Here is a 72,089-nt window from a genome sequence, read left to right as displayed (position 1 = left end):
TGATGTAACTCTTCGACGCATACTTGTGTAAGCAAACACCTACCTGTATGTGTGATTAATTTCATGTACAGTTCGAATGCATGACATCTCTCCTTTAAAACAGAGCATGTTAACTCTGTCAACTCTGTTGAATCTGCAACGACTTATTTAGTCGAACAAAATCAGTATTATAGGTATACATGCACCTTGAATCTGTACAAAATCAGTATTATATAGGTATACATGTACCTTGAATCTGTACAAGATCAGTATCATAGGTATACCTTTAATCTGTACAAAATCGGTATTATAGGTATACCTTGAATCTGTACAAAATCAGTAATATAGGTATACCTTGAATCTGTGCAAAATCAGTAAATTAGGTATACCTTGAATCTGTGCAAAATCAGTATTATATAGGTATACCTTGAATCTGTACAAAATCAGTATTATAGGTATACCTTGAATCTGTACAAAATCAGTAATATAGGTATACCTTGAATCTGTGCAAAATCAGTATTATATAGGTATACATGTACCTTGAATCTGTGCAAAATCAGTATTATATAGGTATACCTTGAATCTGCACAAAATCAGTATTATAGGTATACCTTGAATCTGTACAAAATCAGTAATATAGGTATACCTTGAATCTGTGCAAAATCAGTAAATTAGGTATACCTTGAATCTGTGCAAAATCAGTATTATATAGGTATACCTTGAATCTGTGCAAAATCAGTATTATATAGGTATACCTTAAATCTGTGCAAAATCAGTATTATATAGTTATACCTTGAATCTGTGCAAAATCAGTATTATAGGTATACATGCACCTTGAATCTGTACAAAATCAGTATTATATAGGTATACATGCACCTTGAATCTGTACAAAATCAGTATTATATAGGTATACATGTACCTTGAATCTGTACAAGATCAGTATCATAGGTATACCTTTAATCTGTACAAAATCGGTATTATAGGTATACCTTGAATCTGTACAAAATCAGTAATATAGGTATACCTTGAATCTGTGCAAAATCAGTAAATTAGGTATACCTTGAATCTGTGCAAAATCAGTATTATATAGGTATACCTTGAATCTGTGCAAAATCAGTATTATAGGTATACCTTGAATCTGTACAAAATCAGTAATATAGGTATACCTTGAATCTGTGCAAAATCAGTATTATATAGGTATACATGTACCTTGAATCTGTGCAAAATCAGTATTATATAGGTATACCTTGGATCTGCACAAAATCAGTATTATAGGTATACCTTGAATCTGTGCAAAATCAGTAAATTAGGTATACCTTGAATCTGTGCAAAATCAGTATTATATAGGTATACCTTGAATCTGTGCAAAATCAGTATTATATAGGTATACCTTGAATCTGTGCAAAATCAGTATTATATAGTTATACCTTATTAATAGGTATACATGTACCTGTGCAAAATCAGTATTATAGGTATACATGTACCTTGAATCTGTGCAAAATCAGTATTATATAGGTATACCTTGAATCTGTGCAAAATCAGTATTATATAGGTATACCTTGAATCTGTGCAAAATCAGTATTATATAGGTATACCTTGAATCTGCACAAAATCATTATAGGTATACCTTGAATCTGTGCAAAATCAGTATTATAGGTATACATGTACCTTGAATCTGTGCAAAATCAGTATTATATAGGTATACCTTGAATCTGTGCAAAATCAGTATTATATAGGTATACCTTGAATCTGCACAAAATCATTATAGGTATACCTTGAATCTGTGCAAAATCAGTATTATAGGTATACCTTGAATCTGTACAAAATCAGTATTATAGGTATACCTTGAATCTGTACAAAATCAGTATTATAGGTATACCTTGAATCTGTACAAAATCAGTAATATAGGTATACCTTAAATCTGTACAAAATCAGTAATATAGGTATACCTTTAATCTGTACAAAATCAGTAATATAGGATACCTTTACCTTTAATCTGTACAAAATCAGTATTATATAGGTATACCTTGAATCTGTGCAAAATCAGTATTATATAGGTATACCTTGAATCTGTACAAAATCAGTATTATAGGTATACATGTACTTTGAATCTGTACAAAATCAATATTATATAAGTATACCTTGAATCTGTACAAAATCAATATTATATAGGTATACATGTACCTTGAATCTGTGCAAAATCAGTATTATATAGGTATACCTTGAATCTGCACAAAATCAGTATTATAGGTATACCTTGAATCTGTACAAAATCAGTAATATAGGTATACCTTGAATCTGTGCAAAATCAGTAAATTAGGTATACCTTGAATCTGTGCAAAATCAGTATTATATAGGTATACCTTGAATCTATGCAAAATCAGTATTATATAGGTATACCTTGAATCTGTGCAAAATCAGTATTATATAGGTATACCTAGAATCTGTGCAAAATCAGTATTATAGGTATACATGTACCTTGAATCTGTACAAAATCAGTATTATATAGGTATACCTTGAATCTGTGCAAAATCAGTATTATAGGTATACATGTACCTTGAATCTGTGCAAAATCAGTATTATATAGGTATACCTTGAATCTGTGCAAAATCAGTATTATATAGGTATACCTTGAATCTGCACAAAATCATTATAGGTATACCTTGAATCTGTGCAAAATCAGTATTATAGGTATACCTTGAATTTGTACAAAATTAGTATTATAGGTATACCTTGAATCTGTACAAAATCAATATTATATAGGTATACCTTGAATCTGTGCAAAATCAGTATTATATAGGTATACCTTGAATCTGCACAAAATCATTATAGGTATACCTTGAATCTGTGCAAAATCAGTATTATAGGTATACCTTGAATCTGTACAAAATTAGTATTATAGGTATACCTTGAATCTGTACAAAATCAATATTATATAGGTATACCTTGAATCTGTACAAAATCAGTAATATAGGTATACCTTGAATCTGTACAAAATCAGTAATATAGGTATACCTTGAATCTGTACAAAATCAGTATTATATAGGTATACCTTGAATCTGTACAAAATCAGTAATATAGGTATACCTTGAATCTGTACAAAATCAGTATTATAGGTATACATGTACTTTGAATCTGTACAAAATCAATATTATATAGGTATACCTTGAATCTGTACAAAATAAATATTATATAGGTATACCTTGAATCTGTACAAAATCAATATTATATAGGTATACCTTGAATCTGTACAAAATCAATATTATAGGTATACCTTGAATCTGTACAAAATCAGTATTATATAGGTATACCTTGAATCTGTACAAAATCAATATTATAGGTATACCTTGAATCTGTGAAAAATCAGTAAAATAGGTATACCTTGAATTTTTACATTTTGACACATTTTTATTTTTTCATCACTAAACCAGCTTCCTACTCATATATGATATTTTACCGGAGTACATTTTTCATCCTTTTTTCTTCCTTTATCTTTCCAGACGATCGAAGAGGTCCCTGCAATTCAAATACGTTAGAGAATGTCAAAGAACTTTATGAAAGTTTGGCGGACACAAAAAATACAACAAACTGAAGGCACAAGCGGTGTAATTTGATTTGTTCCGGGCGAAGAAAACAGACCAATTACAGGCTAATAAGCTCCTTTTGAAGATATTAAGATAGCAACACCCAACTTCAAAGTCATTAAAATATGCCGTTATGCTACCTCTAGACTCGTCTGATGTACATGAAAAGAGCAGACTAGTCTTTTCATTTTGTCCACAATGTGGTTGCAGGTAGAACCTTCATTCTTGACATGACATGTTCCAAGGGTGAAGAGAGCGAAATTAATCTCAACTCGTGGAACATCTAGGCTTGTTTTAAACATATATTCAATACTAGATATCATTATCAGCGTTTTAGGCGTCGCGTCCGACTTGAGCTTCGATCGAAGGGAAGTAACTCTTCCTGCACTAACATTTATTGATTATTCCCTTACTTAGCTTCAGTTTTGCTAATAAGGACTACTACTATATATTTGTAAAGAATCTATATTTATTAATTATGTATCAATATATATCCTGCCATCTGGATGTGAAATAATGTATTCCCTCGTGTGATATAAAATTAGATGTGTACTATTCTTGTTAACATGCATAGTGACTCCATTATTTAAATACCTTATTCTCATTTGAGTATTTGACCTTACCTATAGACTGGAATGAATCATGGTTTACATGGCGGGTGTGATAACACCATGACACTAATCGATAGGTGAACTAACGGGCGCTTTCCTTTCTGGAGCATCCAGTCCGATATGTTCCTCAATGATCTCCAGGTAAATAGTTTTTTTGTTTTGTTTATATCATTCTTGGTATCATATTCCGTGTTTGGATCAATATTCTGATCATATTTTTCTGTCAAATATAAGTTGTTGGTTGTTTAACAGAGATTTAATGTCTCTTATGTAATAACTGGTAATCAAAATATAAATCAAAACTGATCATCAAAGTATCTGTAAATAGAAAAGTTGTGTTTCCCCGGAACAAATTTAAACATTTCCCGAGGCGTAACTAGATATACGGATTTTTTATTGATCGAAAGGCCATGCAAGTATTTACAAATACTTCAAAAAGAGCTTCCAATCAGAGGAAACAAAGAAGGACGCTTTTATAGATGTAAGGTTCGAGGCGCGGTGCCGGTATTTATGTAAAGCATGTGTAATTGCCCTGCAAACTTTAATAGTGTGGATTTGATAATAAGGAAATACTATGTCATCATAATGAAGTTTCTTATCTGACAAAGGTTCAACCAGCTGATATGTTCAATGGCAAGGTAATTAAAATTGCTTCTTAGAACTTACGTTTAAAAAATCTGTAAGTCTTTTTTCATTTCCTTTTGAATTTGAGAAACAGATGAAGTTCTTTAAATAAACTGAAACGTGTAATTCTAATCTTTAAGTATACATATATTTAACTTTTAAATAATCTATATCCGGTCCTGATCCGATTTTAATAGTATTACAGTCGTGCTCTAAATCACTAAAGCACAAGCGCCATAAAGAGATCCAGATTAAAAGTTAAAAATATTTCAGTGTCAAGCAAATAACATACATTTGCGTTATCATTAACTTACATCATAAAACATATCAAGCCAAACATTGCAAACTAGACAATTTATTACATTAAAATATGACATAAAAAATGCCTACGCTTCCAATGATTACGTGACATAATTCTTCTCCTCCACATACGACTACGTATGACTCCTGTACCATATATCGAAATTGTTCAAATTTGTCAATATCATTAAGATGTTCCCACAGATTATTTGCTGTATAAAAAAACTAGATTGGAGATCTTCTTATATGATACCTATTTTCTATATCAATATTCTATAATTTACATAATCTATTGCCAACAGGAATCACTAGTCGAGCATGCCTATCCTTTCCAGAGGCAAAGAACCACATCTAAAATTAGTTAAAGTGTTCATTTTGTGTGCACTGGCAAAGTAGGAATACTGATGCCCCGGCATCAAGAAGACATGTCGCGGAGAGGTCCTGAACAAACATGTTAATGTACATGCCTGCCTCGTTCATAAGTGAACTTTCTGTTCTTCTTTTCATCCTGTGCCTTTGTAAACGTCTTGCAGTAGTCATTATTTCTTTCCCTAGGCACGTCAGCGTGATATTTCTTGTACTTTGCACATTTCCTTTTTATTTGTCCCTTATCTTTGCAGTAATGACAGATAATCTCATCGGACGGAATGGTTCCCGCACCCTCTCTTCGTTCTTCTGTACATGTCTTTTTGATTGGGTGAAGGGTTAGAGTTAGGGATGGGGCACAGAGGAGGACATCACATACCACATATGATGTTACTATGTACTAATGTATGGGGTGATCAGTAATGATCATCTTTGGTACAGTCTCCTTGGATGCCCTGGGTATCCTATCTGTTGTATATATTGTTGTTTATGATGTTACATCGACTGCGTTATGCGGCATGTTTAATAACTATTAAATAATTTAATCGTGGGTGCATGTTTTGATATATGATCCTACAAACAGTGTTGAATAAGCAGTTCTGTAAACAAATTCCCTTTGTGCTACCTCACAGGGTTTCGCATACTATAAGCCAGAGTACAAGACCCGCATCCGAAACCAGTGCAGGAACGTTGTACCTGTGGGTTCCCTTTATACGTGATCATTACTGAACGCACTTTAAGTGTGGAGTTTGTAAACGTTATATGTGTGTTGTTTTATTTTAGTGTATAGTTTTAGAACAGTTAACTCTAATGTGAGGGTGTTTTAATATTTGTGTTTTTGTATGTACTCTGTTTTTGTTAGAAATTGTGGTCAATGTTCTGTGTATTTTTGTGTTCAACTGGGCTAGGTTCTAGTAATGTATGTGATTTGGAGATATGTTAAATTTTCCAAATCTTTGAAGCAATTTTGTTCTTGCGTTCATATATTTGTTCCACCAGAGAAAGATCTATTAAATCTAAATTGACATTTAAGAGATACATCCTTACGCATTCTGTTGATGTTTAATTGTCCCACTCGCAGACTTTTTGTGTCCGAAAGTGGCAATTGATATTATGTTCCCGGGATTGTTGCCATTGCTAATATTCTGCCAAAAAATTGTCCACGATCAATCAAATGATTTGTTGATCATCGAATAAACTTCCGCTTTTGAATGATCAGTTTTGCAGAGTATCACTTTATTTTCTAATACTCTTTTAGCTAATCTTTCTGCCGTAACGTCCCCTGGTATGTCTGTTGTATTCTATGTCTATTGGTATGTCTTTGTAGTAACTGTTGTGTGTTTGTGATGGAGTGTATTTCGGTAGTACTATCTGTAACTATGATGGATAATATGATACCTAGTACAAGGGCGTGAACACCTAATCTTACTCTATCTGTTTTTTTTTTTTTTTTTTTTTTTTTTTTTTTTTTTTAATTTTTTTTTTTTTTTTTTTTTTGTTTTTTTATTTGTGCATTTGAAGACAATCCTATATTTTTAGTTGTTACGGGATTCTTTTTTTGTATTAGGGTTAGAGGTTACTAATTTCCAATGCAGTGTTAAATTGGGGTGAATTTTCGCTATTTTAACATCTGCCATCCTATGTTCAGATAATATTGTGTGCTCTGCGTTATTGTTAGAGGTTTATTGTGTTTTTCTGTAAGTTGTTTTTTCAGCTTAGTGAATTTTAGGGAGAGGAGTGTTTAATGAAATCATCTTTGTGGTCCATAGAATGGGGAAGGAGGAAAGGAAGGAGATGAGGGAGAAGGAAAAAGAAGAAAGATATAGAGAGGACGTTTGATGAGTGAGTTAGGAGGATAAGGGAGAGGAAGAATAATGAAATCGAACGTTGTGGTCCATAGAATGGGGAAGGAGGAAAGGAAGGAGATGAGGGAGAAGGAGAAAGAGAAAGAAGATATAGAGAGGACGGTTGATGAGTGAGGGGAGGAGAAGGGAGAGGAGGAATAATGAAATCGAACGTTGTGGTGATAGAATGGGGAAGGAGGAAAGGAAGGAGATGAGGGAGAAGGAGAAAGAGAAAAGATATAGAGAGGACGTTTGATGAGTGAGGGGAGGAGAAGGGAGAGGAGGAATAATGAAATCGAACGTTGTGGTCCATAGAATGGGGAAGGAGGAAAGGAAGGAGATGAGGGAGAAGGAGAAAGAGAGAAGAAGATATAGAAAGGACGTTTGATGAGTGAGGGGAGGAGAAGGGAGAGGAGGAATAATGAAATCGAACGTTGTGGTCCATAGAATGGGGAAGGAGGAAAGGAAGGAGATGAGGGAGAAGGAGAAAGAGAAAAGATATAGAGAGGACGTTTGATGAGTGAGGGGAGGAGAAGGGAGAGGAAGAATAATGAAATCGAACGTTGTGGTGATAGAATGGGGAAGGAGGAAAGGAAGGAGATGAGGGAGAAGGAGAAAAAGAGAAGAAGATATAGAGAGGACGTTTGATGAGTGAGGGGAGGAGAAGGGAGAGGAGGAATAATGAAATCGAACGTTGTGGTCCATAGAATGGGGAAGGAGGAAAGGAAGGAGATGAGGGAGAAGGAGAAAGAGAGAAGAAGATATAGAGAGGACGTTTGATGAGTGAGGGGAGGAGAAGGGAGAGGAGGAATAATGAAATCGAACGTTGTGGTCCATAGAATGGGGAAGGAGGAAAGGAAGGAGATGAGGGAGAAGGAGAAAGAGAAAAGATATAGAGAGGACGTTTGATGAGTGAGGGGAGGAGAAGGGAGAGGAGGAATAATGAAATCGAACGTTGTGGTCCATAGAATGGGGAAGGAGGAAAGGAAGGAGATGAGGGAGAAGGAGAAAGAGAAAAGATATAGAGAGGACGTTTGATGAGTGAGGGGAGGAGAAGGGAGAGGAGGAATAATGAAATCGAACGTTGTGGTCCATAGAATGGGGAAGGAGGAAAGGAAGGAGATGAGGGGAGATGAGGGAGAAGGAGAAAGAGAAAAGATATAGAGAGGACGTTTGATGAGTGAGGGGAGGAGAAGGGAGAGGAGGAATAATGAAATCGAACGTTGTGGTGATAGAATGGGGAAGGAGGAAAGGAAGGAGATGAGGGAGAAGGAGAAAGAGAAAAGATATAGAGAGGACGTTTGATGAGTGAGGGGAGGAGAAGGGAGAGGAGGAATAATGAAATCGAACGTTGTGGTCCATAGAATGGGGAAGGAGGAAAGGAAGGAGATGAGGGAGAAGGAGAAAGAGAAAAGATATAGAGAGGACGTTTGATGAGTGAGGGGAGGAGAAGGGAGAGGAGGAATAATGAAATCGAACGTTGTGGTCCATAGAATGGGGAAGGAGGAAAGGAAGGAGATGAGGGAGAAGGAGAAAGAGAAAAGATATAGAGAGGACGTTTGATGAGTGAGGGGAGGAGAAGGGAGAGGAGGAATAGTGAAATCGAACGTTGTGGTCCATAGAATGGGGAATGAGGAAAGGAAGGAGATGAGGGAGAAGGAGAAAGAGAAAAGATATAGAGAGGACGTTTGATGAGTGAGGGGAGGAGAAGGGAGAGGAGGAATAATGAAATCGAACGTTGTGGTGATAGAATGGGGAAGGAGGAAAGGAAGGAGATGAGGGAGAAGGAGAAAGAGAAAAGATATAGAGAGGACGTTTGATGAGTGAGGGGAGGAGAAGGGAGAGGAGGAATAATGAAATCGAACGTTGTGGTCCATAGAATGGGGAAGGAGGAAAGGAAGGAGATGAGGGAGAAGGAGAAAGAGAAAAGATATAGAGAGGACGTTTGATGAGTGAGGGGAGGAGAAGGGAGAGGAGGAATAATGAAATCGAACGTTGTGGTCCATAGAATGGGGAAGGAGGAAAGGAAGGAGATGAGGGAGAAGGAGAAAGAGAGAAGAAGATATAGAGAGGACGTTTGATGAGTGAGGGGAGGAGAAGGGAGAGGAGGAATAATGAAATCGAACGTTGTGGTCCATAGAATGGGGAAGGAGGAAAGGAAGGAGATGAGGGAGAAGGAGAAAGAGAAAAGATATAGAGAGGACGTTTGATGAGTGAGGGGAGGAGAAGGGAGAGGAGGAATAATGAAATCGAACGTTGTGGTCCATAGAATGGGGAAGGAGGAAAGGAAGGAGATGAGGGAGAAGGAGAAAGAGAAAAGATATAGAGAGGACGTTTGATGAGTGAGGGGAGGAGAAGGGAGAGGAAGAATAATGAAATCGAACGTTGTGGTCCATAGAATGGGGAAGGAGGAAAGGAAGGAGATGAGGGAGAAGGAGAAAGAGAAAAGATATAGAGAGGACGTTTGATGAGTGAGGGGAGGAGAAGGGAGAGGAGGAATAATGAAATCGAACGTTGTGGTCCATAGAATGGGGAAGGAGGAAAGGAAGGAGATGAGGGAGAAGGAGAAAGAGAGAAGAAGATATAGAGAGGACGTTTGATGAGTGAGGGGAGGAGAAGGGAGAGGAGGAATAATGAAATCGAACGTTGTGGTCCATAGAATGGGGAAGGAGGAAAGGAAGGAGATGAGGGAGAAGGAGAAAGAGAAAAGATATAGAGAGGACGTTTGATGAGTGAGGGGAGGAGAAGGGAGAGGAAGAATAATGAAATCGAACGTTGTGGTCCATAGAATGGGGAAGGAGGAAAGGAAGGAGATGAGGGAGAAGGAGAAAGAGAAAAGATATAGAGAGGACGTTTGATGAGTGAGGGGAGGAGAAGGGAGAGGAGGAATAATGAAATCGAACGTTGTGGTCCATAGAATGGGGAAGGAGGAAAGGAAGGAGATGAGGGAGAAGGAGAAAGAGAGAAGAAGATATAGAGAGGACGTTTGATGAGTGAGGGGAGGAGAAGGGAGAGGAAGAATAATGAAATCGAACGTTGTGGTGATAGAATGGGGAAGGAGGAAAGGAAGGAGATGAGGGAGAAGGAGAAAGAGAAAAGATATAGAGAGGACGTTTGATGAGTGAGGGGAGGAGAAGGGAGAGGAGGAATAATGAAATCGAACGTTGTGGTCCATAGAATGGGGAAGGAGGAAAGGAAGGAGATGAGGGAGAAGGAGAAAGAGAAAAGATATAGAGAGGACGTTTGATGAGTGAGGGGAGGAGAAGGGAGAGGAGGAATAATGAAATCGAACGTTGTGGTCCATAGAATGGGGAAGGAGGAAAGGAAGGAGATGAGGGAGAAGGAGAAAGAGAAAAGATATAGAGAGGACGTTTGATGAGTGAGGGGAGGAGAAGGGAGAGGAGGAATAATGAAATCGAACGTTGTGGTCCATAGAATGGGGAAGGAGGAAAGGAAGGAGATGAGGGAGAAGGAGAAAGAGAGAAGAAGATATAGAGAGGACGTTTGATGAGTGAGGGGAGGAGAAGGGAGAGGAGGAATAATGAAATCGAACGTTGTGGTCCATAGAATGGGGAAGGAGGAAAGGAAGGAGATGAGGGAGAAGGAGAAAGAGAAAAGATATAGAGAGGACGTTTGATGAGTGAGGGGAGGAGAAGGGAGAGGAGGAATAATGAAATCGAACGTTGTGGTCCATAGAATGGGGAAGGAGGAAAGGAAGGAGATGAGGGAGAAGGAGAAAGAGAAAAGATATAGAGAGGACGTTTGATGAGTGAGGGGAGGAGAAGGGAGAGGAGGAATAATGAAATCGAACGTTGTGGTCCATAGAATGGGGAAGGAGGAAAGGAAGGAGATGAGGGAGAAGGAGAAAGAGAAAAGAAGATATAGAGAGGACGTTTGATGAGTGAGGGGAGGAGAAGGGAGAGGAGGAATAATGAAATCGAACGTTGTGGTCCATAGAATGGGGAAGGAGGAAAGGAAGGAGATGAGGGAGAAGGAGAAAGAGAAAAGATATAGAGAGGACGTTTGATGAGTGAGGGGAGGAGAAGGGAGAGGAGGAATAATGAAATCGAACGTTGTGGTCCATAGAATGGGGAAGGAGGAAAGGAAGGAGATGAGGGAGAAGGAGAAAGAGAGAAAAATAGATATAGAGAGGACGTTTGATGAGTGAGGGGAGGAGAAGGGAGAGGAGGAATAATGAAATCGAACGTTGTGGTCCATAGAATGGGGAAGGAGGAAAGGAAGGAGATGAGGGAGAAGGAGAAAGAGAAAAGATATAGAGAGGACGTTTGATGAGTGAGGGGAGGAGAAGGGAGAGGAAGAATAATGAAATCGAACGTTGTGGTCCATAGAATGGGGAAGGAGGAAAGGAAGGAGATGAGGGAGAAGGAGAAAGAGAAAAGATATAGAGAGGACGTTTGATGAGTGAGGGGAGGAGAAGGGAGAGGAGGAATAATGAAATCGAACGTTGTGGTCCATAGAATGGGGAAGGAGGAAAGGAAGGAGATGAGGGAGAAGGAGAAAGAGAGAAGAAGATATAGAGAGGACGTTTGATGAGTGAGGGGAGGAGAAGGGAGAGGAGGAATAATGAAATCGAACGTTGTGGTCCATAGAATGGGGAAGGAGAAAGGGAAAGGGAAGGAGGGAGAAAGAGAGAAGAAGATATAGAGAGGACGTTTGATGAGTGAGGGGAGGAGAAGGGAGAGGAAGAATAATGAAATCGAACGTTGTGGTGATAGAATGGGGAAGGAGGAAAGGAAGGAGATGAGGGAGAAGGAGAAAGAGAAAAGATATAGAGAGGACGTTTGATGAGTGAGGGGAGGAGAAGGGAGAGGAGGAATAATGAAATCGAACGTTGTGGTCCATAGAATGGGGAAGGAGGAAAGGAAGGAGATGAGGGAGAAGGAGAAAGAGAAAAGATATAGAGAGGACGTTTGATGAGTGAGGGGAGGAGAAGGGAGAGGAAGAATAATGAAATCGAACGTTGTGGTCCATAGAATGGGGAAGGAGGAAAGGAAGGAGATGAGGGAGAAGGAGAAAGAGAAAATATATAGAGAGGACGTTTGATGAGTGAGGGGAGGAGAAGGGAGAGGAAGAATAATGAAATCGAACGTTGTGGTCCATAGAATGGGGAAGGAGGAAAGGAAGGAGATGAGGGAGAAGGAGAAAGAGAAAAGATATAGAGAGGACGTTTGATGAGTGAGGGGAGGAGAAGGGAGAGGAGGAATAATGAAATCGAACGTTGTGGTCCATAGAATGGGGAAGGAGGAAAGGAAGGAGATGAGGGAGAAGGAGAAAGAGAGAAGAAGATATAGAGAGGACGTTTGATGAGTGAGGGGAGGAGAAGGGAGAGGAGGAATAATGAAATCGAACGTTGTGGTCCATAGAATGGGGAAGGAGGAAAGGAAGGAGATGAGGGAGAAGGAGAAAGAGAGAAGAAGATATAGAGAGGACGTTTGATGAGTGAGGGGAGGAGAAGGGAGAGGAGGAATAATGAAATCGAACGTTGTGGTCCATAGAATGGGGAAGGAGGAAAGGAAGGAGATGAGGAAGAAGGAGAAAGAGAGAAAAAGATATAGAGAGGACGTTTGATGAGTGAGGGGAGGAGAAGGGAGAGGAGGAATAATGAAATCGAACGTTGTGGTCCATAGAATGGGGAAGGAGGAAAGGAAGGAGATGAGGGAGAAGGAGAAAGAGAAAAGAAGATATAGAGAGGACGTTTGATGAGTGAGGGGAGGAGAAGGGAGAGGAAGAATAATGAAATCGAACGTTGTGGTGATAGAATGGGGAAGGAGGAAAGGAAGGAGATGAGGGAGAAGGAGAAAGAGAAAAGATATAGAGAGGACGTTTGATGAGTGAGGGGAGGAGAAGGGAGAGGAGGAATAATGAAATCGAACGTTGTGGTCCATAGAATGGGGAAGGAGGAAAGGAAGGAGATGAGGGAGAAGGAGAAAGAGAAAAGATATAGAGAGGACGTTTGATGAGTGAGGGGAGGAGAAGGGAGAGGAGGAATAATGAAATCGAACGTTGTGGTCCATAGAATGGGGAAGGAGGAAAGGAAGGAGATGAGGGAGAAGGAGAAAGAGAAAAGATATAGAGAGGACGTTTGATGAGTGAGGGGAGGAGAAGGGAGAGGAAGAATAATGAAATCGAACGTTGTGGTGATAGAATGGGGAAGGAGGAAAGGAAGGAGATGAGGGAGAAGGAGAAAGAGAAAAGATATAGAGAGGACGTTTGATGAGTGAGGGGAGGAGAAGGGAGAGGAGGAATAATGAAATCGAACGTTGTGGTCCATAGAATGGGGAAGGAGGAAAGGAAGGAGATGAGGGAGAAGGAGAAAGAGAAAAGATATAGAGAGGACGTTTGATGAGTGAGGGGAGGAGAAGGGAGAGGAGGAATAATGAAATCGAACGTTGTGGTGATAGAATGGGGAAGGAGGAAAGGAAGGAGATGAGGGAGAAGGAGAAAGAGAAAAGATATAGAGAGGACGTTTGATGAGTGAGGGGAGGAGAAGGGAGAGGAGGAATAATGAAATCGAACGTTGTGGTCCATAGAATGGGGAAGGAGGAAAGGAAGGAGATGAGGGAGAAGGAGAAAGAGAAAAGATATAGAGAGGACGTTTGATGAGTGAGGGGAGAAGGGAGAGGAGGAATAATGAAATCGAACGTTGTGGTCCATAGAATGGGGAAGGAGGAAAGGAAGGAGATGAGGGAGAAGGAGAAAGAGAGAAGAAGATATAGAGAGGACGTTTGATGAGTGAGGGGAGGAGAAGGGAGAGGAGGAATAATGAAATCGAACGTTGTGGTGATAGAATGGGGAAGGAGGAAAGGAAGGAGATGAGGGAGAAGGAGAAAGAGAAAAGATATAGAGAGGACGTTTGATGAGTGAGGGGAGGAGAAGGGAGAGGAGGAATAATGAAATCGAACGTTGTGGTCCATAGAATGGGGAAGGAGGAAAGGAAGGAGATGAGGGAGAAGGAGAAAGAGAAAGAAGATATAGAGAGGACGTTTGATGAGTGAGGGGAGGAGAAGGGAGAGGAGGAATAATGAAATCGAACGTTGTGGTCCATAGAATGGGGAAGGAGGAAAGGAAGGAGATGAGGGAGAAGGAGAAAGAGAAAAAGATATAGAGAGGACGTTTGATGAGTGAGGGGAGGAGAAGGGAGAGGAGGAATAATGAAATCGAACGTTGTGGTCCATAGAATGGGGAAGGAGGAAAGGAAGGAGATGAGGGAGAAGGAGAAAGAGAAAATATATAGAGAGGACGTTTGATGAGTGAGGGGAGGAGAAGGGAGAGGAGGAATAATGAAATCGAACGTTGTGGTGATAGAATGGGGAAGGAGGAAAGGAAGGAGATGAGGGAGAAGGAGAAAGAGAAAAGATATAGAGAGGACGTTTGATGAGTGAGGGGAGGAGAAGGGAGAGGAGGAATAATGAAATCGAACGTTGTGGTCCATAGAATGGGGAAGGAGGAAAGGAAGGAGATGAGGAGGGAGAAAGAGAGAAGAAGATATAGAGAGGACGTTTGATGAGTGAGGGGAGGAGAAGGGAGAGGAGGAATAATGAAATCGAACGTTGTGGTCCATAGAATGGGGAAGGAGGAAAGGAAGGAGATGAGGGAGAAGGAGAAAGAGAAAAGATATAGAGAGGACGTTTGATGAGTGAGGGGAGGAGAAGGGAGAGGAGGAATAATGAAATCGAACGTTGTGGTCCATAGAATGGGGAAGGAGGAAAGGAAGGAGATGAGGGAGAAGGAGAAAGAGAAGAAGATATAGAGAGGACGTTTGATGAGTGAGGGGAGGAGAAGGGAGAGGAGGAATAATGAAATCGAACGTTGTGGTGATAGAATGGGGAAGGAGGAAAGGAAGGAGATGAGGGAGAAGGAGAAAGAGAAAAGATATAGAGAGGACGTTTGATGAGTGAGGGGAGGAGAAGGGAGAGGAGGAATAATGAAATCGAACGTTGTGGTCCATAGAATGGGGAAGGAGGAAAGGAAGGAGATGAGGGAGAAGGAGAAAGAGAGAAGAAGATATAGAGAGGACGTTTGATGAGTGAGGGGAGGAGAAGGGAGAGGAAGAATAATGAAATCGAACGTTGTGGTGATAGAATGGGGAAGGAGGAAAGGAAGAGATGAGGGAGAAGGAGAAAGAGAAAAGATATAGAGAGGACGTTTGATGAGTGAGGGGAGGAGAAGGGAGAGGAGGAATAATGAAATCGAACGTTGTGGTCCATAGAATGGGGAAGGAGGAAAGGAAGGAGATGAGGGAGAAGGAGAAAGAGAGAAGAAGATATAGAGAGGACGTTTGATGAGTGAGGGGAGGAGAAGGGAGAGGAAGAATAATGAAATCGAACGTTGTGGTCCATAGAATGGGGAAGGAGGAAAGGAAGGAGATGAGGGAGAAGGAGAAAGAGAAAAGATATAGAGAGGACGTTTGATGAGTGAGGGGAGGAGAAGGGAGAGGAGGAATAATGAAATCGAACGTTGTGGTCCATAGAATGGGGAAGGAGGAAAGGAAGGAGATGAGGGAGAAGGAGAAAGAGAGAAGAAGATATAGAGAGGACGTTTGATGAGTGAGGGGAGGAGAAGGGAGAGGAGGAATAATGAAATCGAACGTTGTGGTGATAGAATGGGGAAGGAGGAAAGGAAGGAGATGAGGGAGAAGGAGAAAGAGAAAAGATATAGAGAGGACGTTTGATGAGTGAGGGGAGGAGAAGGGAGAGGAAGAATAATGAAATCGAACGTTGTGGTCCATAGAATGGGGAAGGAGAAAGGGAAAGGGAAGGAGGGAGAAAGAGAGAAGAAGATATAGAGAGGACGTTTGATGAGTGAGGGGAGGAGAAGGGAGAGGAGGAATAATGAAATCGAACGTTGTGGTCCATAGAATGGGGAAGGAGGAAAGGAAGGAGATGAGGGAGAAGGAGAAAGAAAAAAGATATAGAGAGGACGTTTGATGAGTGAGGGGAGGAGAAGGGAGAGGAGGAATAATGAAATCGAACGTTGTGGTCCATAGAATGGGGAAGGAGGAAAGGAAGGAGATGAGGGAGAAGGAGAAAGAGAAAAGATATAGAGAGGACGTTTGATGAGTGAGGGGAGGAGAAGGGAGAGGAGGAATAATGAAATCGAACGTTGTGGTCCATAGAATGGGGAAGGAGGAAAGGAAGGAGATGAGGGAGAAGGAGAAAGAGAAAAGATATAGAGAGGACGTTTGATGAGTGAGGGGAGGAGAAGGGAGAGGAGGAATAATGAAATCGAACGTTGTGGTCCATAGAATGGGGAAGGAGGAAAGGAAGGAGATGAGGGAGAGAAAGAGGAGAAAGAGAGAAGAGAGATATAGAGAGGACGTTTGATGAGTGAGGGGAGGAGAAGGGAGAGGAGGAATAATGAAATCGAACGTTGTGGTCCATAGAATGGGGAAGGAGGAAAGGAAGGAGATGAGGGAGAAGGAGAAAGAGAAAAGAAGATATAGAGAGGACGTTTGATGAGTGAGGGGAGGAGAAGGGAGAGGAGGAATAATGAAATCGAACGTTGTGGTGATAGAATGGGGAAGGAGGAAAGGAAGGAGATGAGGGAGAAGGAGAAAGAGAAAAGATATAGAGAGGACGTTTGATGAGTGAGGGGAGGAGAAGGGAGAGGAGGAATAATGAAATCGAACGTTGTGGTCCATAGAATGGGGAAGGAGGAAAGGAAGGAGATGAGGGAGAAGGAGAAAGAGAAAAGATATAGAGAGGACGTTTGATGAGTGAGGGGAGGAGAAGGGAGAGGAGGAATAATGAAATCGAACGTTGTGGTCCATAGAATGGGGAAGGAGGAAAGGAAGGAGATGAGGGAGAAGGAGAAAGAGAGAAGAAGATATAGAGAGGACGTTTGATGAGTGAGGGGAGGAGAAGGGAGAGGAAGAATAATGAAATCGAACGTTGTGGTCCATAGAATGGGGAAGGAGGAAAGGAAGGAGATGAGGGAGAAGGAGAAAGAGAGAAGAAGATATAGAGAGGACGTTTGATGAGTGAGGGGAGGAGAAGGGAGAGGAAGAATAATGAAATCGAACGTTGTGGTGATAGAATGGGGAAGGAGGAAAGGAAGGAGATGAGGGAGAAGGAGAAAGAGAAAAGATATAGAGAGGACGTTTGATGAGTGAGGGGAGGAGAAGGGAGAGGAGGAATAATGAAATCGAACGTTGTGGTCCATAGAATGGGGAAGGAGGAAAGGAAGGAGATGAGGGAGAAGGAGAAAGAGAAAAGATATAGAGAGGACGTTTGATGAGTGAGGGGAGGAGAAGGGAGAGGAAGAATAATGAAATCGAACGTTGTGGTCCATAGAATGGGGAAGGAGGAAAGGAAGGAGATGAGGGAGAAGGAGAAAGAGAAAAGATATAGAGAGGACGTTTGATGAGTGAGGGGAGGAGAAGGGAGAGGAGGAATAATGAAATCGAACGTTGTGGTCCATAGAATGGGGAAGGAGGAAAGGAAGGAGATGAGGGAGAAGGAGAAAGAGAAGAAGATATAGAGAGGGCGTTTGATGATTGAGGGGAGGAGAAGGGAGAGGAAGAATAATGAAATCGAACGTTGTGGTGATAGAATGGGGAAGGAGGAAAGGAAGGAGAAAAGATATAGAGAGGACGTTTGATGAGTGAGGGGAGGAGAAGGGAGAGGAAGAATAATGAAATCGAACGTTGTGGTCCATAGAATGGGGAAGGAGGAAAGGAAGGAGATGAGGGAGAAGGAGAAAGAGAGAAGAAGATATAGAGAGGACGTTTGATGAGTGAGGGGAGGAGAAAGGAGAGGAGGAATAATGAAATCGTACGTTGTGGTCCATAGAATGGGGAAGGAGGAAAGGAAGGAGATGAGGGAGAAGGAGAAAGAGAAAAGATATAGAGAGGACGTTTGATGAGTGAGGGGAAGAGAGAGAGAGATAGGACGTTTGATGAATGAAAGGGGAGGAGAAGGAGAGGACGTTTGATGAGTGCGAAATGTAATGTACGTGTAAAATGAAACCAGGATGACACAAGCCTGATATGCCAGTTTATCTATTGTCAAGGTGATTACGTTTGTTCACACGTATATTAAAGTAATATCAGGTAACGAAGTCTGGTTATCCTCCAAACTTGAATCCATACGGGAATCCTAACCCTGACCATTGTCGATGCCAAAAAACTAGGGTATGCTTTTGATACGTTTTTTATCTATCATTCTGATGAATAGACTATACCAAAACAATTGACATGATTACTTGTGCGGATATAAACTAACAAGTCGTCAACGTTTTTGATCCATCCTAAAATAATTATTAGTTTTCTTCGTGGGAGACGAGGCGTGTATACACTGTATGCTGCTACAATATATAAAACGACATAACCTTTTATTATAAATCTTAAAACGCGGTAGTTTAGTGACATGCGTCGATATAAAACAATTAACATGCTGTCAAGATAAGAATTATGATAGCACTTGATTGGTACTTAGGTACAGGTATGACTGCACTATAAACATGTGAGACTACTCACGAATAAAAACTAAAACCCAATGACGACAAGGTGATCATTACCTGTACTGAAGTTCGGGCACCGACTGTGACGTCGACAAATCAGGTACATTTATATATTTAAATAGAGGAACATGTATGGAGGGTCGGCTGGGCCGTACGAGAATTTGAGGCTACCGAAGAAAAAATGCAGTTGATTATTTCAAATGCATATACGGCCAGATAATGCAAATGACATGTTGATTCAGTTACATATTGTGGCACACAAGTAGTCATATATGTACGAGAGTGTCTAGTCCCTCGTCATCTCGATTCAGAACTATAACGTGTACGTGCACTTGGAGTATCGAGGATGAATAACACAGATACTCCAAATATACCCGTAGCAAGTTCTCAATTCCCTGTGGACAAAATAGGGTAGGCTGGAAAATCCTATACCTTGTAAATCTATTTTCTTACTATAAAGTGTTAAGCAAGTGCTAGCGACCATATATATTTTTCACGTCGGATTGGAATTACATCCTTCTCTGTCAAAGATGAGAATGCTAACGACTGCGCCACCCGACCACCCAGCCCACAATGACGACTCCGTTGAGGGGGGACATTCACTGACTTACTGAACATATTGCGTCCAGTCCACATTATTTTGAAGCTGTATTTGAAATTATTGGCAGTCGAAGATCGTTTATCCAACAAATAGAATCAATATGTTCCCAAGCGACTGCCGTAATATCGCCTCCCATTCCAATATCAAGTAATTGAATTACACACACGGTGAGTCACGTGATTAGCAACACAGCTCTTTGAACCCCGAGACACAAAAGAGTTCTACATAAGTATCTGACCTAAGCCAGCTTAACATATAAATACACAGGCATTTAAAAGGCCTGCTAGATAATCTATACACCAGCGCAAGGTGTATATATCGTGCTTTGAAATAATTTAATGCTTTAGAATTCCCAACTTAGCAACTAAGGCAGCCAAGCGGAACTGCGTTGACGATAGGTCTGTGAAATAGAGTAAGCAGGCGGAATATACGGTGTCAAAACAATTCCCTCTGTGGAAAATAAGTTGGGACAACTTCTGTATCTACAACTTACATCTACTGACACGATAGGAAATCTGGATAAGGACTATTCAATCCGACATACGGATTATACCGCCAAACATGCCAGAATCCAGATCCGAGCGCCCCAGGACAAGCCAGAAGGGGCGTCATAACAAAATATACCGCACCCCGGCCACCCCGCCCCCGGAGGATCTGTTAGAGAAGGAGAAAGGTTTTATTCTGGACTGTAACGCTACCAGCAGTATTTCAACAGATTATTCTAAGACAAATCCCAAACTGGGACCTGTCATTCCACCCTACAACTCTCAAAAGGACCCACACGTCGAACCTTACTTTCAGTTCCAGGGAGTTCAGAAGACGCTCGCTCTCACCAAACAGGTACATATATGTTCCTTTGGGTCCGTATGGTTTGCTTTTGGTCAGCGAAATAAATTTCTTTTAAATGAAAAAGATCTGGAAAAATCAAGTATCATTTCTCTACTTCTTAACTGGATTGTTTGATATCTAATATTTTTGCTTAACATATCTGTAATTAAATCTTCCGTTATGTCCTGTATTTATGTCTGGTCTTCGTAAGGCAAAATTGAAACTCATCCAGATGTCAAAACTTATCAAGTACTTTAGGCATGTTAAGATTTTCTTCTACAAGTGTGCTACTCATGTAAAGAAAAGAAAATTATGAAATGTCTCATGTTTACAAATCTCACTTCAAAAATAACATTTTGTTATTTTTTCCTTTCGGCAATTTGCAATTTTTCACACGTCTGCATAAATATTGGATTCTTAAAAAAGCAGAATACCTTGCCATGTAATATTTATCATTATACGTGAAAACATATCTTGAAAGAAAAAGAGATGGAATTATATTCAAATGTCAAATCTATATCGCATTTTATAGAATGCTCGTTAGGATGGAGACATAACTAGTGTCTAGAGATATCCATGTTATCGTTATATAGAGTTTCATGGTGCTACAAGGAGTGTTAATTGTGTGTATATCATTTATATACTGTATACGGTGTCATGGTTTAAAATGTAGACAATCAATACCTACCTAGAGCTTCGTGTTGCCGAGTAGGGGTGTTTCGCCATGATTTATTCACGAAGTTAGCTACACATCCGTTACACATCAAATATGACGCTATTGTCATGAAACCTAATAATGATCTGACTAGGTGTTTTGTAGAACATCAAATGATACACTAACAAGCCGTCCTAACGATCTCCATAATAGTGCGATTCAGGTGAATGACACTAAATATTCATTTTATTTTACGTGAGTGTTTATACCAGCATTGTTAGCTTTTAACATTTTGAACAATTTTTACCTGAGTTAAATTAATGTCATTCTAGATACAATACGGAAATCACTTTGACCAATCAATATGATATTAAAAAATATACAGCAATACTTGTCTTAAAGTTGAAATAACACTATAAAAAAAACCCCGCTAGATTAGAAAAAAAATCGGCTTGATAACGTGCACCCATTTCAATATCACAAATTTCACTGTTTGACAAGGAAATTAACATTAACACAACACCAGTTTTGGTTTGGCCTTGCATTCTTGATATTTATAGACTAATCATGAACTCTCCTTTAAACATTCGTTAAGATCTGGTCAGATCATGTGTACTCAACTGACACACAATACACGCTAGAAGTGAATTGTTATCAGGGAGTTTCGATTTCACGCATTTTGAATATAACCTGTCAGATTTCAATGCGAGTGCTAATGTCAATGTTTGTCGTTTCGTACTCTGACAGGTACGTTAGACTTGAGGACAATAGTTTTAGACCACACTTATCTCTAGGTCCCAGTTACTTGATAATAAAAAGAACGACTCCTTTAAATCAATATCTACCATTTCCCCATTACCTCGGTAACTTAAACAATTATTCAACAATTACTTAATACATAACACACGTGTATATACTTTAACACATGGCAAATACATATCTCGGTCTACATTTTGGGACGTATATTTCACTACCAGAAAAATAACACACTGTTTTTAGTCATGATAATGAAAACGACAAGATGAAAGATAGCTGTTCTGATGACTGTATAATATAGGAATGTTTGATGAATAGACATATAACAAGATGATAGCACATCTCTTGACTAAATATGATATGACGATATGGCCGGAGCGAACATATCCAATGTACATATACTTTTAGTAAAATTTTCTGCTTTAATTTTTGTTTTGCTATAACAAGTTATCAGAAAATATTTGATAAACACGTGATAAGCTTTCTTAAATGGATGTTTTTTCTTTATTGCTTCACAAGGATTCAAGCTTGTAGACTCTCGTTATTTCGGAAGCTAAATGTACTGGCAGTAATGATAAAGTCAACATGCGTATTAAGTATATAATACTTGAAGTAATGCTAATAGTCTATAAGAATGGGCTTGCCTGTGTAGTATAACAAATTATTATCATGCCACTGTTAAGGTTGTACAAAAAGCACTGGGACCTCATAATCAAGTGTAACTGATCATAGGGGTCTGATAATATAGTGTAACTGATCATAGGGGCCTGATAATATAGTGTAACTGATCACAGGGGCCTGATAATATAGTGTAACTGATCATAGGGGCCTGATAATATAGTGTAACTGATCACAGGGGCCTGATAATATAGTGTAACTGATCATAGGGGCCTGATAATATAGTGTTGCTGATCATAGGGGCCTGATAATATAGTGTTACTGATCATAGGGGCCTGATAATATAGTGTTAGCGATCACAGGGGCCTGATAATATAGTGTAACTGATCACAGGCCCCTGATAATATAGTGTTACTGATCATAGGGGCCTGATAATATAGTGTTAGCGATCACAGGGGCCTGATAATCAAGTGCTAATGATCTTAGGGGCCTGATGATCTGATGTTATTGATCACAAGGGCCTGATAATCAGATGTTATTAATCACAGGGACCTCAAAATCATGTGTTACTGATCACAGGGGCCTGATAATCAAGTGCTACTGATCACAGGGGCCTGATAATATAGTGAAACTGATCACAGGGGCCTGATAATATAGTGTTAGCGATCACAGGGGCCTGATAATATAGTGTTAGCGATCACAGGGGCCTGATAATCAAGGGCTACTGAACATAGGGGCCTGATAATATAGTGTTACTGATCACAGAGGCCTGATAATATAATGTAAGTGATCACAGGGACATGATAATATAGTGTAAATGTTCATAGGGGCCTGATAATATAGAGTTAGCGATCACAGGGGCTTGATAATCAAGGACTACTGAACATAGGGGCCTGATGATCTGAAGTTATTTATCACAGGGACCTCCTAATCATGTCTTACTGATCACAGGGGCCTGATCATATAATGTTACTGATCACAGGGGCCTGATAAATGATAATGTTACTGATCACAGGGACCTGATAATCTGATGTTATTGATGACAGGTGCCTGATGATATAGTGTCACTGATCACAGGGGTCTGATAACATAGTGTTCCTGATCATAGGGGCCTGATAATATAGTGATGCTGATCATAGGGGCCTGATAATATAGTGTTGCTGATCACAGGGGCCTGACCATATAATGTTACTGATCACATGGACCTAATGATCTAATGTTATTGGTTATAGGGGCCTGATAATATAGTGTTAGTGATCACAGGGGCCTGTTGATATAATGTTACTTATCACAGGGACCTGATAATCTGATGTTATTGATGACAGGGGCCTGATAATATAGTGTCACTGATCACAGGGGCCTGATAATATAGAGTCACTTATCACAGGGGCCTGATAATATAGTGTTGCTGATCATAGGGGCCTAATGATATAGTGTTGCTGATCACAGGGGCCTGATCATATAATGTTACTGATCACATGGACCTAATGATCTAATGTTATTGGTTATAGGGGCCTGATAATATAGTGTAAGTGATCACAGGGGCCTGTTGATATAATGTTACTTATCACAGGGACCTGATAATCTGATGTTATTGATGACAGGGGCCTGATAATATAGAGTCACTTATCACAGGGGCCTGATAATATAGAGTCACTTATCACAGGGGCCTGATAATATAGTGTTGCTGATCATAGGGGCCTAATGATATAGTGTTGCTGATCACAGGGGCCTGATCATATAATGTTACTGATCACATGGACCTAATGATCTAATGTTATTGGTTATAGGGGCCTGATAATATAGTGTAAGTGATCACAGGGGCCTGTTGATATAATGTTACTTATCACAGGGACCTGATAATCTGATGTTATTGATGACAGGGGCCTGATAATATAGAGTCACTTATCACAGGGGCCTGATAATATAGTGTTGTTGATCATAGGGGCCTAATGATATAGTGTTGCTGATCACAGGGGCCTGATCATATAATGTTACTGATCACAGGGGCCTGATCATATAGTTTTACTGATCATAGGGGCCTAATGATATAGTGTTACTGATCATAGAGGCCTGATAATCAAGTGTAACTGATCATAGAGGCGTGAATATCAACACGAGTTTGATATTGCTTTAGTGTCAAAAAGATTAAATAATATCAAGATTTCTGTTTCTATGGTTTATGAGGAACCTGAAATTTTATCAAAGTTTTCATTCCTTATAATTATTATTTTCCATGCAATATTTGTATGGTCTTTTTCTCTAAATGTCGATCTTTTATCTAACTGTCTTATTCTTTTAAAAATATTCGCTTCATACTGTAACAGTTTATAAGGCTCATGTGTATTTGCCGATTGTTGAAATCAAATAATCAAACCTTCATAACCTTTCCCGATATGTTTAGACAGAAGTGTTATAACAATGTTGAACAGAATTCTCAAATCCCTGTGCTTCCAATTATAGATTATAGAAAAACAGACGACACCAATAAAATCATTAACGAAATGTTATTAGTTGAAAATTTTATCTGATTTTCACCACAGCAGTTTATATCATGCAACATTTAAAAGAAATGTTTTTTTAAAAAACTTTTAAAAACACACTTATGTAAATTATCGCCTTATGGATTAATAAGCTAGCAGTGAATAGTTAGCTGGAGGGATGGGAAAAAAGAAGGGGATGAAAGCAGAAAATTAGAAAAAAAAAATGAAAATTGAACAAATAGTTGGAGCGAGAAACATGTTAAATCAAGAATTTCAACTTAGCAATGTATTAGATTTACTCGCCTTTATCTTTATTGTACGGTCTCGGGTTGAAATAGAATAAAGAGCTGAATTGTTTATGAGCGAGATTGATTAGAACTTTTGTGTTGTTTATTTAAACATAGCGGAGGATTATTTGTGAATCATTGATCTGGCGTTGAGTTGATTTTGTATCAAATAGAAAAGAATTAATTTTCTAACGTAAGATTCAATTTGGGAAAATTCCTTTGAGTTTTTAAAAATTCCGATAATTTGGCAAAAACCTAAACACATCTGTATCATTTTCTTATATTGCGTCAAATTAATGTAGGAAAAGTTTCAACTTCCTATTTTAGGAAGGTGACACATTTAGAAAGTCCTTCTTCGGGTAACACAACCAAATAATCTGAAGTTATACACTCAAGAGTCTAGATTTGTAATATATAATTTGCTTGAACGGTTAGCTATCGTGTTTGTGGAAATGATTGGTTTTGAAGTAAGATGGTTGAAAAACCCGTCAAATTGTTGGCCAGAACAATCTAGTTTTATCTAAAATATGTGTAAAATGAAGAAAAAGAAATGAATGACAATTGTGATATAAAATTAACTTGTAGCCTTGATTTTTCAATGATCAATGATCCGGAAAGAGTTCTTCAGGGGAGAAACAGGAAGTCAAGTATTGACTCTCGATAAAAGCATAGCCCTTGTTTATATGATTATATAACTTCATATTCCGATATGAAGGTGGATATTTGTGCCTTTTTTGTATATAGTTTTGTTATTTAACTGCAATCAGCGTTCAACAAACTTCGCTGCGACCTGCCGTATCATATGCATTTTTACTCTATTGATTATGAAATGTTGATTTTCGACTCGCTTAGTGATACCAGATAATTTCCATAAATATATAATAGTAGGTTGCATTGGTAGCAAGGGTAAAACGTTTGAGTTTAATTATTTGACTGGTAAATACTCCAGATTTTGATACTGGTAGCCAAAAAAGTTGTAACTAATCAACCAAATAATTATTTAACTGTTATAATGCCGCCATGCTATACACTTTATTCAATGGGACCAAGCTCGACGATTGCGACATGGTTTCGCTTAATCCATTTCCTTTATCCACACTTCGAATGATATCACGTCTTATTTTGCAGGGAAGTTAAACAAGTTAATAGGGTTTATATATGAATTTTTAAAGGATACTGCATTCTACTCCCTATGTACATACAAGCTTTGGTTACATATCATTACTAACATTCAACATCCATTCAAATACACAAATTAATGGTTATTTCAAATGAAATTGTGTCTGTTTTACTATCAAAGTATTTATTGAACATACTGCCTGATACAGTCTATTAATTCACTTTCCGGATTGTGTGTGTAATTTGCATTCATGTCAATTACCTCAGAATTATAATCGATTACAAAATTAATTTCAAACAAAAACGCGAAATACAATGTTGATTTCAGAAGTAATATTGACAATGACAAGTTACCTGTATACTTGTATTTGAAGATAATGAATTATATGTATTCAGGCCAAGTGAAGGTAATATTGTATTCCATGATCCAGAAAAAAACAGCGTTATAAGCACAGGTATTTCAGTTTTCCATTGCGAAAACAAGACATAACTGATCATTTGAAACACAGCATGACCAGGATAGTTACAAAAGCATGAACGTAAAATAAACACAGATGTTTTTCTTTATTGAAAGCCGTATACAAACAAACATTTCTCTATCTGTGAATCGTTGAATATGATATGTACACCAAACAATTGATTAGGTTAGAAGGTAAATGTGTTGATTGGTAACGAGCCTTCGTACAGCTGTGATCTACAGGTACAATTTGTGACCAGCGCTGGCAATAGAGGAAATCCATGGAGCTGAGGACACTAGGCCACCTTGAGCAATTTTCAGTTAAAACAAGAATTAGGTCCGTCATCTATGTAAAGATAATGAAAAAAAAACAATTTTTTTTATATCTGCGCCACCTCCCCCTCCACTCAAGGTTTATCCTACTAACCAATGTTCTATTAGAGGAATATCTATGTACACGTGTACAATAAAATTGATATGCATAAAAAGATGAGGGTCCATACAAATTCTTATTTTCCAAACGTTTATCAAAACGCGTTAAAACTATATGAGTCCATAGAATCAAAGCATGTCGTGGATTCTGTTAGTTTGACAGACATGGTTACATAGGAATTGAATCAATACAACGACCGATTATCACACAAACCGTTCCCTTTATTGGATTTGGGGCTTTCTACTGGTTTTGTTACACAACTGTAAACATACATTATTGACGTATTGTCGTATCTCAAGGTCTTTAAACAGAGAGATTCCCAGGAAGGCCGAGTATTGCCCTTAGATATATCACACACGCTGTCTATAAAAGCGTCAATCGATGACCCGATCCATTCTTCATTTTCTTTCCATCAATTATTTCAAAACACGAGTAAGACCACGCAACCGATATGAAATATATGTTAGGGAGTATTTCACGGAATCATTTGTCGGTGCTGCAGATTGTCTGTCCTCTATAATTGGAAGTCCCTGATTTGATGATACCGCCATTTTTGCTATATGCTGACCTCAATGTGTAATGTGGAGTATATTTGTTAAACAAGATAGTTGATATAGCCTACAATATCTCAACGCTTTAAATATTTACAGTTTAGGCTTCTTTGGAAGAAAAGACTTACCTCCCTTGTTTTCCTCTTGAATGACATCTTTAATTTTCTCGTTGTGAGTTACCTGGAATTGTTTTATTTTTCAGGACCCCCCTGGTTGTTCGATAGAAGGACCCGTAGCCGATGACTTCAATGACAAAGGAACAGGCTTTCAGTATTTATCGTTAAGAAATCAGTTTGGTGGAGGTAGGTCGATTCTGTCTTTTTCTGTACATCTTATTATCAACATCTATTGTCATACCCTAGAATGGTTATTGAAAAAATAATATCAGACTCAGGTATGATACGATTTACACTATTTGTATGACGTCACAAATAACACGTGAAGAAAGTCATTGACACGTTAGGAAGGTCAACCAACAGCATGTCATTCAGATTAGGTATGCCTTGCCGATTGACACATACGGGCTTCACTGCAGGAATAAAAACGTGTCTAACCACTGTGATATAAATTCAAACTGGTTAAAAGATATCTTGATCTTTGGTCCCTTATTGTTAATTTTACACCGTTATTTCGGACACAGAAGCTATGATCAAGATGTTTTCGATCAGATTTATATAAATTCGTTGCCGTTCTCCATAATCACATGACGCATTTTTAACACCATTCACGTATCTATCTCAAACTTGCGAGTCTTTTCCTTTTCTATGTTTTGTAGGTCATTCACGAGAACTGGTGGACGGACATTCGCAGTTCATGAAAGGAATTGAACCAGTAAATGGATACAATGGACCGTACGGATACCGTCGGAATACCCCTTGGCTCCGGGCCGAACCTTCACCATTCGGAACAGCAAGTCGGTCGGCTACTCATTGATACAACTACCTTAGACTTTTTTCGTCCAATGAAATTATATATTGATTTCCTGCTCAAACACTGGCCAATGGAATTTCACGTTACATTGATAGAACAGACTGTGATAACTAAGTTATTGTTTTCATTTGACAGACTCCGATGATTTGATATGATTATGTTAATTTGTCCGAGTGATAGATTTTTATTTGTATAAGTGTAGATGGAATGTTGACAGTTATAATTTTTGCGTCTTTCTTTAATATTACATGCCACGCCCCTTTTCTCCAAATACATAACTGGCTGCATGCCAATGGTGTATTAATATTCAATATGTTGTATTGAGCAATGTCCTTCTGTACATTGATGAAAGTTTTAATCACACGGATTTCTTTTAAGAGAAGATCATTTTAGCCAAGTACTTTCGGCTAAAAGTTTTAATCGTTAAGCGGAATAATATTTATTGTTTTCAAAATCTCATTTCACGTCAGATGAAGTAAAAAAGACATTTTTTGTTTTACCTTGGAGGTAAAACGAATCTATCGGATTAAAGTAATTGTTCAACTTTTTAAATCAATGAGATGTTGGACAATAGAAAATACCACTCTAGCGCATGAGGGCTGCATGATGCTCTTTGTGTTTGTCCAATCTAAGCTGTAAATAGATATTGAATACTACCGACAATAACCAAATGTCTCAAATATCATATATTCAGTATTTATATCTATTCTAAAAGAAAAGAATGTGGACGAAGTGCTTTATTTCATAATATATGAGCATGTATTAATGGTAATATAGTTACGTACGTTAACGTAAACTGAAATGTTTATGTAAAAAAATAACAAAAACAATAAAACAAAAAACAAAACAAAAAATCGTCAAATATCTTGTGTACGTTCATCTAACGTTTGAACCCCAGTATTATATTGTACTTACCAATGTAAGTCGTATGTAAATCTTTAGTCATTATTTCACTTAATATGTAGTCACGTTTCAACCACAGCTTTCCTCGGATGTAAAATTTCGTTCTGGTAAAGCCAAGTGCTTATTAAGATCTTACGCTGATATTCGGTTTAGTGAGACATAGACATGCCTCCTTTATGTTCGGTATAGTGAATTCACAAACTGGTTCCAATGGGTGTACTCGAGGTGTGTCAAATTAGATAAAAGGTATGTTTCATGCATGTATCTATTCCAATCAAGCATTATATACATTTTCATATTTATGTGATGTTGCATGTAACTTCTTCATATTTTCCCAGACATTAAAACGTCAAATGATAACTCAATTTGTAATTGTGTTTAGCTGACTCGGCCCGAATTTCATCTATTTCTAGGATGAAGTCCAACGAAGTTTAAGAAAAGAAATGAAGTTGACTTATGTTCTAGGTCACAGGGACCAAATCAGTTTAAAAATGTGAACGACTTCTCATAAACTAAAATGCCTAGATTCATGATATTTGGCTGGTATGTTCATATTATGAAGCCCAACGACGTTTGCGAAAAGAAATGACCTTGACACCTTATTCCAGGTCAGAGGGGTAGAATGTGCTAAAACATTAAAACAACTGCATCTGACTAACCAAAATACACAAGGGCATCGTGTTCGGATGATAGGTTTTTAAGATGAATGCAGAATAGATTTGCGAAAAGAAATGACCTTGACTTATATCTAAGGTCACAGGGATCGTATTTTGTTAAAACACTTAAATTGAATTAAAATGCCAAGAGGCATGGTATTTGGCTTGTCTATTCTTATGACGTTAGCGAATAGAAATGACCTGGATCTATGTTCAAGGTCGCATAGACAATTGACTTTTTGCATGAACTAAAAGGCTCAAGGTATGATATTTGGTTGGTATTCCTAGGATGAAGCCCAACAAAGTCTGGGAAAGGAAATGACCTTGTCCGATGTTTAAGGTCAAAGGGGTTAAATTTTTCAAAACATTAATACGACTTCGTCTGAAAAACCAATAAAATAGAAACATGGTGTTTGTATGGTCCGTTCCAAAAATGAAATCCGACACTATTTGCGATAAAAATGTCACAGAGGTGGATTTGGTTAAAACCGTCAAATGACTTTTTCTAACCAATGGATGCAAAAGCATGGTATTTGGCTGATAGGTTTCTGTGATGGAACTAGACAAAGTTCGTGGAAAGAAATAACATTGACCCTTGTTCAAGGTCACATTGGTCAAAATTGAAAAAAAAAACCCATTAAAACCATTTCTGATTGACTAAAAAGTGCTGAAGCATGGTATTTGGGTGATAGACTTCTAGGATGAAGTTCGAAAAGATTTGAGAAAAGAAATGTCATGACCTGACTCGATGCCAAGGGGCTCGAATTTGTTTAATTATTTAAATAACTTCCTTTGACGAACTAAACGGCCAATAGGCACGGTAATTGTTAATAGGATGATGCCTGAAATTTGCGAAATGACCCAGTCCCAATTCCAAGGTCACAGGGATTCTTTTTATATTTATTTACTTATTTTTTTGAAACATGTAATAGATTCTTCTGGGTAACCAAAATTCTGCATAGCATGGTGGAAAAGTGCTTCTATGTCAGGTCATAACCTCACTGTTTAGAGGTGAGTAGAATAAGCTTTATCTTATTGGAATTGGTTAAAATAGACCATCAAGAACAGTAAGCGTAAAACGTTTTACCCAGAGACAGATAACAGATGTACGGAAACTCGAACTGCGAACCTCAGATCTAATAATTGGAATTTAGATAAGATCAACGCTGTACGCCTCAGCTATTCAAGCCCATTCATACTTTCAATATCCGACACTCTTAAAAATTTATAAGTAATGGTTTGCGAATGTACGCAATAGTTCTGTAATGATGTACGCAATATTGCCATTATATATTTGACAGTGAAATTATTATGACAATACACAGTCCTAAAACTTAAAAAAATCAATTTGATCAATACAGTTTTAACAAAATACTTGCTTTCCGAAGGGAAACATTTAAGACATTCTTACATTATGTAAATGTCACCGGGGTGTGGTTGGGTATATATATATATAGATACAAATCACTCTGATTTCAAATTTGTTCGATGATTTATTTCTGAAGGGAAAAAGAACCTGAAAAGACAAGACAAACATTTAGACTCCAAGCCTCTTTCGAAACAAACACTCACCAATCACGAACGCGCCGGATACAATCAACTTCCACAGCATTGTCAACTTACCAGGCTTCACTGGCCCCGCACCATACGAAGTGATACGTATAGTATATGTGTATGATATATGATCTTGCTGGACCGCTCGCGCTGACGTCCAGCAGTAGAGTGCCAGGACAGAGAGAGACAGATAGAAAGAAAACCAAAGGAAGTGACGTAAACAGGTGTGGAGAACGCAATTAGCATGCAGTACAAATGCAGGTGTTAGAAGTGCTGAGTTGCGTTCACGTTGAAGTCCATGTCACTTCGGACTAGTTCGGCCACATACCACACATTCCACTGGACAATACATGAGACGTAAACAACATGTCACGTGTACATATACTTAGTAACGTCACGTGCACATTCACAAAACAGTAACAAGGACATTTACAATATGATACCTGAGTATGCATCTATGCTACATTGTTATTAAAATACCACATGTGGACACATGGGTTACATAAAAATCCATATATAATGATACCCAATGAGACTGAACAGATTCATTATATGTGTATCATTACTTGAGATATACATTCTGATCTCCTGTAGTTACCTCCCTTCGTATTATTCTATCAGGGTACAGGGTAGATGATAGTAGGTAGAGGGAAGGGGGTACCGGATACAGGGTAGAGGCTGGAGGGTAGAAGAAAGGGGGTATAGGGTACCGGATACAGGGCAGAGGATGGAGGGTAGAGGTAAGGGGGTACCGGATACAGGGTAGAGGATGGAGGGTAGAAGAAAGGGGGTATAGGGTAACGGATACAGGGCATAGGATGGAAAGTCGAGGGAAGAGGGTACAGGAAACAAGGATTAAGGTAGATGATGGAGGGTAGAGGGAAGGGGGTACAGGTTACCGGATACAGGGCAGAGGATGGAGCTTAGAGGGAAGGGGGTACCGGATACAGGGTAGAGGATGTAGGGTCGAGGGAAGGGGGTACAGGGTACCGGATACAAAGTAGTATATGGAAGGTAGAGGGAACGGGGTAGACGATAGCTGATACACGGTAGAGGATGGAGGGTAGAGAGAAGAGGATACAAGGAACAAGATACAGGGTAGAAGATGAAGGGTAGAAGGAATGGGGTAAAGGGTACAGGATACAGGGCAGGGTATGGAGGTTAGAGCGAAAGGGATACAGGGTACCGGATTCATTTTAGAGGATGGAGATTATAGAGAAGTGGGTACAGGTATAGGATATAGGGTAGAGGATGGCGGGTAGAATGAAGAGGGTACAGTTTACAAGATACAGGATAGTGGTTGGAGGTAGAGAGATGGGGGTACTGGGAACAAGATACATAGTCGAGGATGGAAGGTAGATGGAAGAGGATACCGGGTACTGGATACAGGGTAGAGGATGGAGGGTAGAGGGAAGGGGGTACAGGTCACCGGATACAGGGCAGAGGATGGAGGATAGAGGGAAGAGGATACAAGGAACAAGATACAGGGTAGAAGATGAGGGGTAGAAGGAAGGGGTAAAGGGTACAGGATACAGGGCAGGGTATGGGGGTTAGAGGGAAAGGGATACAGGATACCGGATGCAGATGAGAGGATGGAGATTATAGAGAAGTGGGTACAGGGTATAGGATACAGGGTAGAGGATGGAGGGTAGAGGGAAGGGGGTACAGGTCACCGGATACAGGGCAGAGGGTGGAGGATAGAGGGAAGAGGATACAAGGAACAAGATACAGGGTAGAAGATGAGGGGTAGAAGGAAGGGGTAAAGGGTACAGGATACAGGGCAGGGTATAGGGGTTAGAGCGAAAGGGATACAGGATACCGGATGCAGATGAGAGGATGGAGATTATAGAGAAGTGGGTACAGGGAACCGGATACAGGACAGATGTTGGAGGGTTGAGGAAGGGGGTACAGGATTCAGGTTAAAGGATGGAGTGTAGAGGAAAGGGGGTAAAGGGTACCGTATACAGGGTAGAGGATGGAGGGTAGAAAGAAAGGGGTTACTGGGTACAGGGTAGAGGATGGAGGGTAGAGGGAAGGTGGTAGATGGTACACGTTAGAGGATGGAGGGTAGAGGAAACGGGGTACAGGATACAAGAGGATGGAAGGTAGAGGTAAGGTGGTAGAGGGTACACGGTAGAGGATGAAGGGTAGAGGGCAGGGGTAGAGGATGAAGGATACAGCGTTGATGATGGAGGGTACATGGAAGGGGGTACAGTGTGCCTGATGCAGGGTAGAGGATGGAGGGTAGAGGTTGAATAGTAGAGTGAAGGGGGTACAGAGTACTGGATACAGGGTAGAGGATGGTGGATAGAGCGAAGGGGGTACAGGATACAGGATAGAAGGCAGAGGATGGAGGGTAGAGGGAAGGGGGCAAAGGAAACAGTTTAAATGATGGAGGGTAGAAAGAAGAGGGTACCGGATACAGGATACAGTGCAGATGATGGACGTTAGAAGGAGGGATGTACAGAGTACCGGATATAGGGTAGAGGATGAAGAGGAGAGGGAATGGGGTACTTAAAACAGGGAAGATGTAGGGAAGAGGAAAGAAGGTAAACGCTACCGGATACATGGTAGAGGATGGAGGGTAGAGGGAAAGGGATACAGGGTACCGAATACATGGTAGAGGATGAACATACGGCGTAGATGATGGATGGTAGAGGTTTGAGGTTAGACGGAGGGGGTTCAGGGTACCGGATACAGGACAGAAGTTGGAGGGTAGAGAGAAGGTAGAATAGTATACCTGAAACAGGGTGGAGAAAAGAGGATGGAGAGTACGTGGTACAGAGTAAAGGATACAGGGTAGAGGATGGTGAGTAGAGGAAGGGAGTACAGGATTCAGCGTAGAGGATGAAGTGTAGAGGAAAGGGGGTATAGGGTACCGGGTACAGGGTAGAGGATGGAGGATAGAAGGAAAGGGGTAACTGGGTACCTGATACATGGCAGAAGATGGAGGGTAGAGAGAAGAGATTATAGGATACAGATTAGAGGATGGAGGTTAAAGGGAAGGGTGTACAGAATACAGGGTTGAGAATGGAGGGTAGAGAGAAGGGGGTAGAGGGTACAGGATACAGGGTACAGGATACAGGGCAGAGGATTAATAGTAGAGCGAAGGGCGTACAGTATACTTGATACAGGGTAGATGAAGGAGGATGGAGAGTAGGTGATACAGAGTAAAGGATACAGGGTAGAGGATGGTGGGTAGAGGGAAGGGTGTACAAGGTACCGGATATAGGGTAGAGGATGGAGGGTAGAGGGAAGCGGGTACAGGATACAGGGTAGTGGATGGAGGGTAGAGGAAAGGGTGTTCAGGATACAGGGTAGAGGATGGAGGGTAGAGAGAAGGGAATAGAGGGTAGAGGATACAGGATACCGGATACAGGGCAGAGGATTGAGAGTAGAGCCAAGGGCATACATGATACAGGATACAGGGCAGAGGATGGAGGATGGAGAGTAGGTTGTACAGGTTACCGGATACAGGGCAGAGGATGGAAGGTAGAGGGAAGGGGTACCGGATACAGGGTAGAGGATGTAGGGTTGAGGGAAATGAGTACAGGGAACCGGATACAAGGTAGTATACGGAAGCTAGTGGAAACGGGGTAGACGATAGCCGATACACGGTAGAGGATGGAGGGTAGAGAGAAGAGGGTTCAAGGAACAAGATACAGGGTAGAAGATGAAGGGTAGAAGGAAGGTGGAACCGGATACAGGATAGACGATCGAGAGGGAACGGGATAGAGGATAGCGGATACACGGTTGAGGATGGAAGGTAGAGGTAATAAGACACAGGGTACAAGATATGGCGTAGATGATGGATCGTAGAGGGAAGGGGTGCAGGGTACCGAATACAGGACAGATGTTGGAGGGTAGAGGTAGAGGGTACAGGATTCAGGGTAGAAGATGAAGGGTACATGGAAGAGGGTACCGTGTACCGATACAGGGTAGAATATACAGGACAGAGGATAAAGGGTAGAGAGAAGGGGGACAGGATACAGGGTAGAGAATAAATGGTAGAGGGAAGGGGTATAGGGTACAGAATAAAGAGGAGAGGATGGAGGGTAGATGGAAGGGGGTACAGGATACAGGGTAGATGATTGAGGGAAGAGGGAAGGGTGTACAGGGCACCGGCTTTAGGGTAGAGGATGGAGGGTAGAGGGAAGGGGGTACAGGATACAGGGTAGAGGATTGAGGGAAGAAGAAAGGATGTACAAGGTACCGGATATAGGGTAGAGGATGGAGGGTAGAGGGAAGCGGGTACAGGATACAGGGTAGTGGATGGAGGGAAGAGGAATGGGTGTTCAGGATACAGGGTTGAGAATGGAGGGTAGAGAGAAGGGGTAGAGGGTACAGGATACAGGGTACAGGATACAGGGCAGAGGATTAATGGTAGAGCGAAGGGCGTACATTATACTTGATACAGGGTAGATGAAGGAGGATGGAAAGTAGGTGATACAGAGTAAAGGATACAGGGTAGAGAATGGTGGGTAGAGGGAAGGGGGTACAGGATACAGGGTAGAGGATTGAGGGAAGAGGGAAGGGTGTACAAAGTACCGGATATAGGGTAGAGGATGGAGGGTAGAGGGAAGCGGGTACAGGATAAGGGTAGTGGATGGAGGGTAGAGGAAAGGGTGTTCAGGATACAGGGTAGAAGATGGAGGGTAGAGAGAAGGAGAATAGAGGGTAGAGGATACAGGATACCGGATACAGGGCAGAGGATGGAGAGTAGAGCGAAGGGCATACATGATACAGGATATAGGGCAGAGGATGGAGGATGGAGAGTAGGGGGTGCAGAGTACAGGATACAGGGCAGAGGATGGAAGGTAGGGGGAAGGGGTTACCGGATACAGGGTAGAGGATGGAGGGTCGAGGGAAATGAGTACAGGGTACCGGATACAAGGTAGTATATGGAAGGTAGTGGAAACGGGGTAGACGATAGCCGATACACGGTAGAGGATGGAGGGTAAAGAGAAGAGGGTTCAAGGAACAAGATACAGGGTAGAAGATGAAGGGTAGAAGGAAGGTGGTACCGGATACAGGATAGACGATCGAGGAGAGAGGGAACGGGGTAGAGGATAGCGGATACACGGTTGAGGATGGAAGGTAGAGGTAATAGGACACAGGGTACAAGATATGGCGTAGATGATGGATCGTAGAGGGAAGGGGTGCAGGGTACCGAATACAGGACAGATGTTGGAGGGTAGAGGTAGAGGATACAGGATTCAGCGTATAAGATGTAGGGTACATGGAAGAGGGTACCGTGTACCGATACAGGGTAGAGGATACAGGGCAGAGGATAGAGGGTAGAGAGAAGGGAGGACAGGATACAGGGTAGAGAATAAATGGTAGAGGGAAGGGGTATAGGGTACAGAATAAAGAGGAGAGGATGGAGGGTAGATGGAAGGGGGTACAGGATACAGGGTAGATGATTGAGGGAAGAGGGAAGGGTGTACAGGGCACCGGCTTTAGGGTAGAGGATGGAGGGTAGATGGAAGGGGGTACAGGATACAGGGTAGATGATTGAGGGAAGAGGGAAGGGTGTACAGGGCACCGGCTTTAGGGTAGAGGATGGAGGGTAGAGGGAAGCGGGTACAGGATACAGGGTAGTGGATGGAGGGAAGAGGAATGGGTGTTCAGGATACAGGGTTGAGAATGGAGGGTAGAGAGAAGGGGTAGAGGGTACAGGATACAGGGTACAGGATACAGGGCAGAGGATTAATGGTAGAGCGAAGGGCGTACAGTATACTTGATACAGGGTAGATGAAGGAGGATGGAAAGTAGGTGATACAGAGTAAAGGATACAGGGTAGAGAATGGTGGGTAGAGGGAAGGGGGTACAGGATACAGGGTAGAGGATTGAGGGAAGAGGGAAGGGTGTACAAGGTACCGGATATAGGGTAGAGGATGGAGGGTAGAGGGAAGCGGGTACAGGATGAGGGTAGTGGATGGAGGGTAGAGGAAAGGGTGTTCAGGATACAGGGTAGAAGATGGAGGGTAGAGAGAAGGAGAATAGAGGGTAGAGGATACAGGATACCGGATACAGGGCAGAGGATGGAGAGTAGAGCGAAGGGCATACATGATACAGGATATAGGGCAGAGGATGGAGGATGGAGAGTAGGGGGTGCAGAGTACAGGATACAGGGCAGAGGATGGAAGGTAGGGGGAAGGGGTTACCGGATACAGGGTAGAGGATGGAGGGCCGAGGGAAATGAGTACAGGGTACCGGATACAAGGTAGTATATGGAAGGTAGTGGAAACGGGGTAGACGATAGCCGATACACGGTAGAGGATGGAGGGTAGAGAGAAGAGGGTTCAAGGAACAAGATACAGGGTAGAAGATGAAGGGTAGAAGGAAGGTGGTACCGGATACAGGATAGACGATCGAGGAGAGAGGGAACGGGGTAGAGGATAGCGGATACACGGTTGAGGATGGAAGGTAGAGGTAATAGGACACAGGGTACAAGATATGGCGTAGATGATGGATCGTAGAGGGAAGGGGTGCAGGGTACCGAATACAGGACAGATGTTGGAGGGTAGAGGTAGAGGGTACAGGATTCAGCGTAGAAGATGTAGGGTACATGGAAGAGGGTACCGTGTACCGATACAGGGTAGAGGATACAGGGCAGAGGATAGAGGGTAGAGAGAAGGGAGGACAGGATACAAAGTAGAGAATAAATGGTAGAGGGAAGGGGTATAGGGTACAGAATAAAGAGGAGAGGATGGAGGGTAGATGGAAGGGGGTACTGGATACAGGGTAGAGGATGGAGGGTAGAGGGAAGGGGGTACAGGTCACCGGATACAGGGCAGAGGATGGAGGATAGAGGGAAGAGGATACAAGGAACAAGATACAGGGTAGAAGATGAAGGGTAGAAGGAAGATGGTACCAGATACAGGGTAGAGGATGGAAGGTCGAGGGAAGGGGGCACAGTGTATCGGATACAGGATAGACGATAGAGGAGAGAGGGAACGGGATAGAGGATAGCGAATACACGGTTGAGAATTGAAGGTAGAGGTAATATGACACAGGTTACAAGATATGGCGTAGATGATGGATCGTAGAGGGAAGGGGTGCAGGGTACCGAATACAGGACAGATGTTGGAGGGTAGAGGTAGAGGGTACAGGATTCAGGGTAGAGGATTGTGGGTAGAAGGAAGGGGGTACAGGGTACCGGATGCAGATGAGAGCATGGAAATGATAGAGAAGTGGGTACAGGGTATAGGATACAGGACAGAGGTTGGAGGTAGAGAGAAGGGGGTAGTGGGAACAAGGAACAGGGTAGATGAAGGAGGATGGAGAGAAGGTGATACAGAGTAAAGGATACAGGGTAGAGGATGGAGGGTAGAGGGAAGCGGGTACAGGATAAGGGTAGTGGATGGAAGGTTGAGGAAAGGGTGTTCAGGATACAGGGTAGTGGATGGAGGGTAGAGAGAAGGGAATAGAGGGTAGAGGATACAGGATACCGGATACGGGGCAGATGATGGAGAGTAGAATGAAAGGGATACAGGGTACCGGATGCAGATGAGAGGATGGAAATGATAGAGAAGTGGGTACAGGGTATAGGATACAGGACAGAGGTTGGAGGTAGAGAGAAGGAGGTAGTGGGAACAAGATACAGGGTCGAGGATGAAGGGTAGATGGAAGAGGATACAGGTACCGGATACAGGGTAGTGGATGGGGGTTAGAAGGAAGGGGGTACATGATACAGGATACAGAGTTGAGGATAGAAGTTAGAGAAAAGGGAGTACAGGGTACAAGATACAGCGTAGATAATTGAGGTTAGAGGATGGAGGTTAGAGGGAAGGGGGTACAGGGAACCGGATAAATGAGAGCATTGGAGGGTAGAGGAAGGGGGTACAGGATTCAGGGTAAAGGATGGAGTGTAGAGGAAAGAGGGTAAAGGGTACCGGATACAGGGTAGGGGATGGAGGGTAGAAAGAAAGGGTTTACTGGGAACAGGGTACAGGGTAGAGGATGGAGGGTAGAGTGAAGGTGCTAGAGGGTACACGGTAGATGCTGAAGGGTAGAGGGAAGGGGGTACAGGATACAAGATACAGCGGAGATGATGGAGGGTACATGGAAAAGAGTACAGTGTACCGGATACAGGATAGAGGATGGAGGGTAGATGATGGAGGGAAGAGAGAGGGGGTACAGAGTACCGGATACAGGGTATAGGATGGAGGGTAAAACACGGGGTACAGGATGCCGGATACAGGATAGAGGATGGTGGTGAGACCGAAGGGGGTACAGATTGCAGGGAAGAGGATGGATGGTAGAGGGAATTGTGTACAGGGTATATGATAGAAGGCAGAGGATGGAGAGTAGAGGTAAGGGGGCAAAGGAAACAGGTAAAATGATGGAGGGTAGAAAGAAGAGGTTACCGGAAACAGGATACAGTGCAGACGATGGAGGTTAAAAGGAGGGGGTACAAAGTACCGGATATAGGGTAGAGGATGAAGGGGAGAGGGAATGGGGTACAGAATACAGGGTAGATGATGTAGGGATGAGGGAAGAGGATACAGGGTACCGGATACATGGTAGAGGATGAACATACAGCGTAGATGATGGAGTGTAGAGGTTTGAGGTTAGACGGAGGGGGTTCAGGGTACCGGATACAGGACAGAAGTTGGAGGGTAGAGTGAAGGGGGTATAGTATACCTGATACAGGGTAGAGGAAGAAGGATGAAGAGTAGGTGATACAGAGTAAAGGATACAAGGTTGAGGATGGTGAGTAGAGAAAGGAGGTACGGGATTCAGCGTAGAGGACAGGGGGTATAGGGTACCGGATACAGAGCAGAAAGTGGAGGGTAGAAGGAAAGGGGTAACAGGGTATCGGATAAAGGGTACAGGATTGAGGGTAGACGGAAGGGTGTACATGATACATGGTATAAGCTGGAGGTAAGAGAGAAGTGGTTATAGGATACAGGTTAGAGGATGGAGGTTATAGGGAAGAGTGTAAAGGATACAGGGCAGAGGATTGATGGTAGAGGGAAGGGGGTACAGTATACCTGATACAGGGTAGAGGATGGTGGGTAGAGGGAAGGGGGTACAGGGTACAGGATACAGGACATAGGGTACAGAATGGAGGGTAGAGGATGGAGGGTAGAGAGAAGGGGGTACAGGGTATATTGCAGAGGATGGAGGGTAGAGGGAATGGGGTGCAGGATACCGGACAGAGGGTAGAGCGTGGAAGGTACAGGAGTACAGCATACAGGGAAGAAGATGGAAAGTAGAGGAAATGGGGTACAGGGTACAGGATACAGGGTAGAGGATGGAGAGTACAGGGAAGGGGGTTACTGGGTACAGGCTACAGGGTATAGGACACTGGGCAGAGGATGGAGGGATGAGGGAAGGGGGTATAGCATACCGGCTACGGGGTAGAGGATGGAGGGTGGAGAGAAGGGGGTACAGAGTACAGGTTTCAGGGTACAGGATGGAGGGTAGAGGGAAAGGGGTACAGGATACCGGATACAGGGTAGAGAATGGAGGGTAGAGGATGGAGGGAAGAGTGAAGGGGATAGAAGGTACCGGATACAGGGCAGAGGATGGACGGTAGAGGGAAGGTTGTACAGAGTACCGGATACAGGGTAGAGGATGGAGGGTAGATCGAAGGGAGTAAAAGGTACCTGATACAGGTTAGAAGATGGAGGACAGAGAGAAGGGGATACAGGGTACAGGTTAAAGGATTGGCGGTAGAGGGAAGTCGTATAGGGTACCGGATACAGGGCAGACGTTGGAGGGTAGAGGGAAGGGGGTACAGGATACAGGGCAGAGGATAGAGGGTAGAGGGAAGGGGTCACAGGGTACCGGATACAGGGTTGGGGATGGAGGGTTGAGAGAAATGGGTACAGGGAACAAGATACAGGGCAGAGGATAGAGGGTAGAGGGAAGGGGTCACAGGGTACCGGATACAGGGTAGAGTATGGAAGGGAGAATGAAGGGTGTACAAGGTACAGGAAGGGGATACAGGGTAGATGATTGAGGTAAAAAGGAATGGGTTACATTGTAGAAAATGGAGGACAGAGAGAAGGGGATACAGGGTACAGGTTAAAGGATTGGCGCTAGAGGGAAGGGTGTGTAGGGTACCGGACACAGGGCAGATGTTGGAGGGAAGAGGGAAGGGGGTATAAGTTACAGGGCAGAGGATAGAGGGTAGAGGGAAGGGGGTACAGGGTACCGGATACAGGGTTGGGGATGAAGGGTAAAGGAAAGGATGTACAGGGTACCGGATACAGGGTAGAGAATGGAGGGTTGAGAGAAATGGGTACAGGGAACAAGATACAGGGTAGAGGATGAAGGGTAGAGGGAAGGGGGTACAGGGTACAAGATACAGGGCAGACGGAGGGTAGAGGGAAGGGGGTACAGGATACAGGGCAGAGGATAGAGGGTAGAGGGAAGGGGGCACAGGGTACCGGATACAGGGTTGGGGATGGAGGGTTGAGAGAAATGGGTACAGGGAACAAGATACAGGGTAGAGGATGAAGGGTAGAGGGAAGGGGGTACAGGGAACAGGATACAGGGTAGAGTATGGAAGAGAGAATGAAGGGTGTACAAGGTACAGGAAGGGGATACAGGGTAGATGATTGAGGTAAAAGGGAATGGGTTACATTGTAGAAAATGGAGGACAGAGAGAAGGGGATACAGGGTACAGGTTAAAGGAGTGGCGGTAGAGGGAAGGGTGTGTAGGGTACCGGACACAGGGCAGATGTTGGAGGGAAGAGGGAAGGGGGTACAGGATACAGGGCAGAGGATAGAGGGTAGAGGGAAGGGGGTACAGGGTACCGGATACAGGGTTGGGGATGAAGGGTAAAGGAAAGGATGTACAGGGTACCGGATACAGGGTAGAGGATGGAGGGTTGAGAGAAATGGGTACAGGGAACAAGATACAGGGTAGAGGATGAAGGGTAGAGGGAAGGGGGTACAGGGTACAGGATACAGGGTAGAGTATGGAAGGGAAAATGAAGGGTGTACAAGGTACAAGAAGGGGGTACAGGGTAGATGATGGAGGTTAAAGGGAATGGGTTACATGATACCCTAAACAGGGTAGAGGATGGCGGTTAGAGGGAAGGGGATACAAGGTACTGGATACAGGGTAGAGGATCGAGGGTAGAGGGAAGGGGGTACAGGATACATGGTAGAGGATGAGGGGTAGAGGGAAGTGTGTACATGGTAACGGATACAGGATAGAGGATTACGGTTAGAGCTAAAGGGGTACAGGGTACCATATACAGGGTAGATGATCGAGGGAAGATGGTACAGGGTACAGGCTAGAGGATGGAGAATAGAGGGAAGAGAGTAAAGGATACCGGATACAGAGTAGAGGATTTGGGTAGATGGATTATGTACTTCACTTTAGGAAAAAACATCAATGACGTCATCAAAACCAACCCGTCAGTCGAATTACATACTTTGCTATAGCTAAAACATCAATGACGTCATCAAAACCAACCTGTCCATCGAATTACATACGTTGCTATAGCTAAAAACATCAATGACGTCATCAAATCCAACCCGTCATTCGAATTACATACTTTGCTATAGCTAAAAACATCAATGACGTCATCAAAACCAACCGGTCTATCGAATGTCGTTCTTTACTATAGGGAAAAAAACATCAATGACGTCGTCAAAACCAAACCGTCAGTCGAATTACATACTTTACTATAGTTAAATACATTAATGACGTCATCAAAACCAACCCGTCTATCGAATGTCGTTCTTTACTATAGGGAAAAAACATTAATGACGTCGTCAAAACCAAACCGTCAGTCGAATTACATACTTTACTATAGCTAAAAACATCAATGACGTCATCAAAACCAACCCGTCTATCGAATGTCGTTCTTTACTATAGGGAAAAAAACATCAATGACGTCGTCAAAACCAAACCGTCAGTCGAATTACATACTTTACTATAGTTAAATACATTAATGACGTCATCAAAACCAACCCGTCAGTCGAATTACACGCTTTACTGTAGCTAAATACATCAATGACGTCGTCAAAACCAAGCCATTAGTTAAAAAACTCCACCATCACTTCCCCTTCCCTATCCATCCTATTATCATTACACAAATTCATATTCACCATTTCAATTCTTTAATTTTCTGACGACTGCCAGATAGATATCTGACGACTGCCACATAGTTATTTGACGACTGAATACTGCCACATAATTATCTGACGATTGCCACATAATTATATGACTACCGCCACATAAATATCTGAATACTGCCACATAGTTATCTGACTACTGCCACATAATTATCTGACGATTGCCACATAATTATATGACTACTGCTACATAAATATTTGACTACTGCCACATAATTATCTGACGACTGAATACTGCCACATAGTTATCTGACTACTGCCACGTAATTATCTGACGACTGAATACTGCCACATAGTTATCTGACTACTGCCACATAATTATCTGACGATTGCCACATAGTTATCTGATTATTATATGAGCCTTATATGCTTCCTTAAAATTTCCGTTTAATATATATTTGTACAATCTCACTCTGTCGTTCTACTGTCTTTCGCGAGAAATAGGATTCGAGGTCATGTGTGATTGATTTGACCAAAATTAGAGTTATTAAATTGAATATTAAATTTTATCTTTGGTATCGCAACCAATCTCTTACACATATCGGATGTCGCTTTGACCGGTACCACAGATCTGGTACAAGGAAACACTTGCTATTAAAGAGAACACAATTCAGGTTGACCTGATAGTTATCATTTCAATATGTGGTAATGTTCAATTTATTTTCATTCCTTGCATGTATAACTATAACAAAACAAAAAACAAAAAAACAAATCAGTACAAGTTCAAAATATATGTCATCTCCGTCGCATAATTTCGTCAAACGTACTTGTTTGATTTGATTTTGTTGAAAATTGTATTTACACAAAACGTTTCAGAAGTTTATTTTTGAGGCCGTGGGAAGCCGGTTGTGCGAGAGAGACGGCCATATTAGTGTTAATCTGAATGAGGTCAGTAATCAAGGTTAATGGGTTTTTAATAGTTTAGTAACTACAATGGAAATGGCTTTAACCCTCCATCAAACTTACAGTATTACAAGACGATTGGAAACCAAAAAACGCGGCCTGGTTGTTTGGTGTTAGGGTCGGTCACGCATCCGTTTTAGCATCAAGTGTCCGTAAATGCGAACAGCGCATATGCATGAATACATATGTAAAGTTCACGTGTCTGGATGTGTTCGATAAGCTACTTACAATTTGAGTAAATTGAAGTTAACATGTAACTACATCCTGGGCCTCCGGGACTTTTAGAAAGGTCTTAAGTGCACCGTGTCACAGTATTCAAGAATAAGGAAGTGGACATCACCTTCAGGCCAATAGTTCTACCTAATCAGCGGGTTCATAATATCACTGTACTAGTGAGTACGTGCAACAGACTTCCATTTTTCCGCTGCAGGTGAAAAGTACTTGTTAATCCGAGGTGATTCTACACGTAAAAATTCTAATAGCATATGTAAACACTCTGATGGGTAACTTAAAACACCCAATATATATATTCATACTTAGTGTTATATTGGAGTGTGTCTCTACACATTCCATTCCAAAGGATAACAAACTTCTCTTATTTTTGATGGATGGATTCCGATGGGATTATTTTGACCGACAGGAAATCGATCTTCCCGGTTTCCGACGCATGATGAGGGAAGGAGCCAGGGCGGAATATTTGATTCCAGATTTTCCATCATTGTCCTATCCAAACTACTACTCCATAATGACAGGTAATTGTACAGTTTTCTAATCAGATAATAAATGAATGTCGGTTTTATTGAGCAAACTTCAAAGTTTAGAATTAATGTACTTACAGAAGAAAGTTATTATGTATATTTTCATGTCGTAAAACCATGACGATCGCTGAATAAACTTGTATTATAAATTAAACAAGAGTAATTAATATAAACTTGTATCGCAATTGTTGTAAAATAGATAAAGTTTATATTATTATGAATTAGATTTATCTTTGTTACACATGTAAATATGACAGTAAGTAACATGATTAGTCGGAATACATACAAAGCAGAAACAGGGTATTTGAATAGAGCTCCTACAACATTTTCATCTTTCATACTGATGAACAGTTTTATCTTTAATACAAATATTAATGTAAATAAAAAGGTCTGGACTAGGACGATGTTATAATGTTTGACTTTTTAATATTTATATCCTTGTTATGTTAATAAGATCCCGCCCTATTACACTCTATGTTTCCTAGTAAGAATCCGATTTTAACCAGTTTAACATAAGTTCTGTGTTACCTTCAGGGTATATCTATACCGTGCTTTTATATTACGTGTACACGTGTACTTGATATGAAAATCAATGTAAAATTTAGCTGTGAGCATAGGTAAATTGTCGGATAGGTATGTACTAACTTCACAATGTACTGGTATGTCTGTATACAATGACTAAATGCAAAAGATTGAGCAATGTCTGCTATATATAAACAAATGTCATTACATTTATATTTTACATGTACTTACCTCATTCGGCAGGCGTTACCAATCGAGAAGTAAAAGAAAGCAGATATTTAAAACATATCTTAAGAATGTTATTTTTTCATCCGATTGAAAATGGTGTTTTCAAAGGCGTGTCGACAAAGAAATCGAGTCTGTATGAAGGCATTGCTACAAACATCCTCTAATACTCGTTATAAATTGCACTGAACTATTTATATTTTCTAGTTTTAAATAGTTTTTATGACCTCCAAATATTTTGTCATATTAATATCGAATAGATAATCGCTGCTACAGTTCTTTTTAGTAATTTTAAATAAATGATTAATTTGTTTCTCCCCCGTGAATATAATAAGATTATAAAACACTATTTACCATTGATAATAATTAATATCATAAGAGACAGATATGATAATCTTTTTATTTGAACAAACAGTTCTATATGTATTACAGGATTACACTGTGAGGATCACGGAATGGTCGGAAATTACATGTTTGACACGAAACACAACGAATCATTCCTTATAGGTGTTAACAAAGCACAGTACAACTCTTACTGGTGGGACGACGGGGAGCCGTTATGGGTTACAGCTGAAAAACAGGTTAGTATAACAAGTCATGCTTCATTAGTGTCGATCTCAGTCGAAAGATAACTCAGTATGGTTAATCTCGTTTCATTGAGTGTCAGTCTCAGTTGAGAGACAGTACAGTATGGTAAGTCACGTTTCACTAGTGTCAGTGTCAGTTGATAGACAGTACAGTATGGTAAGTCACGTTTCACTAGTGTCAGTGACAGTTGATAGACAGTACGGTATGGTAAGTCACGTTTCACTAGTGTCAGTGACAGTTGGGAGACAGTACAGTATGGTAAGTCATGTTTTACTAGTGTCAGTGACAGTTGAGAGACAGTACAGTATAGTAAGTCACGTTTCACTAGTGTCAGTGACAGTTGAGAGACAGTACAGTATGGTAAGTCACGTTTCACTAGTGTCAGTGACTGTTGAGAGGCAGTTCGATATGGTTTGTCACGTTTCTCTAGTGTCAGTGACTGTTGAGAGACAGTACAGTATGGTAAGTCACGTTTCACTAGTGTCAGTGACTGTTGAGAGACAGTTCGATATGGTTTGTCACGTTTCACTAGTATCAGTGACAGTTAAGAGACAGTACAGTATGGTAAGTCACGTTTCACTAGTGTCAGTGACAGTTGAAAGACAGTTCAATATGGTTTGTCACGTTTCACTAGTGACAGTGACAGTTGATAGATAGTACAGTATGGTAAGTCACGTTTCACTAGTGTCAGTGACTGTTGAGAGACAGTTCAATATGGTTTGTCACGTTTCACTAGTGTCAGTGACAGTTGAGAGACAGTACAGTATGGTAAGTCACGTTTCACTAGTGTCAGTGACTGTTGAGAGACAGTTCAATATGGTTTGTCACGTTTCACTAGTGTCAGTGACAGTTGAGAGACAGTACAGTATGGTAAGTCACGTTTCACTAGTGTCAGTGACTGTTGAGTGACAGTACAGTATGGTAAGTCACGTTTCACTAGTGTCAATGACTGTTGAGAGACAGTTCGATATGGTTTGTCACGTTTCACTAGTGTCAGTGACAGTTGAGAGACAGTTCGGTATGGTTTGTCACGTTTCACTAGTGTCAGTCACAGTTGTAGTATGGTTAATCACGTTTGATTTATTGGCAGTATCAGTTGTGACAGATACACTAGATCATTGACATGTGTATATATTGTTACTGACAAATACACTAGATCATTGACATGTGTATATATTGTTACTGACAAATACACTAGATCATTGACATGTGTATATATTGTTACTGACAAATACACTAGATCATTGACATGTGTATATATACTGACTGTCAGATACACTAGATCATTGACATGTGTATATATACTGACTGTCAGATACACTAGATCATTGATATGTGTATATATTGTTACTGACGGATATACTAGATCATTGACATGTGTATATATACTGACTGACAAATACACTAGATCATTGACATGTGTATATATACTGACTGACAGATACACTAGATCTTGGACATGATTATATATAGTGACTGACAGATACATTAGATCATTGACATGTGTATATATACTGACTGACAGATAAACTAGATCTTGGACATGACTATATATACTGACTGACAGATACACTAGATCATTGACATGTGTATATATTGTTACTGTCAGATACATTAGATCATTGACATGTGTATATAATGTTACTGACGGATACACTAGATCATTGACATGTGTATATAATGTTACTGACGGATACACTAGATCATTGACATGTGTATATAATGTTACTGACGGATACACTAAATCACTGACATGTGTATATTTACTGACTGTCAGATACACTAGATCATTGACATGTGTATATTAACTGACTGTCAGATGCACTAGATCATTGACATGTGTATATATACTGACTATCAGATACACTAGATCATTGACATGTGTATATATTGTTACTGTCAGATACACTAGATCATTGACATGTGTATATATTGTTACTGTCAGATACACTAGATCATTGACATGTGTATATATTCTGACCGACAGAAACACTAGATCATTGACATATGTATGTAGTTTAATATTCTATACGAAAAACATGCATGGTGCATGGATATATTTCGTCTTTTGAATTCGAATGCTTTTGATTTCTGTTATGACGTCAAGTCCTATAGACGTAGTGTCTATTAGATCTCTGATTTGATATATTTTTATACAAACTGAGTTATATATACTGACGAAAAAGATAGAATATAGCCAAGAACTGCATTGCAATGTGTAAGGTCATGGCGGAGCGATACCTCATCCAAATACTATAATGATGTTAGTTTTCATGGAGCCTGTGACGATGTTTGGCATTTAAGCTCAAGTTATTGAAAATGTTGATGTTGAAAGAAATGAACATATGAACAAACAAAATAAAAAACGCCTGAATTACAAATAATGGACCAGCTTATATTTGTTTTTTATTGAACGATAAAAATTATCTTCTTGTCAAAATGCTCAGTGTGCAATGTAAATTTCCCTTTGAGACCTAAATAGCTCTGTAGGTTCTTGAAGTGATCGCTAACAGTTGTTCTATAATATCTTCTACATGTGGTCGATCTCTTTTATCTGTCTTTCTTTCTCAAATCTTTGCCTGTTGTTAAACATATCTGGTATCTACGGACTAACTGTGACGCGTTATATGTACATCGCACATGTACGTACAAAGTTGCACTTAGGTTCGACTTCTGTTTGGAGAGATAGTGTCATACTTTAAAACAGAAATAGCGACATTTGTTTTGAATGAACAGTTGGACCGTAGTCAAATCGTGCAGTAGAATGCAGGCGATTGTTTTAATTGTACGTATTTAAAACCGGTTGCATATTAATTACTTAGGCGAGTAATAATATGTTGTACGATAACACTAGATTTGGAATAAATCGATGACTAGACGTAATATTTCATGACACGTTCTCCTTTTGTTTAAAGTGGCACCTGTTGTTTGAGAAAATGCACACAACCATTTCCTTTGATAACATTTCTCGAAACACACTTTTCAAAAATCATTACCATACATTTCAACAATTTATTTACTGAAACAAAAATATTCACAACCTTTCATGATTATTAATGTAACATCGCACTTGAGCATGGAATTATGTAAATGATATTGAATAGCATTACATTATACTTCTAATTTTAACTTGCGTATGATTTCTGACATCGTAGCTATATCCATATAGACAACCACAGTACTTAAGTAACTATACACTGTATCTAACCCTAACCCATCGAGGGTTTGTTTATCGGATTTATCGCTCTGCCAACAGCCATGATCACTTCGAGACGGGTCTCCATATAGTTGCTGGTCATTACCTAATCCTACCTAGCTGAACAACATACGGGGTGGCCGGCGCAAGTCACCCAGAGCAATTGCGGTTATTCATAGTCATCTTTTAAAGCGAAATTCGCACGAGTGGTGTCGAAGGTACAACGAATGATCCAGTTGACGAAGCACCTAGAAATAAATATGGCTGTGCCTCGTTCTTGCTGTGTTGTATGGCGTTAAATCCAGTGATCCAACCCTGCCCGCTCCAACTTCTCCCCACCCGATTCACGTTTTGTACTCAATGAATTATCTCTCATTTGGGTTTGATATCGCCTTAACTACTTAATTCTCTATCAAATATATTTTTGTCTTCCCGGTAAACAAGCTCATATCAATATTGATCGTAATGCTCGGGATAATTTAGATGAACCAGATGTGTTGGATCTTGATCAATATGGTCAACTGAATTCTACATCATTTCAAAACAGCGCGATAGATAAGACACACATCCAAACGATCTGCAATTTAAAGGACTTAAGAAACTTATGTATCTGTTAAGGGGAAACGATCCTATTTCTACTCCTGGCCAGGATGTGAGGTGACCATCAGGGGCGTTGATCCTACCTACTGTAAAAAGTACCCAACGTTTACCTACCCGAAACTGGAAGACATGCAGGAAGCCATAAAAGAGGGCCTCCAGTTGTTCTCTAACGATTCAGCGGACGTCGTCGGTATGCTATTTATCAATTTGTTATCCAGTTTGTTTAAGTTACTCTTGTATGTAATTTCCATATTGAAATTCAAGGGTTCCATAATATACCTATGATCTCTTCACTTGGCCTCGAAATGCTACGGAATGCTAACCAAAGTAACGGTAAGCAAACATATCAAGTTCTCATAAGGGAAGGACGGCTATTGACTGAGAGCAAGTAGGTGAGGTGATAGATTTAGCATGAGCTGTGATAAAGACTTCTATGTATATTGTAAATTGTTTCAAAAATTGTTCATTGTATCATAAAAAGGTATCTACGTGGAGCTGCCCGATAAATATGGTCACAAGTATGGACCTTCCTCCACACAGCTCAACCAGAAATTGATGGAAATTGACAATGAAATGGGCAAGCTATTAGACGAGCTCGAGTCACATGACCTCCGTGATAAAGTCAATATCATGATTTTTTCTGATCACGGAATGACGGAAGTGAACGAGACCAGAGTTATCAACATTACTGATTACGTAGAAGTAGAGGACATCCGAGTAGTATTAGACGCAGGGGCGAATGTCTACATATGGCCTAATGAAGGCAAACTAAATAAGGTAAATTCCTTGATTTTGTCACCAGGAAACGTACACGTAATTAATAAACAAAAGGGTCCATTTACATTTCATTTGATTATGTTGATTATTTGATACAGAAATTTGTAGAATTCAATACATATAATCTATTGTAAATACAACATCAAATATTACTCTATTTAAATCATAATTTTCCCTAAATTTTACAAGCTTAAAGCTCATGTAAAATCATCTCTTAAGTATTTATACACATGATGTGTCTTTGTCAATAACTAATTAGGATACGGTTTTGCAAAAAGCTTTAAACGTGTAACGTAATCCTCATGATACTTTAAAAAGAATTATTTCGATTCGATTTTAATGTTGAATCTTGAATAAAATATCGTTTAAACAAAATTATACAAATTACAAACAGTGATATATTATTGTGATTACTTGATAAGGTTCGCTTGATCTCTTATCAGCTACGGACGTAAATAAGGCTATTTTAACTGTATAACATATATATAACCGCTAGTGTTCTATAATGCACGACTACCTGTATGTTATGTTCGTTCTTAACAGAGTATTATTTACTGTATGCCGAGACAATGGGCTTCTTTTATGAAATCACTTGTATATTGTGCAGTATATTTTGCTTAAATATTTGATTTTGAAAACTATATAAATAAACTGAGAAATAAGTATAAGGATATTGTTTTTGTAATGAATGACAGGTTTATGCTGATTTGGTCGCTATGGACAACCCACACTTGACCGTTCTAAAGAAGGCGGACATCCCGGATCGATGGTTTTATCGTAATCATTACAGAACATCTCCCATCCTACTGGTAGCCAAGAATGGCTGGTATATTACCACAGTGCGTAGATTTTGCCAAATTGGGTTAATTCATAAGAACAATGCACATTTGTTTCATCCAATTTCAGTATCGATTCCTTTAAAAAAAAATCCAAGGTACATACTGTGATCTATTTTGACACGTTGGGTGGTATGATTTATATGAGTTATCCCCCTTTATACATGTAAACGAAGTTAGATTTCAAAATCTCACCAACCACATACAAAATGAGTTGAATCGTATAGCTAGGATATATGTGCAGTGATACTTTGATTCCCGGCTGATATTCTAACAAATGTATACCATAGATAATGCAATTATTTTTTTGTATATAACGAGATTGATAAACAGAATTTTTTTTCGGTATTGTGATAATCCTAATGTACTTTGATCTAGTACGCCATGTTAAAAAAACAACACTTTTAATTTGTATTCATATAACTTATCGATACTTATTGAGAAAAAAAATGTTTTTTTTTTCAGCCGTTGTTGCCAAGATTTCACACCTATTACGGTTCAGGGCCTATGCAGGGGACACACGGGTTTGATAATAATGAGATCGATATGAGAGGTATTTTCCTCGCTAGTGGACCAGGTAAATACACATACACTGCCTTATCATGAAACTGCCATGCATAAATATAAATAGCTGTTTAAATCAACTTTTTTATTTGTTGTAATAAACTATTTTATCCAATTGATAAAAAATTCTCTAATCGCTTTTATATCTATGGAAGTGTGGAACTCTATGTCCTTGGTAATTATTTTAACATACGTCATAAGGCACTATTCTGCGTAACACCAACGTCACATTTATACTCCTATCCAGCTGTTTAGAATACATTATCCGTGTCTTGACATTACAGCTGTTCGTTTTACTCGGAATGCCAAAGGCTCGCCACTTTATTTTTGTTCACCGTCACCGATATACAGCATATATTTTAAGACAATGGTCATGATATCGCTGTTATTTGTTAGTGGTAGTTAAGTATAACAGAGCTTTAGATAATTATCACGGTACATATTTACTCTCAGTTCAAGATAAAGCGATACAATGATTTTAATAATGTCTGATATTTAATAGAAGACAGATGAAAACACGTTTCGAAAAATGGAGGAAGTTTTCTAAATAAGTTTCTTGTGAAGTCCATTGACTAAATCTATTATAAGGAGACGAAATAATATGAGATATCAGTACTTGATTTTATCATGTATTTATTCTAACACTGCTATATACATAATAAAGTGCAAACTATATTTGATATAAGACATGTTATTACAGATATCTTTTATGCTTCTACGTTCTCTGATTGTCTGTTTCAGATATAAGCCGAAACGTGGTGGTTAAAGGATTCGCAAACATTCACATCTACCAAATGATGTGTGACGTTCTGGGGATCGAACCAAACGAAAACGATGGTCAGTGGAAAGATGTGGCCGGAGTTCTGACCCACACATACGACGATGTTTCATCGGCCATCTTAAATGTAACAAACCTCGCTCTCCTTATCCTTACAACACTGATAAGTCTAGTCCGGGAATCTCTTTGACGTTGCAATTTAGGAAGAAGTCTGAACAAATGACGGAAATGATATGTCGTTCGGGTGTTTCCCGACAAAGACAACAATTATTTGCATTGACATATAGCTAACATATTATTTTCATTGTAAGTGGCAAAAATGAAATTGATGATTTTGTAACATTTCACGGTCATTGAAAGAAGTTCGGGGATGTACAGAACGATTCAGTGGAACTCTTTATCTTCAGTACATACTATTATATCAAGTCGTCTGTGATATTCCTTAAGTGATATACGCAGCTCAGTTCGGATTGACCTAATTATACGATGATGCAAAAAGCAGAAAATACTTCTATATGTTGAAGTAGTAGGGAAAGTGCCCATTCTGGCGCAGTCCCACCGCCTATATAATCATATTATTTTCATTGTAAGTGGCAAAAATGAAATTGATGATTTTGTAACATTTCACGGTCATTGAAAGAAGTTCGGGGATGTACAAAACGATTCAGTGGAACTCTTCAACTTCAGTACATACTATTATATCAAGTCGTCTGTGATATTCCTTAAGTGATAAGCGCAGCTCAGTTCGGATTGACCTAATTATACGATGATGCAAAAAGCAGAAAATACCTCTATATGTTGAAGTTGTAGGGAAAGTGCCCATTCTGGCGCAGTCCGCCGCCTATATAATCATTAGCACACCCGACTCATACACCCACCGACTAGGGTGGAGGTGCAGATCGATGACGTCACATGTATTTCCCGACTGTATCTATTTATAGCTCGGTATTTCCTGACTGCTCTATTGATAGGGATTACTTCATTCTTCTGTTTATAATGGAAACAAAAGACACAGATAATTAACAAAGAAATAAAAACAAAAGGCACCTATTATGTACACATTTAGTATCCCCGTCGCGTTGGAATGGACGTAGGTCGGAGAGCCATCCCACGCCCATCCTTACAAACATCACCTATTATATAATGGACAATATATATTATTTACAACTACTCGATAGTCATCTACCTCCCATGACATATTACTAGAGCGATCTGTGTATATGTACATTCTCCCATGACACGAGGTCTTGAAATTATACGTTTTTAGGGTAGTTCACTCTCCTAAGCGCGATATTTACAAATCGGTTACATCAGATGCCGGTATCCAAGAATTAAATTTCTTTGGCCAATGAAGCCATTTGATGTAATACTCTTTATCACTTTCAGAATATTTTATTGTCATGGTGGTATTGACAGTAGGAATTGGGCAAGTCCTCTCCTTACAGTGCATAAACAAGTATACAGACACATCAATCAAAATTAGAGATAACAGATAATAATAATATTAGGAATAAGAATGTAGAAGATAGATTCAAATGGATGATTATATAACCGAAATGCAAAATAGGCATCACCATCGTTTGTATTATTGAGTACCAGAACAGTAACATAAACTAAAAAATACAAATTAGGTATCACAAGATATTACAAGACTGGGTCAAAATATGTCCATTTGTGGTGGGGCAGGCTGCAGGTTCAAACAGTCCATTTGCACATAATCCTGAGCTGAGTCCCTAAAATGGACAGGCGGACCCACACTTGAGACATCAAATACAAATGAGAGATAGAAAAGATAGAAGTATAGAATGGGATGTACATTTGCTAAAATAGGCGACCAGTGTCAGTTATGAATCTCTGAACTATATCAAGAATAAATTTATTCATGTTTGCATCAAGTATAGGAGAACCTTTGAGAAATGTATCAATTGAAGGAGGTATAGAATCACTAAGGTCAGAAAGGGAATTAAAGAGGAGTTGTCTCTGGTTAGTAAAGAAGGGACAGTGGAAAAAGAAGTGGGTACAATCTTCAACTGGGTGGCCACAGTTACAGGCAGGGTTATCTTTAAGGTGGGAATTGAATAAATCAAAATTCAGATTACTTGCAGAGTTTCTTAGTTGACATAAAATTATGTTAGCTTTTCTTTGTCCTTTATATTTGAAAGTATCATTACAGTGGAAAGGAGGAATGGTAGTTTGCTGTGATAAAAAAGATTTTTTTATCGCATAAATAGAAGTTAATGAGGGATACAGACAAGATGGGCCATTCCATTCATTCATAAGTTTTGGAAAGAAGCTAGTGCAATATTGACAAGTTCATATATGGGGCACATCAAACAATTTATTGTGTCGAAGTGGATAAGGAGCATTATTATTGTTTATAAAAGGTTGGATAGAGTCAAATACATGAGGAGGGCATCTGTTATTTAAAATCTTTAAAAAAATAGATATTTTGATGTAAGTGTCTTCTTTTAGCTAAGGGTATTAATCCAGACTCATTATATAGAATTGCATGACTGGTGCCCCGTCTTAGGCCAGTAATAATGTGAATTGCCTCTAGTTGAATTGATTCTAAGATGTTGCATTCCCTTTCTGTGCAATTAGCCCAAACAATATCAGCATATTCTAAAATAGGACGAATAAATGTAATATATATTAATTCAAGTAACTTTCTGTCAATTTTATACTTTAACATTCTAAGTACATTTATTCGTTTATAAGCTTTCTCATAGATAGAGTTTATGTGGTTTGACCAATTAGCATGACTATTAAAAGTTAGACCAAGGTGCTTATGGAAGGTAACATTTTTAATAACTGAATCATTAAAGTACAGATTTGGATGCAATACTCTTTATCATGCCCTTTTCCCCTGGTCTTCAAAATTTCTTCGACTTTCCACATGTCGTCATCTCTTACATCCACTTTCTGTAGTTCGGATTGGTGGAAAGTACCTTTGATCTCGGTCCCCATTGTAGTCTTTGATTCTGTACTACGGTAAACCTCCACGTAGTATCCTTTGAGAAATCGTAAATATCTCCCACGTCCATTTCTCGTCATATGAACGGATTCCTCAAATGTGACAACCTCATTTTATTTCCAAACTTGAACTTGAACGGTTTACGGACCTTCGTTTTTTTTGTAAGGCTGGCTCTTTCTTTGGCCAGTACATCCTCTACCAGATAGAAGTTTCTTTTGCGTTTGTGAGCAGGAGCCATGCCGATAGTCCTGTGATACGTCTGATTGTAACTATCGGCGAACGACTGTAGTTTATTTACGTATTCGTATTTTCTGTGTGTAATATCTGTATAACCTAGACTTGATGGTCTTGATGACATGCTCTGACACGACTGCCTTGGATTCGTTTTGTGCATATAGATGTTTAATTCCGTATCGATCAAAGAGCTTGTTGACTTCCTTAGATCTAAATTCCTACCCTTGTCACTACGAATCCTAGCAGGTTGTCTTCCTTCACTGAGAACGTCTTACAGAGTGTCTGCTTCATATACACCTTTCTTATCTTTAAGTGGCCTCATCCACATATACTTCTATGACTTTTTAACTTAACCATAACCATGAGGTCGGCAGACCACTAATCGTCTATTCCCGTATTTACTGTATTTACTGATGACATATCTTCCATACTTTCTGACGTATCTATACAGTTTATCTGGTCCGTAGTAACTTCCGGCATTGTTGGGATCGTAATAAACGTCTCTCAAATAGTCTTCACACGCAAACATGTTATCACTTCGAGTGTCTCTGTTACAGTGCCAGATGTATAGTAATTTCAATCCTTACATGTACAGATGTAAACAGTATGTATCGTTCAATCATCCTCCTCCTCCTCCTCTTACTCATTCTCGTCATCTTCGGTCTCTGATTCTTCATTATCCCAATTCTCTTCTAAGATGTGGCGGTTCTTTTTGATGGCCATTTTAAATCGCTTTGCGATTGTCGCAACCTTCGTCCGTAAACTCTGTTACGTCTTCCATAATTCTTTCGTGAATGGTTCCGTTTTTGAGCTGGAGAATGTACTGAATAATGGACCCGTAGTTTTCAATAAACTGATCCATATTTTTTCATTTTCATTTCTCCTCCGCTTTGTCCTCAGACATCACCTCGTTTACGTATTTCCCATATTTTTGCTTCCATTCTTCTTCGTTTGTACTATAAGCTTCATTCATCATGACGTCAAAGGCCTCGTACTCCTCACTTTCTTTTTCCTCGTCACATGATTTCATTCTCTCGAGTGATAACCATTTCTTGGCAGCAGGTTTGTCTCCATTATCCAATTTCCTCTTATGAGATTCGTTTTCAGGACAACAGCTTTTCACGTGCCTCTGTAAATCGTGGACGTCATGGAACATGATACCACAATCGTCACAGGCAGACATCTTTTGGAGTTTCTTCGGAATAGAGTAATTGTGGAGTTTCTTTTTGCTGGGAATACGTCCGTCCGCTACGAGTGGTGTTATCAAAATAAGCAAAAGTTCCTTATCCCTTTTTACAGACATGAACACGTCATGTCGCAGACGTAGCGATTCGGATGTGGTCGATTTCAAATCAACTAGCAAATAGCCATTGGGCTTTCCATGTGAAATTTCTCTTCAAATGTTGAGCATTTCCTGGAAAAAATCTGTCTGGTAAGAGTCATGATTGGTTGTTTATCTACAGGGTTGCTGAATATCATCAAATAGTATCAGTTTCTTCGCTGTGTGGGATCTTTGTTGTAATAGAGATTCTGGTTGATGGCTATTACAGACAGGTTTCTGTGATGACTGCCCTCTATAAACAACTCATTGATCCTAGGATCCTTAGATGCCGATGACATGAGGTCATCCAGAATAACGAGGTTTCTGATTCTAGGGTTAATGAAGTTATCCTGATCCAAATCGAGTGGTATCCCCTGAATAAATTGGACCTCTGGTAAAACCGTTGACATGATAACGTCGTAAAGGGGTTGCCATCTTTTGTAAAGCCATAAGATTCTTTGTTGAATCAGTGATATCTTCGTCGTACAGTTTTGAAGCAGAGTTTTGATAAAGTAAGTCTTTCCGCAGGATGTTGGTCCAGACACATTTGCGGTGAAAGGATGTTTAAAAACAAAAGGCTTTTTGATGTTGCTACGGCGGCGGATACGTATGACTGCCCTCTTGCAGCGGCGAAGGCGGACACGCGTGACTGCCCTCCCTCTGCGGCAGCGGCGGCGGATACACATGACCGCTCTCCTGCGGCGGCGGCGGTGGTGATAAATAACCATGTACGTTTCTTTGATGTCTTTTCATGACGCCTATTCTAGAAAACCAGCCTTTGCAGTCACGACACTTAACTTAATACATGTAAACACCTCGACGTTCCGTCTCATAATGACAAACGTTAAGATTTCTAGTCTATTCATACTCTCTCGGGCAATGCATTGTGGGTAAGTGAAACTCAAAACAAAATGAATAATGTAAGGAATTTTATTAGAGATAGATCATAGTTGATAACATTACATATATGTCCTACTCTATCATGGACATTATATATTTACAACTTCTGAGATTCGTCTACCACCCGATTGACAGTACTTGGGCGATCTGTCTGTGGTTGTACGCCCTTTCCCAGCTAACGGGTTCCTGAAATTAGACTTTTCTAGGTTAGTTCACTCTACTATTGTGATATCCACCAGTTTTCGTTTGCATTACTGTTGAAACCATCATCGAGCAAATATCTCTTGTCGAATGGTGACAGCCCAATTTTGTTCTTATAGATGTTATAAAGCTGGTGGTCGTAACTCCTTAATTGCGTCATCTCTGACATATGTAGCCTCCGTCCAAAGAGGCACTACTAATATTCTTGGTAACTTGTTTTGTTTTTTATGACACTCTTCTTGATACCTTTTGCCTTTTTCGTCTCGATGTTGACGGTGGTTTTCACGAGTTCTCCTCCAGCTGTTTTCTCTAATGTTTTGCTGTAGACATAGGCATACATTTTGGACTTTAAACCGACGAAGGCAGGTATCGCGTTGTCGTGTGTTTTTTCTTTCATCTTCCCCAACGCTTTTGTGTTTGTCAAACTATAGAGAGGATGTGTCTGGTCGTATTCTGAAGTATCAAAGAGGTGTTGATCTTCAAGCATATCTTCGTAAAGATCATCCGTTTGTAGTTTATATGCCAGTGAGTTCGTATCTGTGAAGAGTGGTGTAGCGTTTGATTCATACTTGGACTTGACGTAGTTGAAGTGAAGTCGAAGTCATTCATGAGGGTCTTGGAGAGGTCCAGAATGCTGAACCCTATACAGGTAGGTCGGTTTTTTTTACATCCACTCGTTTCTTGAGATTCTCCATGGTCTTCCAAAACACACTATTGTTCATCTATTTGTAAAAATCTTTTTGCAAAATCATTCCTAGCGTACTTTTTGCATTTTGTATTATAGTTGATGTAGGTCTTCAGCCAAGGAGATTGTTGAAAGAAGAGTGCTCGGTGGAATTTTGTCAATTTCATACCTAGAGAGAGGTATTGTTTCAGATTTTGATAGTGTAAAACGTATTTCTTTTTGTGGTTCAAATTGAGAACGTGTTTTTCTGTCGATGTCCTTTTCATATCTATTTCGTTTAGTAACTTAGAGGCATATGTTGATAACATACCCTTCGTTCAGGTGCTAAGGGGTAGTCGTTGTGGAGATCATAGAGCTCACTGGGGTAATCGAGATCTACTTCCAGGATGCATCCCTCTGGTGAATCATCCAAAATACCCATGACGTCGGTGGTATCTTTTTCTTCTTCGCTTAACCAACAAAAGTCATGAGTTGGTAGGAATTGTGATATGGCCCACCCGTAGAGATTGTTTGCGTCTAAATACGCAATACATTCTCTTCCTTTGCCTGGGTCGTATTTAGGGACGTACGGGTTGTTGGATTTTAAAAAAAATGTGTATCGATGTCGATGAGGAACTCACGTTGAACGCCAGGCCCAGAGAAGTATAAAAGTGAGCAGCAACCAAACCATATAATTCTAGGTAAAGATTGCGGAAATTCTCAAAGACATCCGCTAATCCCAATGTATCAGAAATCACGTAGTCCCCGAGAGTCGGTATGTGAAAGTTTTCCCATTCAATCTGGGCGTGCTCGCATGCCTCCTGTGTTATGTCTTCACCCGACAAACTACTATGAAATGGCTCTTTGGGTGAGTTTTGTTTCTCTGAACCTTTGTGGTCCGTCAAAATAATCGTATGGGTATACCTGTTTTTGTAAAAGGATGTTAATATTGTCCTACCCAAAAAGGCCAAATTTCCAATCAGTTTCTCTAGGGAAACTTTGAGAATCTGAAAGCTGTCTATAAAATCCATGCATCCTAATGAAAAGGAAATATACTTTTCCATATCGTTGGGGATATATTTGATCTCTTTGTTTTGAATTTTACCTATGGCCTGCATAATGAGATGGGAATCATACCCTCTCAGATTGTGAAAGACGACGGGGATGCATCCTGTGTATTTATAGTTAATATTACAGTCATTGTGGGCTGCTCCTCGAAATGCACCGGTCACGTGACAATGATCACGCACTCGGTCGTTTCGCAATTCTTTCCGACCAATGTGGCATGTGACTGCCTTCCTAAATGCTTGCCAAACACTTCCGGTCATAAACATTGGCTCTATATGTTTGAATCGTTTTTATAGCTCTTCTTGTTCTTTGACCATGCAATCAATAACTTTAGTTGCAACATCTGGTCCTCTAAAGACCACAGGCTTTTTACATGTGTCCTTCGTGAGCCCTACTACTTTGTAGGCGAAACTGAATGGAATGTGTTGTGTAACTTTCTCTGTGTAAGACAAGTTCGGATCTTTACTGCAACCAGATATCGGTACTTGAAAAGATTCGAAATCGGCATAAGTGATATATGGGACTTTCATTTGTTTTCTGAAGTCTTTGTAGAATAGGGAGGTCGACTCGCTGGATACCGTGATGTCGAATACAACATGTGTTCCTACAAAATACACTGTTTTGTAAAGTCATGGAAGCAATATAGACAATGGAAATACCGATGTCCCCGTGTGTGTTGATCACTCAGCAAGCGATCCACGTTTCTGATCCAACAGTAATGTGACTTTCTACTGTCAGTTATCATGAGTAAATCAACATGTCTCTCTTAGCGTTGTTTTTTTTATATATATGAACAGGAAATAGGGCGCCTTTCTCATATCCAAATACATTGACGGATATACCGTTTTGGGACTCAATCTTGGGAGTTTCGGCCATGGACACCGGAAACGGTATTCCCATGAAATCGAGTTCGATCTCAAATTGCTTGTATTTGCTTAAGCGTTGTGGATCTTTTTTGGCCGGATGTAATGCCGCCAATATCGACTATATGAAGCTTTGTTTGTCCTCGTTCTGTACGTTGACGTCTGAATGTTTTGTTGTTAACTTGATCACGAGAGGGATGTAGCTAGAGGCTTTCAACGGTTTGTAACGGGCCAAGTGTATTGGAATTTTGAGGACTTTGTCGAGGGTCCAGTTACTCCCCTGTCTCTGATACTTGATAAAGATAGAATATATCTTTTTGATCGACTCACTCATGATCTCGTCTAAATCTTCAGATTTCAGACTTATCTCACATTTGCCTCTAAAAGGAGATGTGACGCGTTCCATGATCTCTCCTTTGGGTTTCGAAACCTGTACTTGTATGGATAGATACCATTTGATTATCCCTTTTGACAATTCCCTGTACAGGCATGCTAGTTAATTATCTTGAAGGACCCACCGAGTGCCTCCCCTGAACATTCGTCATTCTCCGTCGGTGTACTGTTTCGGCCGTCGATTGTATTTGCGGTCTGATTTGTCGGAAGTGTTTTGTTTTCTTTCACCACCCCTTCCTGATTAATATTGTGAACTTGTTTTTGATATAGCTCCTTCTCCAAAACGATTTCCTGCAACAGCTTTGAAGTGGCTCCCCATGAATCTTCTTATGCCTCGAAAGTCTTTCCTCCCAAACATTTTCATTTTTACCACCGTGTCCGGCAGTATGCCTGGTTAAAGTATTTTTGTGATCAAAAGATTTGTCACAATGTGGACAGAACCTCTTTCCCCAAATGCGGCAACAAGCTTTGTAGTCGGCCATTTTGTGTGTTGTGTGGTGTATCAACCCGTGTGTATATTTAGCTATTTTAAGCGGATATAGTAATGACATGGACTTGAATATTGTTGGAAACCCTAACATATAGAGGTTTGTCATCAATGTATTTTGAAGATCATGTTGTTAAACATTCGATATCATACCGAGGCAGTGACTAGTCTGTTAACAAATGTAGAGCTTACGTCTGTAGTCAGACATTTTGTGTGTATAGCACTTAGCTATTTTAAGCGGAAAGCAATGGACTTGATTATTGTTGGAAACCATAAGAGGTTTGTCGTTTATATATTCGTTATCATCGCTTGCACACATATCGAGTCCCGCCAGTAATACAATGTTTACGCAAAAGTGACTAGTCTATACACAAAGTAAACAAACTTCTAAATGTAGGTAAATTCCTGTAATTCTCGATAGTATGTTATATACTTCTTTCAGTTTGAAAACCCAGTTAATGACGTATACTTATAAGAATCTTCTGGATTTTGTCCGGTTGAAACCGGTCTTACTATTTCAAAACGTGATGCAATCGGGGGAAAACCCTGGCTCTTTGACCTACGTCCATTCCATAAAGACGGGGATAATAAAGGTGTAAATAATCTAGTGTTTTTTGTTTTTATTTCTTTGTTAATTATCTGTGTCTTTTGTTTCTATCTATCAATAGAGCAGTCAGGAAATACCTAGCTATAAATAGATACAGTTGGGAAATACCTGTGACGTCATCGATCTGTACCCCCACCCTAGTCGGTGTGAGTACGATTCGGGGGTACTAATGATTACATAGGCGGCGGGACTGCGCCAGAATCGGCAATTCCCCTATTTGTTGAGTTAAGGTAGGGAAATAAACGTGAATTATAAAAAAATATGGATGCATTTAAGGTACGGAAATAAACAGTATTTACAAAACAATATGGATTTGTTTAAGGTTGGGTAATAAACGGTATTTATAACACAATATGGATTTATTTATGATAGGGAAATAATCGGTTTTATAAAACAATATGGATTTATTTAAGGCAGGGAAATAAACGGTATTTATAACACAATATGGATTTGTTTAAGGTTTGGTAATAAACGGTATTTATAACACAATATGGATTTATTTATGATAGGGAAATAATCGGTTTTATAAAACAATATGGATTTATTTAAGGCAGGGAAATAAACGGTTTTTATAAAACAATATGGATTTATTTAAGGTAGGGAAATAAACAGTATTTACAAAACAATATGGATTTATTTAAGGTAGGGAAATAATCGGTATTTATAACACAATATGGATTTATTTAAGGTACGGAAATAAACGGCATTTATTAAACAATACGTAATGATTTAAGGTAGGGAAATAAACGTATTTATAAAACAATATGGATTTATTTAAGGCAGGGAAATAAACGGTATTTATAACACAATATGGATTTATTTAAGGTACGGAAATAAACGGCATTTATTAAACAATACGTAATGATTTAAGGTAGGGAAATAAACGGTATTTATAAAACAATATGGATTTATTTACGGTAAGAAAATACACGCGAATTATAAAAAAAAATATGGATTGATTTATGTTTGGGAAATTTATTTATAAACAATTGTAGATTTTTTTAAGATGGGAAAATACATAGTTTCTATAAAACAATATGGAAATTAAATAATCAGTTCACATTCAAAAGAAATAGGAATAACAATGCAACACATTTGGTTTCATCAACGAAACTTTTATCACCGATAGTTAAAGATATCGAGTATTTTTTTACCAAAGAATCGATACTTTTCATCATTATATTATATTTTCTGATATATATCATTCTAAATATACTATTAATGACGTTCTGATATATATCATTATAAAAATACTATTTAGGACGTTTAGATATATCTCATTCTAAATATACTATTAAGGACATTATGATCTTATCTGATTCTTAATATAACTATTTAGGATGTTCTAATATATCTTATCTCATTCTAAATACATTATTTAGGACGTTCTGATATAGCTCATTCTAAATATACTATTCAGGACGTAATGATGAAATCTCATTCTAATTATACTATTTAGGACGTTCTGATATATCTCATCTCATTCTAAACATAATATTGAGGACGTTCTGATATATCTCATTGTAAATATAGTATTGAAGATGTTCTGATGTATCTCATTCTAAATATACTATTTAGGACGTTCTGATATATCTCATTCTAAATATACTATTAATGACATTATGATATATCTTATCTGATTCTTAATATAACTATTTAGGATGTTCTAATATATCTTATCTCATTCTAAATATACTATTTAGGACTTTCTGATATTTCTTATTCTAAATATACTATTTAGGACGTTCTGATATATCTTATCTCTTTCTAAATATACTATTTAGGACGTTTAGATATATCTTATCTCATTCTAAACACATTTCTTAGGACGTTCTGATATATCTCATTCTAAATATACTATTCAGGACGTACTGATAAAATTTCATTCTAAACAAACTATTAAGGACGTTCTGATAAAATCTCATTCTAAATAGATCAGATATATCTTATCTCAATCTAAATATACTATTTAGGACGTTTTGATATATCTCATTGCATTCTAAATATACCATTTAAGACGTTCTGCTATATCTTATCTCATTCTTAATATAACTATTTAGGATGTTCTGAAATATCTTATCTTATTCTAAATACATTACTTAGGACATTCTGATATATCTCATTTTAAATATACTATTAATGACATTATGATATATCTTATCTGATTCTTAATATAACTATTTAGGATGTTCTAATATATCTTATCTCATTCTAAATACATTACTTAGGACATTCTGATATATCTCATTGTAAATATACTATTCAGGACGTTCTGATGAAATCTCATTCTAAATAGATCAGATATATCTTATCTCAATCTAAATATACTATTTAGGACGTTTTGATATATCTCATTCTAAATATATTATTTAGGACGTTCTGATATATTTCATTGCATTCTAAATATACCATTTAAGACGTTCTGCTATATCTTATCTCATTCTTAATATAACTATTAAGGATGTTCTGATATATCTTATCTCATTCTAAATACATTACTTAGGACATTCTGATATATCTCATTGTAAATATACTATTCAGGACGTTCTGATGAAATCTCATTCTAATTATACTATTTAGGACGTTCTGATAAAATTTCATTCCCAATATACTATTTAGGACGTTCTGATATGTCTCATTCTAAATATACTATTTAGGACGTTTTGATATTTCTTATATCATTCTTAATATAACTATTTAGGATGTTCTGATATATCTCATCTCATTCTAAATAAACTATTTAGGACGTTCTGATATATCTCATTCTTAAAATACTATTTAGGACGTTCTGATATATCACATTCTCAAATACTATTTAGGACGTTCTGTTATATATCATTGTAAACATACTATTTAGAGCTTTCTAATATATATCATTCTAAATATACTATTTAAGACGTTCTGATATATCTCATTCTTAAAATACTATTTAGGAAGTTCTGATATATATCATTCTAAATAACTATTTAGGACGTTCTGTTATATATCATTGTTAACATACTATTTAGAGCTTTCTAATATATATCATTCTAAATATACTATTTTAGACGTTCTGATATATCTCATTCTTAAAATACTATTTAGGACGTTCTGATAAAATCTCATTCTAATTATACTATATAGGACGTTCTGATAAAATCTCATTCTAAATATACTATTTTGAACGTTCTAATATATCTCATTTTAAATATATTATTGAGGACGTTCTGATATATCTCATCTCATTCTAAATACATTTCTCGGGACGTTCTGATATATCTCATTCTAAATATACTATTCAGGACGTACTGATAAAATCTCATTCTAAATATACTATTTAGAACGTTCTAATATATCTCATTTTAAATATACTATTGAGGACGTTCTGATATATATCATTCTAATTATACTATTTTGAACGTTCTAATATATCTCATTTTAAATATACTATTGAGGACGTTCTGATATATCTCATCTCATTCTAAATACATTTCTCAGGACGTTCTGATATATCTCATTCTAAATATACTATTCAGGACGTACTGAAAAAATTTCATTCTAAATATACTATTTGGAACGTTCTAATATATCTTATTTTAAATATACTATATAGGACGTTCTGATATATCTCATTCTAATTATACTATTTTGAACGTTCTAATATATCTCAATTTAAATATACTATTGAGGACGTTCTGATATATCTCATCTCATTCTAAATACATTTCTCAGGACGTTCTGATATATCTCATTCTAAATATACTATTCAGGACGTACTGATAAAATTTCATTCTAAATATACTATTTAGAACTTTCTAATATATCACATTTTAAATATACTATATAGGACGTTCTGATATATCTCATTCTAATTATACTATTTAGAACTTTCTAATATATCTCATTTTAAATATACTATTGAAGACGTTCTGATATATCTCATTCTAATTATACTTTTTAGGACGTTCTGATATATATCATTCTAAATAACTATTTAGGACGTTCTGATATATCTCATTCTAAATATACTATTCAGGACGTACTGATAAAATCTCATTCTAAATAGATCAGATATATCTTATCTCAATCTAAATATACTATTCAGAACATTCTGATATCTTATCTCATTCTAAATTTACTATTGAGGACGTTCTGATATATCTTATTCTAATTATACTATTTAGAACGTTCTAATATATCTCATTTTAAATATACTATTGAGGACGTTATGATATATCGCATTCTAATTATACTATTAATGACGTCCTGATATATATCAGTGTAAAAATACTATTTAGGACGTTCTGATAAATCTTATTTTAAATATACTATTGAGGACGTTCTAATATATCGCATTCTTAATATACTATTAATGACATTCTGATATATATCATTGTAAAAATACTATTTAGGACGTTCTGTTGTATATCACTGTAAACATACTATTTAGGATGTTCTGTTATATATCATTGTAAACATACTATTTAGGATGTTCTGTTATATGTCATTGTAAACATACTATTTAAGACGTTCTGCTATATCTTATCTCATTCTTCATATAACTCTTTGGGATGTTCTGATATATATTTTTTTATTATCGAGTTGTTGTTTTTGTAATTTTACGGTCACGGCATGCCAAGATTTCGCCACGCGTTTACGTCAAATATTGTGCGTAAGTTGAAAAATGTCTGGTTTGCCTTGATAGACAGTACGATTCCATGTAAAATGATACCAAGAATTCCAAGAAAAGCTTTACTATTTTTTTAATCTCCTTTTTCGGGTGCAGGGTTAGAGTTTTAGTGGCAAAATAACCATCTTGCGAAAACGCCAATTTCTCAGGTTGTGAGCTAAGAAGCGGAATGATATTTTTTGGTCCCGAAACTCTGGACTTTTCTCTTTCTAACCCCAGAAAATCTTTTAAATCCAACACTGGAAAAATCAAACCCTTGCAGTTTGAAATTATGTGGTTACTCTGCAACATAAGCGCATGTTTTTTACGAGTCTGGAAAAATCAAACCGTGGAAAAACAAGGCTATCTAGTGAACTCACCTTTTATAAATTGAGACTTCAGAACAACTTTCTGTGAAATTTGGAGGCCCTAGACCCAATAATAAAGGAATGGCGTATCTGAGCGTGAAAAGTAGGATTTTTACACGATTTGGGGCTTCAGAGACGGAGGTCGGCATATGACCCCAACTCGACCTTTTGGGACCGAAATTTCTTTGACCGACTAAAAGTAGGGGGTTAGGTGAGGGTTAGAGTTGAGAAAATAGACCCCTCCGAACCCCCTGGAAAAAAATATTTCACCTTTTCTAGCCCCCTTGTTTTGGCAAGTCTGGACCCGATTGCTACTTTGCAACTTAAGTTTTCAGCATGGTCTAACCCTGCGCCTTCCCAATCTTTTTTCAGAGTCGAAAATCGCACAAATGGTAGAAAAACAATCATATTACGAATATCAGTCGCCAATTTGGGGTTCAGACATTTAAGTTGAAAGTTGTGTTCTGACAACCATTTAAGTTGAAAAAGGTGACCATGCTGCTAATTAGGGTTAGGGTTAGGGTTGGGGTTAGGGTTAGGGTTACAGTTAGGGGGTTTTTACGAGTAGTGCGCACCTACCAACTCGTCAATATTATGAGATAGGTCACGTGACTAAGGGAGGCGGAGTTAGGGTTAGGGTTAGGGTTTAGGGTTAGGGTTAGGGTTAGGGTTAGGGTTGGTTAGGGTTAGGGTTAGGGTTAGGGTTAGGGTTAGGGTTAGGGTTCCCATTTTGTTAAGTTGCAAATTGGCATGCATTTATAATTATGCATATTTATCTTTTTCGTAAATGTAGAGCTTCAAAATTAGATGTATTTATAGTTTTTACAATTTTCTACATATTACTAATTTTTGGGTGGTATATCTACCCTGATTTCCTCAGAAGATAATTTCACGTATGAAAAATCCATCAATAGCATGGAAAATCATTAAAAATGTTGTTGTTGATTCAATATATTTTTTTATTTGAATTCTTCTATTCAGATATCCTTTGTGTAATACATCTATGACGTTCAGGCAGAAAAGAACTGTTTTTCATGGGGAAAACACCAATTCCTCAGTTTAAGATATTTGTGTAGTGACACCTATACTGTTAAGTTGCAAAACGCGGAGTTGCACGGTTAGGGTTTGTTTAAGTTGCATATGGCTTAAGAATATGTTGTAAAATGCCTATTTTGTCATGATATGAGCGACCTTGTGGTCAGATTATGTTGCAACCGGTAGATGTGTATGCAACATAATTAAACCCCAGGGTTAAAATATGTTGCTACAGGGCATGGTAAATGCAACATAATCTAACCCCAGGGTTAGATTATGTTGCAAGATGTTTCGCAAATGCAACATAATCTAACCCCGGGGTTTGGTTATGTTGCAAACGGTAAGAATTGAGAGGTCGATCGCAACATAATCTAACCCCAGGGTTAGATTATGTTGCTACAGGGTCTGATGTTTGCAACATAATTTAACCCCAGGGTTAGATTATGTTGCAAGAGGTTTTGCAATTGCAACATAATCTAACCCCAGGGTTAGGTTATGTTGCTGCAGGGTCTGATGTTTGCAACATAATCTAACCCCAGGGTTAGATTATGTTGCAAGAGGTTTTGCAATTGCAACATAATCTAACCCCAGGGTTTGTTTATGTTGCAAACGGTAAGAATTGAGCGGTCGATCGCAACATAATCTAACCCCAGGGTTAGATTATGTTGCAAGAGGTTTAGCAAATGCAACATAATCTAACCCCAGGGTTAGGTTATGTTGCTACAGGGTCTGATGTTTGCAACATAATCTAACCCCAGGGTTAGATTATGTTGCAAGAGGTTTTGCAATTGCAACATAATCTAACCCCGGGGTTTGGTTATGTTGCAAACGGTAAGAATTTGAGCGTCTCGATGTTTGCAACTGCAACATAATCTAACCCCAGGGTTAGATTATGTTGCTACAGGGTCTGATGTTTGCAACATAATCTAACCCCAGGGTTAGATTATGTTGCAAGAGGTTTTGCAATTGCAACATAATCTAACCCCAGGGTTAGGTTATGTTGGTAAGGGAGTAAGTTTGACATGATGCAACATAATCAAACCCCAGGGTTAGGTTATGTTGCTACAGGGTCTGATGTTTGCAACATAATCTAACCCCAGGGTTAGATTATGTTGCAAGAGGTTTTGCAATTGCAACATAATCTAACCCCGGGGTTTGGTTATGTTGCAAACGGTAAGAATTGAGCGGTCGATCGCAACATAATCTAACCCCAGGGTTAGATTATGTTGCAAGAGGTTTAGCAAATGCAACATAATCTAACCCCAGGGTTAGGTTATGTTGCTAGAGGGCCTGATGTTTGCAACATAATCTAACCCCAGGGTTAGATTATGTTGCAAGAGGCTTAGCAAATGCAACATAATCTAACCCCAGGGTTAGGTTATGTTGCTACAGGGTCTGATGTTTGCAACATAATCTAACCCCAGGGTTAGGTTATGTTGGTAAGGGAGTAAGTTTGACATGATGCAACATAATCAAACCCCAGGGTTAGGTTATGTTGCTACAGGTTTGCAACATAATCTAACCCCAGGGTTAGATTATGTTGCATGAGGTTTTGCAATTGCAACATAATCTAACCCCAGGGTTAGGTTATGTTGCAATGTTGGTAAGGGAGTAAGTTTGACATGATGCAACATAATCAAACCCCAGGGTTAGGTTATGTTGCTACAGGGTCTGATGTTTGCAACATAATCTAACCCCAGGGTTAGATTATGTTGCAAGAGGTTTTGCAATTGCAACATAATCTAACCCCAGGGTTTGTTTATGTTGCAAACGGTAAGAATTGAGAGGTCGATCGCAACAAAATCTAACCCCAGGGTTAGATTATGTTGCAAGAGGTTTAGCAAATGCAACATAATCTAACCCCAGGGTTAGGTTATGTTGCTAGAGGGCCTGATGTTTGCAACATAATCTAACCCCAGGGTTAGATTATGTTGCAAGAGGTTTTGTAATTGCAACATAATTTAACCCCAGGTTTTGTAACAAATTATATTGTGTTTTTCAAATGCATTAAAACACGCATTTATTGTCGTTTTAAGAATTCCTATCACTAGATATTTGGCAGTGAGGTAGGATAGGTGTTCATCTAGCTGTAGCAAAAAATTACATACTTTCCTATTGTTACAAGTTATTCATCCATCCAGTTTTCATTGCAAAATAATGTTGATCTACATGATTTATGGCTAGAACAGAAGAAATAAAAGAAATAGATAAACGATTGACTGTCAATGTTCCCTTTCCCATTAAAATGCATACTTCCACGGATATCTCGAATATTCGTTTGCGTAGAAACACTTCAACACCCAACTTAAAAACAATAGTTGTGTTTATTTCAATTTAATAGAATTGAAACTCATTGGAATTGTACAGGTGGCTTCGCAAACGACCGAGTGAATTGCTTATATAATTCGGTCAAACCTGATTTTGTTCATTCAGAAACATCATGGCATATCCAACAGCTATATTTATCTACGATTTTGGAGCTGACGCCGCTGCTGCCTCTGAGTTCTGTTTCCAGAGGCACTTCGAATACATGGAGGACATGGTCACTGGGCATGCCGCGCTCGTCTTGTATGGACCTCTAAATGATATAAACCAACTCATGTTGTTCAACTATCAACATGGGTTGTTGTATAGCATTTACAGGCCCATTCCGGCTGGGCCGGCACCTGGTGGCTAGGACTCTTGTAGTGTAATTTAAAACGGCCCTTTTCAGGGCCACAAAATCTCCCGAAACGCTCCAGTTGCTCTCGAAAGTACGCAGTGTTATTCCTTTGTCCATGAATTGGTTTTATTCATCGATACTTTTCAGTAATTGTGTAAGTGATTTTGAATTTTATCTCTGTCGCTTATGCAA

The 72,089-nt window shown here is 39.2% G+C and overlaps 2 protein-coding genes across 2 annotated transcripts; both read left to right on the top strand.

Annotated features, from left to right (window-relative positions):
* Nucleotides 1–19,945: 19,945 nt before the first annotated feature.
* LOC132550600 (uncharacterized protein C17orf98-like) lies at nt 19,946–29,399 on the top strand. Its single transcript, XM_060214689.1, has 3 exons — nt 19,946–20,230; nt 27,780–27,879; nt 28,353–29,399. Exons 1-3 carry the CDS (start codon nt 19,952–19,954, stop codon nt 28,508–28,510), a joined length of 537 nt encoding a protein of 178 aa, XP_060070672.1. The 5' UTR covers nt 19,946–19,951; the 3' UTR covers nt 28,511–29,399.
* An 8,118-nt stretch (nt 29,400–37,517) lies between these two features.
* On the top strand, nt 37,518–53,662 carry LOC132550594 (glycerophosphocholine cholinephosphodiesterase ENPP6-like). Its single transcript, XM_060214685.1, has 8 exons — nt 37,518–37,846; nt 45,169–45,380; nt 46,566–46,714; nt 50,536–50,707; nt 50,999–51,294; nt 51,990–52,133; nt 52,596–52,707; nt 53,436–53,662. The coding sequence occupies exons 1-8, from the start codon at nt 37,518–37,520 to the stop codon at nt 53,660–53,662; spliced, it is 1,641 nt and encodes a 546-aa protein (XP_060070668.1).
* Nucleotides 53,663–72,089: the final 18,427 nt, after the last annotated feature.

This window comes from Ylistrum balloti, unplaced genomic scaffold (genome assembly GCF_031769215.1).
Source record: "Ylistrum balloti isolate Yb309-2 unplaced genomic scaffold, AGI_CSIRO_Ybal_v1 Utg370132, whole genome shotgun sequence".
Taxonomy (NCBI): domain Eukaryota; kingdom Metazoa; phylum Mollusca; class Bivalvia; order Pectinida; family Pectinidae; genus Ylistrum; species Ylistrum balloti.
The sequence above is the reverse complement of the archived record's forward strand: the minus strand, read 5'-3'. Positions and strand labels throughout refer to the sequence as shown.

Bases quoted from the DNA above. Each gene is read 5' to 3' on its own strand.
- LOC132550600 (XM_060214689.1), top strand. From the start codon at position 19,952: ATGCCAGAATCCAGATCCGAGCGCCCCAGGACAAGCCAGAAGGGGCGT. The intron at 20,231-27,779 runs GTACATATATGT...TTTATTTTTCAG, and splicing joins CGCTCGCTCTCACCAAACAG to GACCCCCCTGGTTGTTCGAT. The intron at 27,880-28,352 runs GTAGGTCGATTC...TATGTTTTGTAG, and splicing joins AAGAAATCAGTTTGGTGGAG to GTCATTCACGAGAACTGGTG.
- LOC132550594 (XM_060214685.1), top strand. From the start codon at position 37,518: ATGGAGGGTAGAGGGAAGCGGGTACAGGATGAGGGTAGTGGATGGAGG. The intron at 37,847-45,168 runs GTAGTATATGGA...ATTCATACTTAG, and splicing joins TACAGGGTACCGGATACAAG to TGTTATATTGGAGTGTGTCT. The intron at 50,708-50,998 runs GTATGCTATTTA...TATCATAAAAAG, and splicing joins CGATTCAGCGGACGTCGTCG to GTATCTACGTGGAGCTGCCC.